This window comes from Rutidosis leptorrhynchoides, chromosome 9 (genome assembly GCF_046630445.1).
Source record: "Rutidosis leptorrhynchoides isolate AG116_Rl617_1_P2 chromosome 9, CSIRO_AGI_Rlap_v1, whole genome shotgun sequence".
Lineage (NCBI taxonomy): Eukaryota > Viridiplantae > Streptophyta > Magnoliopsida > Asterales > Asteraceae > Rutidosis > Rutidosis leptorrhynchoides.
In genome coordinates, this window is record NC_092341.1 from 23,732,213 (window position 1) to 23,804,301 (window position 72,089).

At 35.2% G+C, this 72,089-nt stretch overlaps 4 protein-coding genes and 3 non-coding genes across 7 annotated transcripts; 6 read left to right on the forward strand and 1 right to left on the reverse strand.

Moving 5' to 3' along the window:
- The first annotated feature begins 19,108 nt into the window (after positions 1-19,108).
- On the forward strand, positions 19,109-19,304 carry LOC139869627 (U2 spliceosomal RNA). Its single transcript, XR_011766230.1, has one exon. It is a non-coding gene; the product is annotated as a U2 spliceosomal RNA (small nuclear RNA).
- Positions 19,305-19,701: 397 nt separating this feature from the next.
- On the forward strand, positions 19,702-19,864 carry LOC139869621 (U1 spliceosomal RNA). The gene has a single exon (XR_011766224.1). It is a non-coding gene; the product is annotated as a U1 spliceosomal RNA (small nuclear RNA).
- Positions 19,865-29,389: 9,525 nt separating this feature from the next.
- LOC139869443 (pyrophosphate-energized vacuolar membrane proton pump) lies at positions 29,390-36,038 on the forward strand. Its single transcript, XM_071857758.1, has 8 exons — positions 29,390-29,664; positions 31,587-32,161; positions 32,512-32,891; positions 33,318-33,404; positions 33,479-33,809; positions 34,413-34,823; positions 35,000-35,059; positions 35,632-36,038. Exons 1-8 carry the CDS (start codon positions 29,415-29,417, stop codon positions 35,836-35,838), a joined length of 2,301 nt encoding a protein of 766 aa, XP_071713859.1. The 5' UTR covers positions 29,390-29,414; the 3' UTR covers positions 35,839-36,038.
- Positions 36,039-36,326: 288 nt separating this feature from the next.
- LOC139867831 (uncharacterized) lies at positions 36,327-39,728 on the forward strand. The gene is made up of 5 exons (XM_071856181.1): positions 36,327-36,335; positions 36,727-36,784; positions 36,903-37,000; positions 37,408-39,036; positions 39,678-39,728. The coding sequence occupies exons 1-5, from the start codon at positions 36,327-36,329 to the stop codon at positions 39,726-39,728; spliced, it is 1,845 nt and encodes a 614-aa protein (XP_071712282.1).
- A 2,713-nt stretch (positions 39,729-42,441) lies between these two features.
- LOC139866708 (uncharacterized) lies at positions 42,442-43,779 on the forward strand. The gene is made up of 6 exons (XM_071854999.1): positions 42,442-42,644; positions 42,744-42,868; positions 42,978-43,074; positions 43,170-43,279; positions 43,389-43,463; positions 43,540-43,779. The coding sequence occupies exons 1-6, from the start codon at positions 42,575-42,577 to the stop codon at positions 43,588-43,590; spliced, it is 528 nt and encodes a 175-aa protein (XP_071711100.1). The 5' UTR covers positions 42,442-42,574; the 3' UTR covers positions 43,591-43,779.
- A 1,426-nt stretch (positions 43,780-45,205) lies between these two features.
- Positions 45,206-45,401, forward strand: LOC139869624 (U2 spliceosomal RNA). The gene has a single exon (XR_011766227.1). It is a non-coding gene; the product is annotated as a U2 spliceosomal RNA (small nuclear RNA).
- A 1,275-nt stretch (positions 45,402-46,676) lies between these two features.
- Positions 46,677-48,185, reverse strand: LOC139867833 (uncharacterized). Its single transcript, XM_071856182.1, has one exon. The coding sequence runs from the start codon at positions 48,183-48,185 to the stop codon at positions 46,677-46,679; it is 1,509 nt and encodes a 502-aa protein (XP_071712283.1).
- Between the last annotated feature and the right edge of the window lie 23,904 nt (positions 48,186-72,089).

Consider the following 72,089-nt stretch of genomic DNA (forward strand, 5'->3'; position numbering starts at 1 on the left):
CCCACGATAACGCCATAAACGGTTCACCACTGACAAGATCAATCTTACCATCCAACCAATCCTTTGCCCTACCCCGCAACAAACTAGTAGCGAGTCTTGTCCTCTTCTCAGGAGGGCATTCAATAGTACGAAAACACCCTTCGACATCCGAGATCCAAGTTGTGCTTACCAAAGGATCCGGTTTCTCGTCATACATCGGGGGTTTAGTCCTCATGAAGCTCTTAAGACAACGCTCCATTTCACTACCACCCCGAAATTCGGAATACTTCCTATCAATTTCTTCTCGAAACGCACTCATTTGCTCCGCAACGGCGGCCGCAACTCTAGAGTTAAACTCAGCATTGTTCATCTCGATCCCACTTCCGGTCGCCATTCTAAGGAATGCAAAGCGATTAGATCACGAACGTATAAAACACACACTCCACACCGGTCCATCTTGCTAAACACTCGTCGTACATCACTTGTTAGACACGATTTGCACTCGTAATAAGGTTTGCAAGTCCTTATTACGCACACACGTCGTCTCAACTCGTTAGTACAACGACCGCCTCGCTCGATGATATAAACAAACACAAACAAAATTCTACGCGATATACACATACGCGAGAATTATTATCACAACACAATTAATATATTAATAATATCCGCATTACCAATATCGACGTTAGTCCACCTACAACAAGGCACTAACTATAACCTATTCCGAACCCGTACTCCTACAAGTCCCGCAACAAATTAAGCACACACAAAAGTCTAAGTCTAGGCACCTATCTCAAGTCGCCTAAATCCCTTAGACCATGCTCTGATACCACTTGTAACAACCCAACCCGTTAACCTTCCGAAAATGTGCCACACAAAAAAAAAAATCGGAACAGTTGATCAGGACGGCGTCCAAAATCTTGGACGGCGTCCAGCACTTAAGACTGGGACGGCGTCCAGCCATCTGGGACGGCATCCAGATGTACTAAAACATTCTGATCAGTTTTTCGAACACACGCGGGCGAAAACCCGCTTCCCGACACTTTTAAACCGAAACACTTCCACAATAGATTACAATAGTTTAAACTAAGAGTTTTTCACAATAAAAACTGAGTTTTACGACACCGGGCCCACATCGACCCAAAATACCACAAGTGACTATTTCGACCCATTAGCTTATACAAAAACATAGACCGAGCATGGGATTGGGGACAAGCTACCCAATCCTAATCAAATCCAAAAGCAAGTCTTCTAAAGCAACTACGCAAGTCCACTAGTCCCCGCGCTTACCCGAGCCACCGCATCCGTGCAATCTATAAAAATGTAAACAACGAGAGGGTAAGCTAACGCTTAGTGAATGATAATATACTACATACATATATATGTATAGAATGGACACGCCACACAAATGTCAAATACCGCATACCGAAGCATCCAAGTATAAGGCAAGCTAAGCTAAGCATACCGTAGTCACTAAGCAACAAGCTAACAAAGCCAACAAATAAGGTAAGTTCACCCACGACGATGTGGACAACGCCAAGAAGCTACACCCGGAGGGTTAGCTACATCAAGATAATACAACAATATATATAACAATATAAACGACCAAGGTTAACCCCTTAACCCGAACCCGAGAACCAAATACAACAATGAAGATTGGCCGAACTACATGAGCCTTAGTAATCCGAAACCACACGAGATTACTATCTTCACAACATCGAGGTTGGCCGAACTACACGAGCCTTAGTAATCCGAAACCACATGAGATTACTACCTCAATAAGATGACCGAACTACACGAGTCACCATGAATCCGAACTACACGAGATTCATTTCCAATAATATGACCGAACTACACGCGTCATCGTGAATCCGAACTACACGAGATCCACTTCTCTAAATCAAAACCCACGGTCACGGGATTATAAAATCCACCACATCGGGGTTATCCACATCACAACAATATCAACCCTTCGCCATTGGGGTTATATTCTCCACATCACAAACACGTGTGATAACGTACACACAAAACGTGTACCTCGCCAAAGGTGGTCAACCAAAACGCACAACCGTGCCAATTAGACCTAAACGTAAGTCCATCAAATCCACCTATATGTGAAGTGAGCTCTATAACCGAGAACCACTTCACCCGACCCGCACCCATCCTACACATACATATGTACATAGGATATTAACACTCACCTTGTCGCCTTGATGAATGCTTCCAAATAATCCGCAACTCGTCAATGGAACGTACCTATTCCATTATCACAATACAAACAACACAATTAGGGTTGACTTACAAACCAACCCAATTGACCCTTAGTGCAAATTCGACCCATTTGCACTTCCAAGCACAAACCGCACCCAAATTAACCAATAATCACTAATACACGTGAAAATGTTCCTAACACACCAATTAAACCCGAACACAATTGTTAAACACGTGTCATACCCATTTTGACACCAAAACCCTAATTTTGACCCATTTCAAAATTAGTTAACCAAACTCACCCAAAAGAGTTTCACCACTTCCATAATCACTAAACCTAGTGATTAAACTCAAGATCAAACCCTAATCAACGCTAAAACGTCAACCAATCCAAAACCCTCCAAGTGACAAGATTAACAAGTCACCATGAACCTACTTCATCATCTAAAAGGGTTTCACAACAATCTAGCTCAAAACCCTAACTTGAATATCAAATCTAACAAATGAAATTCAGAGTTTGAGCTTACCAATACAACCACAATGTAGCTAGGAGCGAGATGAACAACTTTATAACCTGAGCTTTAGCAAGAATCCGACTCCTTCTTCTCCAAATCCACCTCTCTCTCTAAAACCCTTACTCTCTCTCTCTAGATGAGGTTGAGAGTGTTTGTGTGGGTGTAAAGTGATCCAAAAATGATCAAGAGATCAGCCTTTAAGGCTCCAAACCGGCACCCAAGTGAAATTACCATTTTGCCCCTTTTTAAAATAATTAAAACAGCTGGCTCAACAGACAGTTTGGACGGCGTCCCAAACTTTGGACGGCGTCCCACCTTTTGTTGCTGGACGGCGTCCCCCCTATCGGGACGGTGTCCCACCTTTTATTGCTGTACGGCGTCCCTCCTATCTGGACGGCGTCCCGAACTACTGCAAAATCAGAAACAAAAACAGGGTGTTACAATATAGACTTTTCTGAAGTCTACAAACATAATTTTCTTTACCCTTAACCCAAAAACCTTCAGGTTGCATCATGTAGATTTCCTTATCCAAATCACCATGAAGAAAAGCAGTCTTGACATCCATCTATTCAACCTCAAGATCAAGACTAGCAGCTAACCCAAGAACCACTCGAATAGATCCCATCTTCACGACCGGTGAGAAAATCTCATCAAAATCAATACCCTTTTTCTGGCTGAATCCTTTAACAACTAACCTAGCTTTGTACCTTGGTTGTGAAGTAAGCTCATCTGTCTTCACTTTAAACACCCATTTGTTTCTCAAAGCTCTCTTGCCTTTAGGTAACTTCACCAACTCATAAGTATTGTTCTCATGTAAAGAATTCATCTCATCTTGCATAGCTTCACCCCACTCTTTCTTATGCTCATCTTTCATTGCTTCTGAATAACATTCTGGCTCTCCCCCATCAGTGAGTAATACATACTCATCAGCAGAATATCTAACAGAAGGATGACGATCTCGAGTAGACCGCCTAAGTTGGATAAATGGGGGCACATCTGGTACTGGAATCTCTACCTGCTCCGAAGCATCATTATCATCAGTACCATGTTCATTATCATGAACATCATCATCAACATGTGAATCAACATGTTGTGGAGTAACTGGATCCAAATCAACAAGATCAGCACTAGGTTGAGGAACTGAATCTATCTTATCAACATCTTTTAACATCTGATCTTCTGTAAACACAACATCTCGGCTTCGTACAAGTTTCTTCTGAACTGGATCATATAACATGTACCCAAAATCATCTTCACCATAGCCGAGGAATACACATGGCTTAGTCTTCATATCTAGCTTTGACCTTTCATCTTTGGGAACATGAACAAATGCTTTACATCCAAAGACTCGTAAATGATGGTAAGAAACATCTTTACCGCTCCAAACCCTGTTAGGAACATCAAAACGCAAAGGTACACAGGGGGTTAGATTAATAATATGAACTGCCGTATTTAAAGCCTCACCCCAAAAGGAATCAGACAACCCTGCATGTGAAAGCAAACATCTAACTCTCTCAACCAAAGTTTTGTTCATTCTCTCTGCTAAACCATTCAACTGAGGTGTCTTTGGTGGAGTCTTTTGATGCCGAATACCATTCTCCTTACAATAAGCATCAAAGCTCCCAATGTATTCACCGCCATTATCAGTCCAAATACACTTGAGCTTCTTCCCTGTTTGCCTTTCAACTAGTGCATGAAATTCCTTAAACTTTTCAAATACTTGATCCTTTGACTTTAAGGTATAAACCCACACCTTACTGGAATGATCATCGATGAATGTAACAAAGTAGGAACATCCACCAAGTGTCATAGTATTCATAGGCCCACATACATCCGAATGTACTAGATCAAGTATGTTCTCCATTCGAAAAGGAGAATGACTCTTAAACACAACTCTGGTCTGTTTCCCTGCCAAACAGTGAGAACACTTACTCAAATTAATATCACTAACACCCGACAATACATTCTTCTTAAATAAGATTGACATCCCCTTTTCACTTATGTGGCCAAGTCTTTTATGCCACAACTCGGTAGAATCAACATTGTCCACTGCGTTAACAATGTTCTGGATGATCTTCGGACGTGTAATGTATAATCTTGAGTCTTTCTTGCCTCTTTCCACTATCATAGAACCAAGAGTTAGCTTCCAAATACCATTACCAAAACCGTTATAATAACCATCATCATCAAGAATGCCTGTTGAAATAACATTAAGTCTCATATCCGGAACATGTTTTACATTATGCAAAACTAACTCCATTCCCGTGTCAAATTTCAAACAAACATCTCCAATACCAACTATCTTTGATAACCCAGAATTACCCATCCTAGCAAATCCATAGTCACCTGGAGTGTAAGATGAGAAGTGATCTCTACATATTGCAACATGACATGTAGCACCACTATCAACAATCCAACTCATGTCATCATGAGTAAGATTGATCATATCATAATCAATACAAACAAAGAACTCATCCGTGATAGCGTTAACTTCAACCTTATCATCATCACCACCATCACTTTTCTTTTGTTTATTCTTGTCATATGCCTTTTTCTTCTCATTTTTTAACTGTGGACAATACCACTTTGTGTGCCCTTTTTCATGACAATGATAGCACTCAACATTAGAAAACTTTCCTTTTCTTGAGCTACTACGATTCTTGCCTCTTTTACCATGACCTCTACTATGACTTCTCCCCCGCATTTCTGTGACCAAGATATCTAACTGTGAAGAGGAACCTTGTGACTTTCTTCTCATCTCTTCATTCAAAATACTACCCTTAGCCAATTCCATGGTGATAATACCATTCGGTGCAGAGTTGGACAAAGATGTCCTAAAAATCTCCCAAGAGTCCGGTAACGTACCAAGTAACCAGAGACCTTGAACCTCATCCTCAAACTTGATACCCATTCCTGCAAGCTGATTAATAATACCCTGATATGCATTTAGGTGATCTGTAATAGGAGTCCCATTGATAGTTAAAGCTAAGGGGTATAAAATACTATTAAATTTTACAAGGAAATACTATTAAATATGCTACAATTTTACACAAGTTTTAATTATTTATTTACAAATGGGATATACCTAAACCTTGCTACAACACTATAGGCAGTGTACCTAATCGTAGAGTAGTATAGTTTTTAGTAAGTCCGGTTCGTTCCACAGGGAGATCTTTTAAACAAAGATTAACGCTATATTAGTTTTAATTTATAAAAATACAAATATATATAAGTAATATTATTATTATAAAGGGGGGTTTTTACCGTTTAATGACCGGTTTGTCGATTTTAAAACTTTAGTCGCAATTAAAACCTAATGTAAAATATTAAAAATAAATACAACTTAATTTAAAGCGTAAAGTAAATAACGATAATGAAATTGCGATAAATAAAAGTGCGATAAAATAAAATTGCAATAATTAAAAAGTACAATAATTAGAAGTGCAATTAAATACGAAGACAATAAATAAAAGTGCAATAATTAAAAGTGCAATTAAATATGAAAATAAAGGAATTATACTTATTTAAACTTCCGTAATCATGATGTTTGACGTATTGATTTTTAGTTTATCCCCATGGGTTAATTGTCCTTTGTCCTGGATTATTTAATATGTCCGTCTAGTTTTTGACAATAACAGTCCATCAGTCATAAATATAAAGTGCGAGTGTCCTCGTCAAATTATCCTTATATCCGAAGTCAAATATTCCAACTAATTGGGGACTTAAACTGTAACAAGGTTTTATTACTTTGTTTAATAATTACACCAGGATATCGACTGCGTGTAATCCAAGGTTTTAATACTTTATTATCAATTATGCCAAGTGTCCTTGTACATAATTCACCCCTGTTTTAATAAATCTATTAACTATTAATCCATTTCCGTGTCCGGTTAAATGAATGATTATTCGTACATATAAATACCCCGCCCATCGTGTCCGATCGAGTGTAAATGGTTATTTATAGGTACGTCCAATTGTAAATCTTTATATTAAAATTAACAAACTATCATTTAGTTAAAAATATAAAGCCCATTAATAGCCCATAGTCTAATTTTCACAAGTGTCGTTCTTTTGTCCAAACTCCAATTGTTCTTTTGTCCAAACTCCAATTATGGTACAAAGCCCAATTACCCAATTTTTAATATTTTAGCCCAACATCATGATTACTTCGATTTAAATAAGTATAATAATAACTTAGTTACAAGACATTAATTTAAAAAGGAGTACATAACTTACATTGAGTATTTATCGCGTAGCTTTACACGGACAGAATTTCGACTTTAAAACCCGTAAAATAACTTTTACATAACCCAAACTAACTAATATAAAACTACCCTATACTATATATTATATATATATATATATATATATATATATATATATATATATATATATTTATTATTACTACTGAGGAGTATGATATATATATATATATGTTTTTTACTCGTCGAATTCATTGGTTATTTATAGATGTGGCCAGGATTTTGGCCCCATGCGATTGCATGGCTTTTTGCCTTCCAGGCCATGCGATCGCATGGCCAGCTGGATCCAGCCACATTTGCTTGTTTTCTTCTTTGTCGACATAATATATAAATATATATAATATATATATATAATTTATATAATTATATATATTATATTATATTCTTGTGCATAGTAGACTCATAATTTTTGGTCCGTTGCGTTGCGCGTTGATAGTTGGCTCGGGTACCGGTTCCGGATTTTCGAACGTCCTTTCGTATAATTTAATATCTTGTACTTTGCATTTCGCAATTTGTAACTTTGCACAAAAATTATTTTCCTGAACTTCCAAAATCCGTGCGAGTCTTTTACTCACTTTTTAGTGGCACTTTTGAGTGCACTATGGCTTTAGTGGCACTTTTCCAGCTTTAGTGGCACTTTTTCTCCAATTCTTTAATCTTCATGCTTTTCGATTCGTAACTTGTACTCTTGTCAATTTTAGACGTTTCTCATCATTAAATTGAACCACTTGGATTGTATCTTGTATATTTGAGCTTTTTGGACATTTGCGTCTTCAATTCTTCATTTTCGTCTTTTGTCTTCGCACTTATTTAATATAAACGATTACAACTTAAAATAGGACAATTACAACTAAATAATTTACATATTGGGAGGATATTGCTAAAAAATATATATTCATTTAGAGCACTATCAAATATCCACACACTTGAACGTTTCTTGTCCTCAAGCAATACAGAACTTGAAATTAAATCACACGAATCACTTCTTTATTCTTCACACTTTATACATCAGTGATTTTGATACGGCGGTATAAACAATGATAGTAATGATGTGGTTTACAGTCCCACATGACTATGAAAATTTAGATCCTTTAAGGAAATTGGATCTTTATGAAAACATTTGATCTTTTTGAAAATTTATTCTAGCTTTTATCCTAGATAAGTTTTCCGGAATAACCCTTCACCGGTGTTTGCAAAATATTTTTGTGGGTTTTGTGGGTTTCAGATTTTAAAATTTTAGCTCAAAACTTACGGTTTTGTATCACCCACTTGCTAACCTTGTATTAGGAAAGCAACACGTCCAGTATACTTGCTCCGTATATTACCTTTCGGCAAACTACCGTCCGGTTGTAAAGGAAAGCGTTGAACAAGCAACTGTTAAGGCAATGTCTAATGACATGCATTTGTTCATGGTCTAAAACGTGTCGGATGCAATTACTATCCTTGGTAGGAGCAATAGTAAAGCTCACCCTATAGTTTTTCGATCTGGCACAAGGTCCTGTCTTTGACCATGCTATGCAACCACCGTTCTTACGGTTGACACCCGATTTGGTTCAGGTGACCTAATGAATTCCAGGTGAATTCCTAGGATTTTTCGTTCAATGGTAATGAACGCATTGAAAATGGGTTTTTAGAAAACAAATCGGTTTGTAATTTTGATCAAAATATTTTCTCGTTCAAGCTCGAGTTTAGATATCATTGAATTCCATGAGTTTGTAATTCTCAATCTTTAAGGTCAATCTCAAGGATTGAGTAATATCAGGCTTAAAGCTGATTTTTAATCTTTAAGGAGATTATCCTTTCTGGGGGTCTGATTCATTAGTCTTATCAAGCTAATTTGCACGGCGTCCTCCCCATTTTACGAGACAGATCCTCTCATGGTTAGGATAAGTCTGACCACTTGGCGACCCTGTTTGATGCTGAGGTCCGTGGATTTCCTGCTGATTTTAGAGATGACTTTTCTAGATTTTTCGTCAACCTACAGCTGGTCTGGACGACAACTTCTTGACCTAAATGAAGAAGCGCGTGTCTTTATCGGAAGACTTTACTTCCTTTTAATGATGGAATTGATTCATCGTGTAGATTCATCTTTTCTTTTCAAATATATTACAATAAATCGGGTAAAACAGTTAATTTAGTCCAAAATAAAAGCACCTGCAATAACTTTACAGAAACATGTGATAGATAGTTTTTAATCGAATAACTTGGTACATTCTCCCCACACTTGGCTTTTTTCATGCGTCTTTTTATATCTTAATAAATAAATTCAAGCGATTTAGTTGTTTCTCAATTTATGTCCTTTTCGAGGTAACGATAATTTCGGTATTAACACCTAGTTTTCATCGTTCATAAATATGTATAAACATGATTTTGAATTTATTTAGTTGAAAATTTTTCAAATTGTCATAAAATTTAGAAAATAAGCCAAGTATAAACCCGAGAGAATTTATAACCCTTCCCCACACTTGAGATCATGCAATGCCCTCATTTGCATGAAATCAGACTATAATTATAAATTCATGAGGGTTATTAGTGTAGAAAAGTGATTAATAATACCCAGTTTGTAATTACAAAGCTCGTCGAATGATAGATGGTGCACCTCATCGTTCATTCCTTCTTGTTTTATCACACATATTTTTCTTCAAAAACGGTTGCTTTTCTGAACTGTTTGCTAATTTTTGAAAATGCGTCTTTTACCCTAATCGTGCATTTTTATTAACGAGTTATGCACTAACCCGAACAGCTAATTTAACGTTAAGTGGGGTTAGACTTCCCCACACTTAGCTAACGACATGTGAAGTCGGTAGAATAAGTTCCACGAATTAGAATAGTGAGCCAGTTATTTACATCTCGGGTGGTGTATAATATATCAATGGGTTTAAAGTTTAGAACCACCCGATCGTCACTACTTAATTCTTTTTTTAGTGTAGCTTTTAGTAAATGGAAATGTCTCTTTTCTGGTTCTTGGTCAAATGCGATATACATCGACATACTTATTTCTATAGGGTGGACAATTCCTAAAATTTCTTTCCGTTCATTCTCGGGATCAAAGGTTTCACCTCTATTACCCAATTGGGTGAAATCCGAGGTGTCATTATCTATTACAGCTCGTAGTTCATCTTCAGTAGATGACTCGTCTATTGAGAATATTGGATTGGAAGGTTGTGGAATGGTGAATTTCGGGATCGGAGCAAATTCTTCTTCATTAATGGTACTTATCGGTCCCACCACTTTGGTCTCGGGAGTAAAATTTTCAACGTTATCGTTTTCCCAAGAGTACCAATTTGTCACCCTTACTTCTTCTTCATTTATTGATTGATTGATGATTTCGTTGGTAGAGGCTAATGTGTCGATATGTTGTGAAATTGGTAAAGCTAAATAAAAAGTATCATCGGGATAATTGGTGATTTCGGAGCTCTCGAATTCATCAAAATTCGATGATATGAGATTTTCTTGCACAATACTCCTCAGATCAACAGGTGTGTAATCTGATAGAGTTTCAGCTTGCCGATTTACAAACTCTCTTATTTGTTCATTTTGAGCATCGAGTTCTTCGAGTTTGATTTTCATATAATCTAAAGAATTTTCAGGCACATAATTTTCCTCGTCTTCTGGTTGTTGAGTTTGGATATATTCTTGGGAATAATCCCAATTTGAATTGTATTCTTCATAATCATTCCATTCAGGTTCCATGGGTGCATAATTTTCCATAGGAACGTAATAATAACATTCCCATGTTGAGTGATAATCTCCACAGATTTCACAACCCGTTATTGTTTCGTCATTCGTGATCCAAGATTGACCGAACGAATTGTCATCAACACTCGGTTGAGAGTATTGATTTCGTATGTCGTAAAGAGTTTCCAAAATATCTTCGAGACTTTTCATAATGCGCTTATTACCAAATTTTAATTATCCTATTAGTTATAAATATAAAAATTATATAAGTTATCAAATTAATAGACTTTTCTGCTTTTGCCCACGTTTCGAATAGCCAATAGATGCAGCAGGGAGCCAGAACCCTTTAAATCGGAAGCTCACAACTCAGCCACTAACAAATCCAACTATTACTACGAAGCAGAAAATTTGGATGTCTATCAATTTAACCGCTTAAAATAATTTTTCGTTTTGAATTATTAGAGAAGAAATAGAGAAAATTCTAAGTCCTAAAAACTAGAATGGCGAGAAATAAGAAAGAAAAAGAGCGCGTCGAAAAATGTTGAAAAATAAAAATAAGAAAATAGCGGGTCGTAACTTAAAAGTCTAAAAATTAAATCTAAAAAGTTACGCCTAAAGTTATTAAAGCTTAAAGGAATTCTATATCCAAAACGGCAATAACTTAATTAGGCACTAAGATCTAAAAACGGCGTCGCAAAATTCTAAAGCATCTAAATCTTAGTCTAAAGAAAAAGCACTTAAGGGATTTTACGGCAATGCCTAAAAATCTAGAAGTAAAAATAACTACGGCAAAAACTAAGTTTAAAACTAAGTACGAGCGATAAAATACAAATATTACGCTAAAACAAACAAAAAGATACAAAATATAAAAATAATCTTAAAGTTGTAAAAAGTATAATTTTTATAAAAATATTATTTTTATATTATTATTTTTATAAAAGTATTAATTTTATAATTTATAAAACTAATTAAACTTAAAAATACAAATTAAATAAATAAAACTAAAGTAATTAATATTAACTAACTAATAAACCCTAATTAGGGTTTTAATAATAATAATTAAAATATACTCCGTAATTAATGCAATTGCAGAGTCAAACCTGGCGTGTCAGTTGGCTTCATGCGATCGCATGGTTTTACGGCACCCGGCTCATGCAATCGCATGGGTCTGGGTTCCAGGTTTTTTTTTTTTTTTTTAATTTTATATTGTTTTTCTAAAAATGAAATATAAATATATGTATACAAATATATATTAAAAATATAGCGTTTCGCCGAGTCCCCGGCAGCGGCGCCAAAAGCTTGATAGTTAAAGCTAAGGGGTATAAAATACTATTAAATTTTACAAGGAAATACTATTAAATAAGCTACAATTTTACACAAGTTTTAATTATTTATTTACAAATGGGATATACCTAAATCTTGCTACAACACTATAGGCAGTGTATCTAATCGTAGAGTAGTATAGTTTTTAGTAAGTCCGGTTCGTTCCACAGGGAGATCTTTTAAACAAAGCTTAACACTATATTAGTTTTAATTTATAAAAATACAAATATATATAAGTAATATTATTATTATAAAGGGGGGTTTTTACCGTTTAATGACCGGTTTGTCGATTTTAAAACTTTAGTCGCAGTTAAAACCTAATGTAAAATATTAAAAATAAATACAACTTAATTTAAAGCGTAAAGTAAATAACGATAATGAAATTGCGATAAATAAAAGTGCGATAAAATAAAATTGCAATAATTAAAAAGTACAATAATTAGAAGTGCAATTAAATACGAAGACAATAAATAAAAGTGCAATAATTAAAAGTGCAATTAAATATGAAAATAAAGGAATTATGCTTATTTAAACTTCCGTAATCATGATGTTTGACGTGTTGATTTTTAGTTTATTCCCATGGGTTAATTGTCCTTTGTCCTGGATTATTTAATATGTCCGTCTGGTTTTTGTCCATAACAGTCCATCAGTCATAAATATAAAGTGCGAGTGTCCTCGTCAAATTATCCTTATATCCGAAGTCAAATATTCCAACTAATTGGGGACTTAAACTGTAACAAGGTTTTATTACTTTGTTTAATAATTACACCAGGATATCGACTGCGTGTAATCCAAGGTTTTAATACTTTATTAACAATTATGCCAAGTGTCCTTGTACATAATTCACCCATGTTTTAATAAATCTATTAACTATTAATCCATTTCCGTGTCCGGTTAAATGAACGATTATTCGTACATATAAATACCCCGCCCATCGTGTCCGATCGAGTGTAAATGGTAATTTATAGGTACGTCCAATTTTAAATCTTTATATTAAAATTAACAAACTATCATTTAGTTAAAAATATAAAGCCCATTAATAGCCCATAGTCTAATTTCCACAAGTGTCGTTCTTTTGTCCAAACTCCAATTATGGTACAAAGCCCAATTACCCAATTTTTAATATTTTAGCCCAACATCATGATTACTTCGATTTAAATAAGCATAATAATAACTTAGTTACAAGACATTAATTTAAAAAGGAGTACATAACTTACATTGAGTATTTATCGCGTAGCTTTACACGGACAGAATTTTGACTTTAAAACCCGTAAAATAACTTTTACATAACCCAAACTAACTAATATAAAACTACCCTATACTATATATTATATATATATATATTTTTATTATTACTACAGAGGAGTATGATATATATATATATATATATATATATATATATATATATATATATATATATATATATATATATATATATATATGTTTTTTACTCGTCGAATTCGTTGGTTATTTATAGATGTGGCCAGGATTTTGGCCCCATGCGATCGCATGGCTTTTTGCCTTCCAGGCCATGCGATCGCATGGCCAGCTGGATCCAGCCACATTTGCTTGTTTTCTTCTTTGTAGACATAATATATAAATATATATAATATATATATAATTTATATAATTATATATATATTATATTATATTCTTGTGCATAGTAGACTCATAATTTTTGGTCCGTTGCGTGGCGCGTTGATAGTTGGCTCGGGTACCGGTTCCGGATTTTCGAACGTCCTTTCGTATAATTTAATATCTTGTACTTTGCATTTCGCGATTTGTAACTTTGCACAAAAATTATTTTCCTTAACTTCCAAAATCCGTGCGAGTCTTTTACTCACTTTTTAGTGGCACTTTTGAGTGCACTACGGCTTTAGTGGCACTTTTCCAGCTTTAGTGGCACTTTTTCTCCAATTCTTTAATCTTCATGTTTTTCGTTTCGTAACTTGTACTCTTGTCAATTTTAGACTTTTCTCATCATTAAATTGAACCACTTGGATTGTATCTTGTACATTTGAGCTTTTTGGACATTTGCGTCTTCAATTCTTCGTTTTCGCCTTTTGTCTTCGCACTTATTTAATATAAACGATTACAACTTAAAATAGGACAATTACAACTAAATAATTTACATATTGGGAGGATATTGCTACAAAATATATATTCATTTGGAGCACTATCACCCATCACGATACTTTAAACCCATCAACTGTTTAATTAAGAACAACTTGTTATTCCCAGTCTTTCGTTCATATAACTGTTCAAGCTTTTTCCATAAGGCTTTAGCATCAGTCTCCCCAGTAATATGGTTCACTACATTATCATCAACCCACTGCCGAATATACCCACATACCTATCTATGCAAAATTTTCCATTGAGCTTCAGACTTACCCTCATGCATACTCTCAGTAAAAACAGGTAAATAATAATCTTTCACATAAAGAAGATCCTCCATTTTACCTTTCCAAACATGATAATTTGAACCATTTAAACTAACCATCTCACTTGTATTAGCTTCCATCTTTCACACAAGTCAATAAAATAACCTTAAGCTCTAGATACCAATTTGATGGGAAAATAAGTCACAATGGCCAATCTACACAACGGAAACAAACATCCATTTGACAAACATTTCCCGACCCGTATGAACCCGTGAGGAAACTAACAAATAAGGTATACCACAATCATCACAAATCAGCCCCAATTCTGTCCCAAATCAGCAAATACGATGAAATGTCCCGTTCTTATTGATTAAAAACGTTCCATATTAATTGATTTCGTTGCGAGGTTTTGACCTCTATATGAGACGTTTTTCAAAGACTGCATTCATTTTTAAAACAACCCATAACCTTTATTTCATAAATAAAGGTTTAAAAAGCTTTACGTAGATTATCAAATAATGATAATCTAAAATATCCTGTTTACACACGACCATTACATAATGGTTTACAATACAAATATATTACATCGAAATCAGTTTCTTGAATGCAGTTTTTACACAATATCATACAAACATGGACTCCAAATCTTGTCCTTATTTTAGTATGCAACAGCGGAAGCTCTTAATATTCACCTGAGAATAAACATGCTTTAAACGTCAACAAAAATGTTGGTGAGTTATAGGTTTAACCTATATATATCAAATCGTAACAATAGACCACAAGATTTCATATTTCAATACACATCCCATACATAGAGATAAAAATCATTCATAAGGTGAACACCTGGTAACCGACAATAACAAGATGCATATATAAGAATATCCCCATCATTCCGGGACACCCTTCGGATATGATATAAATTTCGAAGTACTAAAGCATCCGGTACTTTGGATGGGGTTTGTTAGGCCCAATAGATCTATCTTTAGGATTCGCGTCAATTAGGGTGTCTGTTCCCTAATTCTTAGATTACCAGACTTAATAAAAAGGGGCATATTCGATTTCGATAATTCAACCATAGAATGTAGTTTCACGTACTTGTGTCTATTTTGTAAATCATTTATAAAACCTGCATGTATTCTCATCCCAAAAATATTAGATTTTAAAAGTGGGACTATAACTCACTTTCACAGATTTTTACTTCGTCGGGAAGTAAGACTTGGCCACTGTTGATTCACGAACCTATAACAATATATACATATATATTAAAGTATGTTCAAAATATATTTACAACACTTTTAATATATTTTGATGTTTTAAGTTTATTAAGTCAGCTGTCCTCGTTAGTAACCTATAACTAGTTGTCCACAGTTAGATGTACAGAAATAAATCGATAAATATTATCTTGAATCAATCCACGACCCAGTGTATACGTATCTCAGTATTGATCACAACTCAAACTATATATATTTTGGAATCAACCTCAACCCTGTATAGCTAACTCCAACATTCACATATAGAGTGTCTATGGTTGTTCCGAAATATATATAGATGTGTCGACATGATAGGTCGAAACATTGTATACGTGTCTATGGTATCTCAAGATTACATAATATACAATACAAGTTGATTAAGTTATGGTTGGAATAGATTTGTTACCAATTTTCACGTAGCTAAAATGAGAAAAATTATCCAATCTTGTTTTACCCATAACTTCTTCATTTTAAATCCGTTTTGAGTGAATCAAATTGCTATGGTTTCATATTGAACTCTATTTTATGAATCTAAACAGAAAAAGTATAGGTTTATAGTCGGAAAAATAAGTTACAAGTCGTTTTTGTAAAGGTAGTCATTTCAGTCGAAAGAACGACGTCTAGATGACCATTTTAGAAAACATACTTCCACTTTGAGTTTAACCATAATTTTTGGATATAGTTTCATGTTCATAATAAAAATCATTTTCTCAGAATAACAACTTTTAAATCAAAGTTTATCATAGTTTTTAATTAACTAACCCAAAACAGCCCGCGGTGTTACTACGACGGCGTAAATCCGGTTTTACGGTATTTTTCGTGTTTCCAGGTTTTAAATCATTAAGTTAGCATATCATATAGATATAGAACATGTGTTTAGTTGATTTTAAAAGTCAAGTTAGAAGGATTAACTTTTGTTTGCGAACAAGTTTAGAATTAACTAAACTATGTTCTAGTGATTACAAGTTTAAACCTTCGAATAAGATAGCTTTATATGTATGAATCGAATGATGTTATGAACATCATTACTACCTTAATTTCCTTGGATAAACCTACTGGAAAAGAAAAAAATGGATCTAGCTTCAATGGATCCTTGGATGGCTCGAAGTTCTTGAAGCAGAATCATGACACGAAAACAAGTTCAAGTAAGATCATCACTTGAAATAAGATTGTTATAGTTATAGAAATTGAACCAAAGTTTGAATATGATTATTACCTTGTATTAGAATGATAACCTACTGTAAGAAACAAAGATTTCTTGAGGTTGGATGATCACCTTACAAGATTGGAAGTGAGCTAGCAAACTTGAAAGTATTCTTGATTTTATGAAACTAGAACTTTTGGAATTTATGAAGAACACTTAGAACTTGAAGATAGAACTTGAGAGAGATCAATTAGATGAAGAAAATTGAAGAATGAAAGTGTTTGTAGGTGTTTTTGGTCGTTGGTGTATGGATTAGATATAAAGGATATGTAATTTTGTTTTCATGTAAATAAGTCATGAATGATTACTCATATTTTTGTAATTTTATGAGATATTTCATGCTAGTTGCCAAATGATGGTTCCCACATGTGTTAGGTGACTCACATGGGCTGCTAAGAGCTGATCATTGGAGTGTATATACCAATAGTACATACATCTAAAAGCTGTGTATTGTACGAGTACGAATACGGGTGCATACGAGTAGAATTGTTGATGAAACTGAACGAGGGTGTAATTGTAAGCATTTTTGTTAAGTAGAAGTATTTTGATAAGTGTATTGAAGTCTTTAAAAAGTGTATAAATACATATTAAAACACTACATGTATATACATTTTAACTGAGTCGTTAAGTCATCGTTAGTCGTTACATGTAAGTGTTGTTTTGAAACCTTTAGGTTAACGATCTTGTTAAATGTTGTTAACCCAATGTTTATAATATCAAATGAGATTTTAAATTATTATATTATCATGATATTATCATGTATGAATATCTCTTAATATGATATATATACATTAAATGTCTTTACAACGATAATCGTTACATATATGTCTCGTTTAAAAATCATTAAGTTAGTAGTCTTGTTTTTACATATGTAGTTCATTGTTAATATACTTTATGATATGTTTTCTTATCATAGTATCATGTTAACTATATATATATATCCATATATATGTCATCATATAGTTTTTACAAGTTTTAACGTTCGTGAATCACCGATCAACTTGGGTGGTCAATTGTCTATAGGAAACATATTTCAATTAATCAAGTCTTAACAAGTTTGATTGCTTAACATGTTGGAAACATTTAATCATGTAAATATCAATCTCAATTAATATATATAAACATGGAAAAGTTCGGGTCACTACATACGAAATAAATAAGCACACACAATACACACGAGACTTTTTACCTGGAAAACCTCTCAAAATCGAGAGTAAAAACCACGGGACTCGTAAGCCACTTAAATTCCACTATCATCAACAAGAGAGCAATACAATAATCCTTCTCTAGATCAACTAGAGGTATACAACATCATCATACTCTTGAATAACTATATTCAACAAGTATATGAAGAAATTAAAGACAAAAGAGTAATAACATCACCCAAAATTCTGCTACTGTTCGACCTGCTGTAACTCGAGCTACAGACCTCTTTAGACGAATTCAACAGTTGAAAACCTTGGCACTGATGTCAGGAAGATACAACCCAAATTTGATGAAGATCCAACGGTTAGATCTCCGGGGATCGTCTCTTTTCTGGCCTGCTGTCACTGTAGACGGAAATGGAGTTTTTGACTCTTTTTCTTGATCTCTCAACTCTCTGTAATCTCTCTCTTAATGAATACAGCTGCACAATTGATTCAAATAATGCCTAAGACACTTGACCAAGTCAACAAGCATCTTGGGCCTAAATTTGTTAGGCTTTAGACATTGGGCTAACACTTTCTCATATTGGAAACCCACATATAAACCCAACAAAACAGCCAACAGAAGCATCAGTAGCAACGTGATTAAACACAGAACCAAATGTAGCAGATTGATGTTCTTTCAAAGTTGAAGCATTGCAATCATTGTCAACACACCGCTGTAATGATGTGTAAAAAGACAGATACACGCTCACACTTCTAACCCATTGATATGCGTTTGTAATTGTTATAACTAAGATTGCACTAATTTTCGAACCATTACTAACTTGTCATTTGAAAATCTCTGCCCCAAAATTATAAATGTTGATGTAAGAATGTAACAAACAAGATATCCTATGTCTTATCAATAACTCAAACATAATTGGTACAAGATTGTAATATCTTGGCTGTAGCCTGTGACTCTCACTTATAATTTTGATGAATTGAAGAAGATCCAAGTTCTTGAAATAACTCTAGATGGTTGATACGGAGTATATGATGGTATGAACGATGCAAAAAGCATGTGGTAAGCACTTCAGATGCATCCCACATCGCCCAACAAAAGAAACAAAGTAAGAAGAATCTGCCTATAAAAATAGAGTCCCAAGTTGAGAATAAGCATACCTTTCTCGGCATTTTGGCTAAGATCAAGTGTAGTATCTGTTCTTATCAGTTTAATATCTGATATGTGAGCCATTGGTTCACTCAATATTAATCTTATTTTTCATGGGGAAAGGCCTACCACAATAGCTTGCTGTTGGGGTCTTTATGAGTCGCCTTGGCGTTGCACTACAGCCTTGGCCTGGCTCACCCCTCCAATTATCAGTTCCAAACTTGTCTTCGTAAATATTTTAAATAACATAACAATTGTTTTAGGTACTTTCATGATCGTCTATAATTAATATTGTTAGTCTACTTTCTAGTTATACAAAACACTGTTACCAGCAACTGTTAATACAAATTTGTTACACTTTTTAGTGTTCAGGATCGAGAAGCACTAACAGCTGACTCTTTACAGATAATTGCTTATGATGTTTTAATGCCTTTATGTCCATTGAAGTTGAGGTTATGGCAATTTTCCTAAGATGAAATTGGACAAAATCACCACCTTCATTGTTGTGTTGTATAGTGTGAGTTTGATCCCACGTTGGGGGAAGAATAAAAACAAAAGAGAAGGTGGTAATATAAAATGCGAAGGATGGCAATGGAAAGGTCGCTTACCTGGACGGGGTTGTTCGGGGATCAAGAAGGCTCCATGGCCTAGGCTAGTGATCTTCATTGCACATAAGGAATAGGTGCTAGTTTAAGGTCAACCCAAGTGGTTGAACCCACGTCATGATTTTTGTTAGTGAGGGCCTGCGTTCGCGCAGCCCATAATCATTAGTTACTAATGTATTTTTTTATGTAGTCAAATAGTAATTGTTTACTCCGTGGTGGAATACACATATGTCAAATTGAAATCCATTCTATATGAACTATGCTGTATTTAAATCGTTACAAGTATTTGGTGGTATGTTGTTGCACTTTTTATGAGAACATTATTTCAGAGACTTTAAGTGTGATTTTCATTGTAAAATAAACTTGTACATATTTTATCTGCCTTTTTGATCTGGTGTTTTTGTAAATACAATGGTGATGAACATTAATTAGAGATAAATAGGTTTGATGGGCCTGATGTTATATCCCAAGTTGCTTGAGGTATTCCAAATCTAGTAAAAAGCTTTAAATTTTGTTAATTGTCACTATTATATAAACTGGTAACAAGCTTACGGCATGTTAACTGGTTAAATTGTAGCAGTCTTGCTGATAAACGAGTATGAAAACTGTAACTGTTTTCTGAAAACAACAAACCTTTAAGACTTGTAACTAGGGTAAGCTTTATCCATAAATGATGGATGAAGTTATCAGTAAAATCAGTTTCAAGATAGTACCCTAAACCCATAAACGAGCCGGGCTATACTAAACCCATTGATAAACTTTTTATAACAACCTATTATATTTCATTGATCAACTTTTTATAACATTACATGAAACCCTAATAGTACCCTAAACCCATAAACGAGTGGGGCTATACTAACTAGGCCAACCCTAATTAATCTCTAGTACTTCCTCTCATTCCAAACGGTGAAATCGCGAATGTTCAGACTGGAAAAAACACTAGATAAATAAAAGATAATTTTTTTCTTTCGTATTTGTTGCACCGAATTGATTGATAATCGTTGAGTGGTTGCATTGCTTGAATGTGTTTCATATTCCACAACGTTCTTTTTTTACGTCGTGACTTGCTTTGTTTAGCAGGACTTGTGCTTAGAACTTTTATCGACGACATAAGCTTCTTCAATGCTGCAAAAGAAGGGAGATTTTTTTTTTTGAGTTTGGAACCTAGTTAAGGTAGGCGGTTCATCCCACACCGATTATTCAAAGATGTAATAAAGATAACATGAAAATAAAAGAAATAAAGTGGAGGAAAATTGAGTTGAGGATAAATAGGCCCAGAAGAATTAAATGGATGGCTCTTGTTGTTTTTAGTGGGCTACAGCCCATGTCGCACAAAGAATAAAAGATGATGTTTGGGCCTTTATAATAATAAGGGTCCACATAGCTGCTGTATCTTTAGAAATTGAATGAGATCGATAAACTATATCTCGAACCTTTGAGAAATTATTGGAATCGAAGCTTTTTATATGAACTAGTAAAACGGGCCCGCGCGATGCCGCGGGTCTTTTGGGTTTACAGAAGTAAAAATCTTTTGGTACGGGTGTTTTTAGATACACGTAGTTACTACCTAGTGTACGTAATAACCTATGCGTTTTTAACAGCAGGAAGATTGCGTAAAAAAGGAAAACTGAAATATCGATATGATGTAGTTAGTTTGGGTAGTTTATTAGAGGTGTGTGCATGTATTGAATATAGTTCGAAGTATTTAGCGTTTTTTTTAGAAGTGTCCGTTTCGCGTCTAATTAGTCCCGTTGTGTTTGTTAGATTTTTTTGAGTTGAACGGTGGGATCGAAAAAATTTAACGGGCGCCGAGCGGAAAGATATGTCCCGTTGAAAATATAGGTGGAGTTTGTTTAAGATTTTTAATTAAAATATTTATTTATTTTACACTTTACATCACTGTTTTGAGGGTTTGGGTGTAAGTTGTCACATTTTTTGGGTTTTTTTTTTTTCTCCCCATTTTTTCCCTTATTGTCGTTTTGACCAAGATTTTGGGGTGTGATGGGGTTAAACGACCAAATTTTTTGTGTTGATTAGTATACAGTGATAGTGGTAATGGTAATGGTAATGGTAATAACAAAATTATAAATAGAGAGTAATCTAATTACAAAAGCTTGTTTATATTTTGCATCCGGATATAAACCTTTTTAGATCCAAACTACTACGTATAACACTAATAATCTACTTTTGTAGTTTGTAGTATATGTCTACATCTACAGATCAAGTTCACTAAAAATATTCAATTTGTTTGATTCTACAAAAAATTGTATAATAAAAAAGCTAATACCAAAATATCTTCAATTAAAAGTGAATTATATCACTAGTTCTTTTGACATTAAATTACATCAATTGTCCTTATTTTTTAAAAAGTACATCGTTCGACTTTCATAAAATTACACCAATCACCTTTAACTTTTGAAAGTTACATTCATCGTGTGTGACTTTCCTTAAATTGTGTGTTATAATGGTCTCTCTTATTAATGCACATTATGAATAAATAAGAGATTATCAACATATACTTTTATGCTTCATCCGTCTCAAAAAGATTGTCTGGTTTGACTTTTCTTTAAATTTAAGAAATATGAGTAGATTGTCCATTTTGTCCTTAATTTAATTGATTAAGGATTGCTTAAATTGTTAATTAGCTACCTTATTTAATTGTATCTTTCAACTTTCAATAATAGAGAGGATTTAATTGGAACTTTAAGGAATTTTTATTGTTATTTTGAGTAAGGTACAATTTTTTTGAGACAGACAAAAATAGCAAGATATACAATTATTTTGAGACGGAGAGAATATAAGTTACGAACAAACAATGTAATTTTATAAGATAAAGACCAATGTAATATCTTTAAAGCCACAAGGATGTCCATTTTAATTTTCAAAGGTAAACCACACTAACTCTTAGTATAATTTACTTTATCAATAAATTATCATTAAATCCTTATCATTATCAAATCAAATAAATAAATAAGGAAGGAATAAAGCCTTCCTTGTTATAAAATATCTAGATTGTGTTATAAAATATCTAGATTGGATGTTAATTTTATTATTATTATATTTCTTGCATAGTAATATTTTATACTATAAATAGACATGTATGGTAACCATTTAAGGTGTACCATTTCTTTTGAAATATCAATATCAATATTTCTTCTCTCTTTCTTCTCTCTTTTTCTCTCCTTGTTCTTATAACCATTAAAGGTAGTTATAAGCCTACTGAATTATAACACGTTATCAGCACGAAGTGCTCCATATAATCAAGGTTTATCTAAGCAAGCACAAGTCACTAATCAAGTAAATGAAGCCTCCCTTAACGGAAATTCCTGGCTCCGCCTCTGAGTAAGGTAAATATTATTATCATCATAAGTAAAATTATATTTCTGCAATCTAACTTTTACTAACTTCACTAACATTTATATTTATGTTATTTAAGTTATATATATGGTCGGTTATACCACCTGAATTATAATTCCATAATCTAACTTTTACTAACTTCACTAACATTTATATTTATGTTATTTAAGTTATATATATGGTCGGTTATACCACCTGAATTATATTTTCTGTAATCTAACTCTTATTAACTTCACTAACATTTATATTTATGTTAATAAGACCTCATGATTGTACGCAACACGTCATTTGACAACACGGTACTTTATGTACGCAACACGTCATTTGACAACACGGTACTATGGGTCAAGATTAATTCCGATCAATACGAATACGATGGGGTCTTTATATGTTATCTAACATTTATGATTACTTATGCAATTAATCATTATTTATTTCATGCATACTAATGTTTATTCTTAAATTTATAATCTTAAAAGTTAAAATAAAATAAAAAGGTAGTTTGTATTTTTATTAAAAGTAAATCTTAAAAGTTAAAATAAAAAAAAGTAGTTTGTACTTTTATTAAAAGTAAATCTTAAAAGTTAAAATACAAAAAGTAGTTTGTATTTTTATTAAAAGTAAATCTTAAAAGTTAAAATAAGAAAAAGTATTTTGTACTTTTATTAAAAGTAAATCTTAAAGGTTAAAATACAAAAAGTAGTTTGTATTTTTATTAAAAGTAAATCTTAAAAGTTAAAATAAAAAAAAAAGTAGTTTGTATTTTTATTAAAAGTAAATCTTAAAAGTTAAAAAAAAAAAGAGATACAAAACACACATACACAAAATGCTATTTTTCTTTCTCATTTTCAAGTAACCAAAATACTTGAAATCTATAATTGGGTTCGGTTTTGGTGGAAATAAGGAAGAAGAAAAGATCCGTTAAGTAGAAGGTATAGATCGAAGCAAGGTTGGAACTTTGGGTGTCTACCGTTTAGAGGAACTCTTCTTTGAGTTTTCAAATTCGATTTTCAAAAGGCTACAAAGGTTGTATTCTGATCTTCTCTCGTTCGATTTCGTTAATTTGTTTTGTTTACTAAAGTTTTGTACAATGATCCGTGGAAGAGTATGATTTTATAAAGTTTTAAAAAATGCTTCCGCTCGCTTTGAATTAGTATCATACTCCAATAGGTATTTGGTTCACTATCTAAACAAATTTGATTTACATAATCCATTTTCTTAAAAGAATTCACACTATTTATTTTATGATGAGAGATTATATGTGTTAATTAAGATGAAAGAGAAGTATAACGAAAAGAAACACTGCATATATACTTATAAACAAACCATATAAAAAGGGTACACAAACAAAGCATAGTAATGTAAAACTATTTTCTAATGCCTAATTGTCTAATAATAAAAGGGACACTAACTTGTCTAATAAAAGGGACTCTGATTTGGCGGTACAGAGCCAAACCTTCTAACCTTGAAGATAATGTTCAAATCTTAGAAATGAGACGAAGATTGTTTCAAAGAATGAGACAAAGATTGCTCGGTGTAATTGTCTTTCAAAAATAGAAAAAATAAGTAAGGAAATGAAAATGGACATAAATTATTTATGTGTATACAAAGAGCCATAAGCATTATATTAGACTGTTTCTAACCGTGACGGTGACATCAAAGGCAAGTGATGTACTTTTTGGTGATGTGGCAAGGTCAAGAGACGAAGTTAAATAAATGGGGAGTTAAAAAAATAGTCAAATTGTTTCAACGAACAAGGGTTCAATTGGATGTCTCTTAAAAAAAAAAAAAAAAAAAATCCAAATTTCCAGTTATTTGATTTAAAAAAAAATAAAAATCCACGAGTACGGGTGATGGATCCAATGGATTCGCATCCACGACCCGCGGGTACTATCCCTAATTGTGACAAGTACGAATCAACTAAAAGTCTAAAAGATAAATGCTCTTATAGGGATCAAATGTTCACAATAATTGCCTAAGCTAGATATGAAACAAATAGTTCATAAAAAAAAAAAAAAAATATGCATCTAAAGCTTCTACTGAAAATTAATGTGCAAGGTACAACATATAACTATATGGTCAAATTCATTTGAGCCTTCGGAGTCACAAGTATATGATGTATATATATTATTCAATTAACAAAATAGTAAATCGAAATTAATTCATATGAATAGTAAAACGAAATTAATTAATTTACTATTCACATAAAAAACGCATATTATAAAAGCGCATATGATGAAAACCGCATATGATGAAAAGCGCAGCGTATATGATAAAAAGCGAATATGATGAAAAGCACATCGCATATGATGAAAAGCGCATATGATTAAAAGCGCATATGGTAAAAAACACAGCGCATATGGTGAAAAACACAGCGCATATGATTAAAAGCGTATATGGTGAAAAGGATATATGATAAAAAAAACACATATGGTGATTTATAAAAAAAAAAAAAAAACACATATGGTGATTAATGGAAAACACATATGGTGATTAATGAAAAGTATATTGTGAAAAAGAATCACAAATATTTCTTGAAAGAATTCAAGGTAAGATATATGAACCAATTCATCCATCATGTGAACCATTTTGATATTTCATGGTTCTAATAGACGCATCTAGCGGATGGTCTCATATTTGTATGTTATCAAGCCGTAATATGGCATTTGCAAAGTTTCTTGCACAAATTATTAAATTGAGAACACATTATTCTGATTACACCATTAAAAGGATGAGACTTGATAATGCTAGTGAGTTAACATCTCAAGCATTTAATGATCATTATATATCTATAGGGATTGTTGTTGAACATCCAGTTGCTCATGTGCATACACAAAATTGGTTTAGCTAAATCAATAGATAAACGCTTGCAGCTAATAACTAGACAATTGATAATGAGTACAAAACTATCAATATTTATATGTGGACATGTAAATTTACATGCTGCGACATTAATTCGCATTATACCATGTGGAAGTCATAAATATTTTCACTTACTACTTGATTTTGGCCAAGAGCCAAATATTTTCCACCGTAGAACATTGGTTGTACAGTGTATGTTCCAATTGTATCACCACAACACAATAAAATGTTTTTTTCAAAGAAAGATGGTAATATATTTTGAATATAAAACATCTTCAATCATAAGATATACTGAACCCATGATGGGTGATGTTTTTACAGCACGTTTTGTTGATTGTCATTTTAATAAAACATTGTTCCCTAGATTAGGGGGTGAAGTAAAAAAAAAATAATAAAATGATGCTTCATGATGTGAACATCAATTAAGGTATATTGAACTCGCACAAAAGAATGTGAAACGAAAGTTCAAAAAATAATGCATATGCAAGAACTTGCAAATTAATTACTTTATGCATTTACAGATAAAAAAAAAGGTGACTAAATCATATATACCAGCGATAAATGTTTCAGCTCGAACTGAAATTCCAAAAGCTGGCAATAATGTCACTGTTGAGTCTTTGCCACGCATCAAACGTGGAAGATCAATTGGTTCCGAAGATAAAAATCCTCGAAAAAGAAAATCAGCTGATAATGAGGTAAAAGAAAGTGTTCAAGAAGAACCACAAATCAATATTCCTTCTGCAGAGGATATTGATAAATGTAAATACTAAAATTGCGATAAATTATGCAATATTATGGAACCGAAATGAAATTAAAATCTCTATGAGATATTTTCATATAATGTTACAATGACATCATGAATAAAGATGATGATCTGGAACTAAAATCTGTCATTGAATATACAAAATGGACATGATTGAGCTCAATGGAAAGGAACAATACGAGCTGAATTAGAATCGCTCGATAAAAGAAAAGTTTTCGGATCAATCGTTATCACTTTTAAAGATGTGAAACGTATGGGATACAAATGAATTTTTATCCGAAAAGAAATGTGCAAATGAAGTTACAAGGAAAACTAGACTTGTAACTCAATATTTCCCACAAAGACCATAAATGAATTAGGAGGAAAACTTATCCTCCTGTAATGGATACAATTACTTATTAGATACTTAATCAACCTGGTAGTTATTTAAATGCATCTCATGAATGTTGTTACTACTTATCTGTATGGATCACTTAATAATGATATATATGAATATACCTAAAGAGTTAAGGTATCATAAGCATCTAATGTAAAACCCAAGGGAATATATTCCATTAAATCACAAAGATTTTTAAATGGGTTTATACAAACGGGACGTATGTGGTATAACCGATTAGATGACTACTTGATAAAAAAAGGGTATAAATATAAACTTATTTTGCACGTATGTTTTATAAAAATAATGTTCGGATATGAGATCGTAGTTGTTTATGTCAATGTTCTTAACATCATATGAACAAATAAAGAGATCTATGAAATCATTCAACTTCTAAAGAATTATTTTGAAATGAAAGATCTTGAAAAAACCAAGTATTACCTTGGATTTCAAATTGAGCATATGCCTAATGATTTACTTGTACATCAAACAACTTATACCGAAAAGATTTTAAAACATTTTTTTTAAAGACAAACTCATTGTTGTTAGATCACTCAATATTGACACTGATCTATTTCATCCCTGCGAAGATCATGAAAATCTTAACAGATCGGAAGTTCCATATTTTAGTGCAATTGAGGTTCTTATGTATCTTATAGATTGTACAAGACCTGACATTTCTCTTGCAGTTAATTTGTTGGCAAGATTCAGCTCAAATGACAATGGAGCGGGATCAAACACATATTTTGATACCCTTGAGAAACTGCTGATTTAAAATTATTTTATTCTAACGTTTCAAAACAAGATTTGGTTGATTATGTATATACAGGTCATTCATCAAATCCTCATAAAGATAAATCTCAAACTCGATATGTATTCCTAAATGGAGGTACCACAAAATCATGGCGTTCTTAAAACAAACACTTGTTGCAACATCATCAAATCATGACGAAGTGATTGCATTATATGAAACTACTCGAAAATGTGTTTGGTTGAGATCAATGACACAAATCATTATTGATTCTTGTGGACTAGAACGCTATAAAAGACTAACAACTATCTTCACCAACAACTATATATGAAGATAATGCAGCTTGCATAATACAAATGAAAGAAGAGTATCAAAAGTGACTGAACAAAATATAAATACTGACGAGGCGCCAAAGCCATAGACGGTCTTAACGGTCATAAGTTTGATGGGAAAGAATGGTATATTGGTAAGGCTCAGAAAAGACTACAAGGGAATAGGAATTGAAACAAGGGTTTGAGCAAACCATGAAGGAGACTGTAGACAAATCACAGGGGCTAAACTTGTACATAAAAGATTTAGATGATACAGTTTCAAATGAAAACCTCAGATTCTTCTCATATACTCAAGATCTCGTAAAAGACAACCAGATTAAAATGAGATACGTTCAATCAACAACTCTGCTGATCTTTATACCAAAGCACTGCCAACTGCTATTTTCAGAACACACGTTCATAATATTGGCATGAGGCATGTTCAGAAGATGTAACAACTCAGGCGTTGCCTACTTGAGGGGGAGTCAACTCTATGCTGCACTCTTTTTCCCTTAGCTAAAGTTTTATCCCAATGGGTTTTCTTTAGCAAGGTTTTTAACGAGGCAGTACTAGTTATTCTCTAATAAAATTGTCATCCAAGGGGGAGTGTTATAAAATATCTAGATTGTGTTATAAAATATCTAGATTGGATGTTAATTTTATTATTATTATATTTCTTGCATAGTAATATTTTATACTATAAATAGACATGTATGGTAACCATTTAAGGTGTACCATTTCTCTTGAAATATCAATATCAATATTTCTTCTCTCTTTCTTCTCTCTTTTTCTCTCCTTGTTCTTATAACCATTAAAGGTAGTTATAAGCCTACTGAATTATAACATTCCTCAGATTATACCTGGCTATTTACATGAACTAATTATCCACTAACTCTGATAAATCCTATACCAAGATATGCTACACATTTACAACTTTCATTTGTATTTTACTTTTTAGTACACACAAAAAAATTGCGTATAAGCAAGAAATAAAAATATAGTACTCTGTTCATTTTATGTTGTTTTTTTACTACTGAATAATTTTTTTTAATAAACTTCTATCTATATTCTGTATCTGTAAATGTAAAACGTTTTTCTTAAAAAAGTAAAAATAAAAAAACATTTCAATCTTGCGAAACCCTAGAAATTACCAAATTTACATTTTAATTTTCTTTTACCATATAATCCCACTGACTATAAATAAACTCACTTTCTATACTTGTACCTTTCCTATTTCTACACTCACTCTTATTGTGTGACCGTTGTACTCAATTAGGGTTCCGGGAGAATGGTGTCGGCGGCGTTACTATCAGATTTTGCGACGGAAATAATTATTCCGGTGTGCGCCGTCATTGGAATATTTTTTTCTTTGATACAATGGGCGTTGGTTTCAAGAGTTAAGCTCACTCCTGACCGTAAAGGCCCACCAAACACTAACAAAAATGGGTTTAATGATTCTTTAATTGAAGAAGAAGAAGGTGTTAATGAACATAATGTTGTTCTTAAATGTGCTGAAATACAGAACGCCATTTCTGAAGGTTAGTTATTAGATCTATGAATATTGAGTCTTAAAAATGCTAAAGTTTGAAGCTTTTATTGTTTTATAGAATACCCATGTATTAAAAATACTAAATGTATATGTAAAGTTGTTAGATTTATGTAAATGTGTACACAAAAGCATATTTTGAAAATAATATTAAAAATTTGTAGTACCCATGTAGCATAAATGTCAAGTTTATCTATAAAGTTGATAGATTTATATAATATTATACAGAGTATCTAGTATGGAAATTTGTATACAATGCCAATTTTAAAATAGAAAGTACTGGTTACTAATGTACCACAGAGGTTTAAGTTATATATGGAGTTAGTTTTTTATATTGTGTTAAATGCTACAGTATGTAAAGATGTGTACATCTTTTAAAGGCTAAATAAAAGAAAAGATTACTAGTACCCGGGTACTAAAATTGTTAGATTTACGTATAAAGCCTTTAAAAAGGTTAAATTTTTATAAATTTATATGTAGTATAGATGGATATTGAAGGGATTTGTATGAAATTTCATAAAACTATTTAGCAGCGGAATCATGTACAACAATTTTTAAACCTTTCAAAAATCCCCACCAAGGATCCAATTGCATGTTGTTAAGAAAACTAAATAATAAATAGTGAGTTTAAAGACTACGACCTTTGAAGACTTTGAACTTGAGAAGTTATGAATGCTAAGAACACCAAGAAGCCAATGTAGCCTTCCTCTATCGGTAATCCACACGAAAACAAACTTCCAATACCAAATGGATGCTAGTCTTTCACAACCCTTCAAAACAAGTATAAGAAACAACCTTTCTTATTTCTTGTTTACAACACTATCTTGTTTTCCTTGTAAATTCTTCACTACTTAGAAAAACAACTTAGAACATCTTTTAGTGAGGAAAAATGAATTCCTTTTAAGACTTGAAAGTTCTAGTTTTTATTCTCTGAAGTATACGTATATATTGATTCTTTGAGAAAACATCATCATGTACATACTCAAGTAATGATCCATTATTAACATAGTTAATTATAAAAGAAAAGCATTCTTCATCATTTCATTTATACTTTTCTTAAACTATTAGTAAGGTCATCATGGCTTCTATTTTCTTTTAGCCTTTAATATACAATATAAAATTGATAGTGTATACTTTTACATTATATATAATTAACAAGATAGAAACAAGTAACTAATATACTTGTTACTTACACACATACATGTTTATATATATGTAGTCATTCTCATACAATTGTAGTATTATTATTTCTATTAAATAACAATGTCACAACATGTATAACAAGGTTGTAATATACGAATCATATTCATATATGTAATTGATATTTATTTGTTCATTGTGTGTGACCCTATAGGTTCAAACGTTATTAGTAGTATAGACATAAGTTGTGTCTTGGGCATTAATAACCAACAGATATTTATAAGGAAAAGCATCTTATAGTATTTTATGAAAGTAGCCAATCATGAAGTTAAAAGCTACTAATACGTAAAACATTAGGGAGGTGATCCGTACACCACCTTATTTTTGCCATACACCACTAAAACAATTATTTGGACATTTTTACCCTTCTTTTTATTCACCACCAACTCCCCTTAACTTCTCAAAGGAAGGGTAGAAATGTTCAAATAATTATTTTGGTGGTGTATGGCAAAAATAAGGTGGTGTACGGATCAACTCCCAAAACATTAAGGTGGTTAGATTTCATATTAAAAAAAATATCTTAGTATCTATGAGAAGTATCCAACTTTAAGGTTTATTTAGTGTAGATATCATTTTCCTGGTGTCAAATTTTTGTTGACTAATGGGAAACAGGGTTTTTTTTAATGATGATTTGGTTTCTATTACAGTATGTGTCAATAGATATGCTAATTTATGATGAATTTTGTCCTTTTCTTTAATTAAAAAAAAAAACAGGTGCAACATCATTTTTATTTACTGAGTATCAATATGTTGGTATCTTCATGGTTGCTTTTGCAATCTTGATCTTTCTATTTCTGGGTTCGGTCAACGGATTCAGCACAAAGAGTCAACAATGTACTTACGATACCCACAGTTTATGCAAGCCTGCACTTGCTACCGCTTTGTTTAGTACGATAGCGTTTGTGCTTGGTGCTGTTACCTCTGTTGTATCTGGTTTCCTTGGTATGAAAATAGCCACATACGCAAATGCAAGAACGACACTTGAAGCACGAAAAGGTGTCGGGAAAGCTTTCATTACTGCGTTTAGATCCGGTGCTGTTATGGGTTTTCTCCTTGCTGCAAATGGGCTCTTGGTTTTGTATATGACTATCAATCTTTTTAAGTTGTATTACGGAGATGATTGGGAAGGCCTTTTTGAGGCGATAACGGGTTACGGACTTGGTGGATCTTCGATGGCTTTGTTTGGAAGAGTTGGTGGTGGTATTTACACTAAAGCTGCTGATGTTGGTGCTGATCTTGTCGGGAAAGTTGAACGAAACATTCCGGAAGATGACCCTAGAAACCCCGCTGTAAGTTGCTACTGTTATGTTCAGTGATGCAGAACTCGCAATTACTCGACGAGTACTTGATTTTTAAAACTCGGGGAGTACTCGGAGTACTGGTCAAACTCGGGTTCACTTGGCAAATCGCCCAAAACTTGGGATTACTTAGAAAATTGGTCAAAATCGGTCAAAAATCAGGCAATGTCAAACTTGGTCAACATCTGAGTACTCTCTAAAAAGTCCTGATTGAGTACTCCCCGAGTAGCGATTTGAACCTTGATTATGTTACGATGGACTTTTATTTTATATATGGTGTGATGCTATTTATTTTTGTTTTTGAAGGGTGCGTGTTACTAATAATATTTGCTTGTTTTCAGGTGATTGCCGACAATGTTGGAGATAATGTCGGTGATATTGCAGGAATGGGTTCTGATCTTTTTGGTTCTTATGCTGAATCATCTTGTGCTGCACTTGTTGTTGCTTCTATTTCGTCTTTTGGAATCAACCACGAGTTCACCGCTATGTGTTACCCTTTACTTGTTAGCTCTGTTGGAATTATCGTTTGTTTGATCACAACACTTTTTGCAACCGACTTTTTTGAAATCAAAGAAGTCAATGATATCGAGCCAGCACTAAAGAATCAGCTTATTATATCTACCGTTCTTATGACTGCTGGAGTAGCAGTCGTTAGTTTTATTGCCCTGCCGTCATCCTTCACCATTTTTGACTTCGGTGCACAAAAAGTTGTACATAACTGGTTAGTAAACATTGTCATTTAGTAAGTTAATTATATTAAAATTGCACCACTGTTTGTTGCAAAAAGGTTCAACCTTGTTTGTTGTAAAATGGTTCAACCTTGTTTTGCAAAAAGGTTGAACCTTGTTTGTTGCAAAAAGGTTCAGCCTTGTTTGTTGCAAAAAGGTTCAACCTTGTTTGTTGCAAAAAGGTTGAACCTTGTTGTTGCAAAAAGGTTGAACCTTGTTTGTTAAAAAAGGTTGAACCTTGTTTGTTACAAAAAGGTTGAACCTTGTTTGTTGCAAAAAGGTTAAACCTTGTTTTTGCAAAAAGGTCAAACCTTGTTTGTTGCAAAAAGTTTCAACCTTGTTTTGCAAAAAGGTTCAACCTTGTTTGCAAAAAGGTTCAATCTGTTTTTTCCATATCTAAATATGAAATATGTTTGCAGGCAACTTTTCTTGTGCGTTTGTGTCGGTCTTTGGGCTGGACTTATTATTGGCTTTGTTACTGAGTATTACACCAGCAATGCATACAGGTATGTTGTGTTATTGGCAGTGTATTGTTGTTATTTGAATAGATACAAATTTAGTTACTTATAATTTTGTGCAGTCCGGTGCAAGATGTTGCTGATTCGTGCAGAACTGGAGCTGCAACAAATGTCATTTTTGGGCTTGCTTTAGGATACAAATCTGTCATTATTCCTATTTTTGCGATAGCAGTCAGCATATTTGTGAGCTTTAGCTTTGCAGCCATGTATGGTATTGCAATTGCTGCTCTTGGTATGCTCAGCACCATTGCGACCGGACTAGCCATAGATGCTTATGGTCCAATCAGTGACAATGCTGGTGGCATAGCCGAGATGGCTGGTATGAGCCACCGAATCCGTGAGCGGACCGATGCTCTTGATGCTGCTGGAAACACTACAGCTGCAATCGGAAAGGTAATTTTTTTTTCTTCCTAATATTCTAATGATCCAAGGATAATGTATACGAATGACACAATAGTTGCTGTTGTAAAACCCGTCCGACACGTCGGTTTGGGGACTAGCCCGTCCCAAGTCGCCCAAAAACACCTTAATGGTCAACGCTAAAAAGTCGGGTCAAAGTCATAATGAGTCGGTCAAAGTCTAACTTAGGTCAAAAATTTATATTTTTTATATTAGATTTTGTGCCATGTGCCTATGTTTGAAATATTTATGTTTTATGTTCGGTATATTTATTTATGTTTAATATATATATATGTTTAATTTTTTTATTACTAAAAGTCAACGTTGGTCAAGGCCGGACTCGTCTCCAACTTGACCGACTCGTCAAAGTCCTGACCGACTCGTCCCCAACTCGCGACGTTTACCTCCTTGACCATAGTATACGAGAATATCCTTAAAACTTAATAAAAAGAAATATCCTTGATGAGGTGTCAACATTTTGTTGGTTGAAAAAAGTTCTTTATTGAGTATAAACTAGTCATAACATTATTCATTATATTATTGAAACGTAGTAACATATTTGTGATTACTTACGTGTTCTAATTGGTTTTATTACAGGGATTTGCAATTGGCTCTGCTGCTCTGGTATCACTGGCGCTATTTGGCGCGTTCGTGAGTCGTGCGGGAATTGAAGTCGTCGATGTTTTAACACCAAAAGTGTTCATCGGTTTACTTGTTGGTGCGATGCTTCCGTACTGGTTTTCTGCTATGACCATGAAGAGTGTAGGCAGTGCAGCGTTGAAAATGGTGGAAGAAGTTCGTCGGCAGTTTAACACCATTCCTGGTCTAATGGAGGGTCTTGCGAAACCCGATTATGCGACATGTGTCAAAATCTCAACTGATGCATCGATCAAAGAAATGATCCCACCAGGTGCACTTGTTATGCTAACTCCTCTTATTGTTGGGACCCTTTTTGGAGTCGAGACTCTTTCAGGTGTTCTTGCTGGTTCTCTAGTTTCTGGTGTTCAGGTAACTTTCATAGTTATTTATTTATTATTATTATTATTATTATTATTATTATTATATATATATATATATATATATATATATATATATATATATATATATATATATATATATATATATATTGGTGTAGTTAGTATGGGAACTGTTTGTTTTTTTAACTTTATGGGTCCTGGGTTCAGGTAGCAATTTCTGCATCGAACACTGGTGGTGCATGGGACAATGCTAAGAAGTACATTGAGGTAATTTTTCGATTTTTACACGTGCGTTTGCTTTTTGATGCTACTTAGTAATTAGATATATATAATTAAGAGAATTCGTTGGGAAATTTGTTAAATGAAATTTGTAGAAACACTTCTTTTTATATGTGGATCATATGTCTACAAATCTAGAGTATTTTATTGTGTTTAAAACCTGTTGAAGTGTGTATTTTTTCATTTTGAAACATAAAATTTTAAACTTTTGATTGGTGCATTCATGTGCATCTACAGGTTTTAAATTTGTATATAAATCTGCTTTTATGTATACCTTTGATCTATAAGATTGTCAATCTTTAAAGCTGTCTATTGATATGTTTCATATATAAAATATATGTTGAATGGTATTACCTCTCTTATTTTGATAGTGTTCTCCCAAGAGTTGCGATATTGGGGTAGAAGCCTTTTAAATTAGGTTATTTAATTTAATTTAACAGGATAAGAATATAATGAGTAATTTGGCTATTTTTATCTTAACGGTTAATAATCAACTTAGTTGCAAATAGTGCTGCAAAAAGCTTAAATTTTTTTATTTTTTTTGTATGAATTTGAATCAGGCTGGAGCGTCGGAACATGCACAGTCACTTGGGCCAAAGGGGTCCGATTCACACAAGGCTGCAGTGATAGGTGACACAATTGGTGACCCGTTGAAGGACACCTCAGGCCCATCTCTAAACATTCTCATCAAACTCATGGCTGTTGAATCACTCGTCTTTGCACCTTTCTTTGCGACTCATGGCGGGCTGCTTTTTAAGCTTTTTTAAAGGCCAACCATGGTTGTAGTAGCACCTCTTTTGTAGCACTATTATGTCTTAGATTTCCTGCAGCAAAAACTATATGTTTAGTTTTAGACTTAGCTCTGAATAGTAGTTATGATGATGATGATGATATAACTTGGAGCTTAGATTCAAGAACATTTGTGTTAGTTTTATTGATACCATTTTGTGAGCACTTGTTGGCTTGTAGGAGCTTTTATTTTTCATAATCTAGTAGTGTTATATCTGTTTCTTGCATGAGTTTATTTTTATTGAAGGGGCTTTTAATCTCTTTAAACATTACTCCATATTACTACTTGACTATACGTGTTTATTGACTATACGTGTTTATCTGCGAATCGGTTATGCACATCAAATGCAAATGTTGTTGTTGTGGAACTAAATGCTTAGTAACTGCATTGTTCAAAAAATAAAAATAAAAATGCATTGTTAATTTGTGATGTAACCAAATATATGAAGATTGGATGGATATTTCTATGACAAGTGTTTGTTGAAAAGTGAGTGTGACATATACCAAGTCATACATAAAAAAAACAAAACTGTAACCCAAAGTTGGCGGTGGCCTACATATTCCTCAATCATTGATCCTTCGACTTTCAGATTCTAGTAAAAAAAATTCTCTCCTCCCAACGTTTCTCTCTGACTCTGACTCTACATCTCCAAAAAAAACAAAAACCCACTTTGGACTTAAATCGACGATTGCTACCATTCTAGAACAAATTAGAAGCTGAGACCCACACCATTCAACTCGCGCAATTTTCCCGGACCCAACCGTACCTTTTTTTTCCGGCGATTGTTGTGCCACCCGCCGCCACTCGCCGCACGCGCCGTCGCGAGAACTAACCCATAACCGTTATCTTTTTCTAAATTTTGCAGGGCTCCATCACCAAGAGGGTGCTGACTGCTAGCCGTGTACCGCCGAGAACTGCTGCCGGTTAACGCCGCTAATTGTGGACGTGTACCGCCGCTGACCAGGGCCGCTTCAGCTGCTTATTGAATTAGAAGCCGTAACCTACATCATTAAACTTGCGGCATTTTTCTGATTCTGTGAGTTCGATTTTCGCCGGCAAGCGTTTCGAAACGCGCCGCCACGCGCCGTCGCTCAGTTCGCCGGAATTTTTCCCGGGCACTTTCTCTGTTCTTTTCGCAGGTATTAAAACGAAGCCTCGCTAATTCCGCCGCCTCCTGCTGCCCTTGTGCCGTCGCTAGTCACCGCTGCCGGAATTTCCTTGTTTACACAAGGCTGTGTTTGTTTCTTTCTACCCTTAAACTTCTTTTACCCTTAACCTTACTTTGACTGTATTATCCTAATCTTGTGAGCCTTACTTTTTTGTATACTAGTTACGTGATTGGTATTATTAGAATATACGGAGTATTTTTCTAACTTGCTGAACTTGTTTTTTTATTTATTTTCTTACCTCATCTATTTATTTCTTACCATTTGCTATCTTTTTCCTATCTTTTGCCTTACTTTGACTGTTTACTATTGTATAGCCCGGTCTTTATTGTATTTTACTTTTTTGTTTTGAATTCTCTCAATTTTTATTTTCTTTATAGGTTAATATAGACCCTACTAGCACCTATGATCACCTGAGGTCATGTCCTCCTAGATTAGGGGCGGATAGGACTAGAGGGGTTAGAGGGGGTAATAGGGTTGCTACCCCGGGTGGGATTAGAGTGGGTAGTTGGAATATAGGAACCTTGACGGGTAAGAGGATTGAGCTCGTTGATACATTTCTTAAGAGTAATGTAGACATAGGGTGTGTTCAAGAGACTAGATGGAAGGGTGAAGGGGCGGTAGATATTAAAGACTATAGGTTGTGGTACTCGGGTTCTAGGATAGCACGAAACGGGGTAGGTATGTTTTTGGGCAAACTACATAAGGATAACGTTGTTAACGTGAGTAGGCTTAGCGATAGGATTATGTCGGTTAGTCTAATTATTAAGGAGGAGACTTTCACGGTCATAAGCGCATACGCACCTCACAGGGGCTTAAGTGATGCGGAGAAGAAGAGTTTTTGGGAATTGTTAGATGAGGTAGTGAGGGGGTGCCCAGCGGACCATCGACTGATTATAGGGGGTGATCTGAATGGACACATAGGAGTGGAGGCAGAAGGTTACGAGGGAGCCCATGGGGGCTTTGGGTTTGGCCCTAGAAACGAAGAAGGGCGCTCAATCCTGGAGTTTGCCATTGCCCACGAGATGGTCGTAGCAAACTCTTTCTTCAAGAAGAGGGATGCTCAGTTAGCTACTTTTCATAGCGGGGGTCGTAGCACCCAGATTGACTTTTTGCTCCTCTGTAAAGGGGAACTTAGGACTTGTAAGGACTGTAAGGTCCTTCCAGCATTGACTTGCTCCTCCCAGCATCGATTGTTGGTCATGGACCTAGTCACTCGGGGAAGAGTTGGTAGGAGGGCCAGGGTTGTGCAACCTAGAGTCCTTTGGAAGAACCTGCATGGAGCGAATGCAGAGACTTTTAGAGCGACTGTTGCTGATAGATTGAGGGTAGAAGGGGATTACGTAGCCCCTACTGATGTAGATCAGATTTGGAACCGCATGGCGTCCGCTATCAGAGATGTGGCAAAAGAGACTTTAGGGGTGGCAATAGGGACATCGAGAGCCCATAAGAGTAGTAGAGAATCGTGGTGGCTTAATGACGATGTCCAAATGAAAGTCGCGTTAAAACAGACGAGGTTTAGGGAGCTCATTACTTTTGGAGAAGGGACACCTGCAGAGAGAACTAGGATAGAAGAAAGATATAAAGAAGCTAAAAGAGAAGCAAAGAAGGTCGTAGCTATTGCTAAAGACAAAGCATATGAAGATTTATATAGGAAACTAAACTCTAAAGAGGGAGCTAATGACATATATAGGATAGCTAAAGCTAGGGAGCGAAGAAGCAGGGACTTGGTTAACGTCAAATTTATCAAGAATGAAGCGGGTCAAACTATAGTGAAAGAAGACCTTATTAGGAATAGATGGGATGAGTATTTTGCATCCCTCTTCTGTAGGGAAAGACCCGAGCGGAACGGGGAACTCCATGAGGTTCGTGAGTATCAAAACAACTGTTTCTGTACGAGGATTAACCAGGAGGAAGTTAGATCGTCTCTACGAAAGATGGGGAGAAACAAAGCAGTAGGACCAGACCAAATTCCGATTGAGGCATGGAGGTGCCTAGGAGATGAAGGGGTTAGATGGCTGACAAACCTTTTCAACATGACGTTTAGAAGCGCAAAGATGCCTATGGAATGGAGACTTAGTGAGGTTATTCCCATTTACAAGAATAAGGGAGATGCGCAAATATGTAGTAATTATAGAGGCATAAAGTTACTTAGTCATACAATGAAGCTTTGGGAGAGAGTGATTGAGACGAGGCTCCGACTTGAGACAAAGGTTTCAGAGAACCAGTTCGGTTTCATGCCAGGACGTTCGTCGATAGAAGCGATCCACATCGTTAGAAGCCTTATGGAGAAGTATAGGGAAAAACAAAAGAACCTACACATGGCATTCGTAGACTTGGAAAAGGCTTATGACTGTGTCCCGCGTGAGCTGATTTGGAAGACCCTTAATGTTAGGGGTGTCCCAAGTAGATATATAAGGACTATTAGAGATATGTATGGGGGGGCGAAGACTCGTGTACGTACGACGGTAGGAAACACTGAGTTTTTCGCAGTAGAGGTAGGTTTACATCAGGGATCGGCCCTTAGCCCATATCTTTTCGCTTTGATTCTAGACGAACTGACTCAAAGGATACAAGATAACATCCCATGGTGCCTAATATTCGCGGACGATATTGTATTAGTTTCGGATTCCCAGGATGAGCTTAACAGAAGGATAGAGCAATGGAGGAGCGCCCTAGAATCAAATGGCCTACGGATTAGCAGACTTAAGTCGGAGTACCTGAGATGCGATTTCAGGACGAGCGAAGAGGAACAAGAGGATATGGTGGACGTCCGAATTGGGGACCAAATTTTACCTCCACAAGAGTCCTTTAGATATTTAGGCTCGATGCTTCACAAATCGGGAAGGATAGATGAGGACGTGACACATCGTATACGAGTAGGATGGTTGAAGTGGAGGGCAGCGAAAGGGGTATTGTGCGACAAGAAGGTACCCCTTAAATTGAAAGGGAAATTCTTCAAGGTGGCAATCAGACCGGCCATGTTGTACGGATCGGAGTGTTGGCCAATGACGAAAGCCCAGGAGAGAAGGATGGAGGTGGCAGAAATGAGGATGCTTAGGTGGACGTGTGGTAAGACAATGCTAGATTTGATACCAAATGGAGTTTTTAGGGAGAACTTGAAAGTTGGGAACATAACCAACAAGCTGAGGGAAGGACGACTAAGATGGTTTGGACATGTTTTGAGGCGCCCACTTTTAGCCCCGGTTAGGAGAGTCGAGACCCTTGTTGTTGGGGGCGTAAGGAGAAGGGGTAGACCCAGACGTAGGTTGGAGGATAGATTGAAGCTTGACATGAAGGAGCTCTTATTGACTGAGGACATGACTTCTGATAGGAATTTGTGGAGGAGTAGAATTAGAATAGATGACTAGGCTTTACATTTTGTTTATTTTTTTATATATTTATATTATATTTCCTGCCTACTTGCTTGTGTGCCTTATCGTATTGGCTGTACCTGTTTTACGGTTATATTATATATCTATACTTATTGTAGCATTTTCAGAGGATTTATTGCACTATATGGTTACATGTTTGTATTACATTATATAGCAATTAATTTATACATACTTACATATCACATGCTTTTATGCTATCATTGTATGCTTATTTTTCTATGTTTACATTGTATACCATCTATTTTATACTGCATAGTATACCTACATGCTTCTTACCAACATGTTTTCGTATACTTATTGTACTTACATGACTGGTTATACTTGCATATTTGACACGCACATATTTTAATTATATGTTATATTACATTATTTTGTTACATGCTTTATTTACCTATACATATCGTATTGATATATACTTTATTCATGGTAAAGTTTCTTTTTTATCTACTTTACTTGTATACTTTTACTGCACATATTGGAATTCATTGTTCTTTATGGTCGGAGGTCCCTAGGAAGCAGCCTCTCTGCTCTACAGAATAGGGAGGGACGACTTCCTCTACCTGGGGACCGATAGGTATCCGTGGGTGGAGGAATGACTTCCCTTTTACTTTAGGGTAGAGGAAATGACTGTCTACATCTAACCTCCCCATACTCCACTCTAGTGGAATTGGGTATTGTTGTTGTTGTTGTTGCTTGATGAGTGGGCTGGCTTAAGCCTTCAATCATTAAAAGTAATGTCTAGACACATTATCATCACCACAACTTTACGGGTGATTAGGAGTCTTCAAGATGATCGTTATTCGTTTCTAATACTTTTCATTATTCGATTATGATAATTTTCGTAAATTGGATGTTTTTGATTTTATTAGAACTTTTTTGTTTTCTTAGTTCAAATGTCAAACTTTCTTATTAGAATGTTTGACTTTTTCATCCTTTGTAATTCAGTTCAAGCTCTTTGATAGTTGTTCAACAAGAAAATGTAAGTGTAATATTTCATTACATTACATTACACACCACTTGGAAAATAAAATGATTCATCTTTTTAGATACTCGTATTCTTACATTTAGACGTGCATAAATGATTGCACTTTAATCAATGTTCGATATTCGAGTTAAGATTGTTATAGTGTGAGTATAAGTATATTAAATATGTTTTGATGAGTTAATATATGAATCCTAAAATCCGTCACTATTATTTTCCATATTTCAATTAGATGACTCATTTTTATTAGCTTATGGCCTTATGCATTTTAGTTTACTAACTATATAATCAAGGTTTCTTTTCAACCGAAAGAAAATAAAACAAATCATTTTTGAGTGGAAAGGAAAAAGGGAAATAAAAAGTGATGAAAAATAAGTGAAATTTAAGACTATTTGTTTACATCTTTTTCGTTCAATCCAACGGATTGCAAAGAAAATGAAATAATATGCGTCTGTAAATATTAATTTAATAACTTAATATAAAGTAACACATTAATTTACTTTATATTTTCTGTTAGAAAAATTCAAATGACAACTTTAGAATTGTTTTTAAGAAATAATTCGTGTAAAAAAATATGATACATCCTGTTAGTTCTTGATATTTACTTCTATAAAGTGAGTAGTTATATAAATTCTACAAATAAAATTATATATTTTATTTTTTTAATAACAATCCTAAAAATTATCAATAGAAAAATCATTTATTATTCCTTTTTAAAGTTATTTTTCTCTAATTTATTTTATACTGTATGTATTTTAACTTAATAATAATACGTGTAAGCTATTTTATATTAAATTTATTTTTATCATTGTCTGTTAATTTTTTTTTCTTCATATTTTTATATAACTTTTATCTTTTCTTTAGATTTATAAAGTAAAAAATATACAATTATTAGTTTAAGTTAGTTTTTTGTATTTAGTTCAAAAACCTAACAATTGGGGAAATCTGATAAAATTAGTGGAATTAGCAAAGGGGATATACACATCAGTATCCCCGTCATCTCAAAAGCAACAATTTTTAGCATTTCGATAAAGACAACCTTAAATCCATCCATCCATCCATTTATAATACCCCAATCGCATCCCCCAATCATCAATTTCTAATCTTTTTTTTTTAGGGTTTTTGTTATCAATCAATTTATCTTCATCGTTGACATTTCATACAATACAAATGGGTAGTGCATCTTCTACTTTAACTCAATATGATATTGAAGATGTACAAGAACACTGTAATCATTTATGTAAGTCTCTCATTCTTATATATAACCTTACGATATTTATGTATTTTATCTTTTATTTATATTTATGATTTATAAAAGTGTGTGTGTGTTTGAATACAGTTTCTCAGCAAGAAATAGTTTCTTTGTATCAAAGATTTTGCCAGCTTGATCGGACTGCAAAGGGGTTTATATCTGAAGATGAGTTTTTGTCCGTACCTGAGTTTTCAATGAATCCTCTGTCTCAAGTATGATGCTTTTTAAAATAAGTTATTTTAGGTTATAATTGGGGATGCACACAAGGTGTTCGATGAAATGTTTGGTTGTGTGTTTTAATGTTTTTTTTTTTTTTTTCAGAGATTGCTTAAGATGGTGGATGGTTTGAACTTTAAGGACTTTGTTATATTCTTGTCTGCTTTTAATCCTAAAGCAACCATGCCCCAAAAGATTGAACGTAAGCTTCACACCTTATTCCGATTTAGATGAATATAATTATTTTGTATGTATCAAACTATTAACTGACTTATCTATGTGAACACATACTCTTAGTTATCTTTAAAGTATACGACTCAGATTATAACGGGAAGGTGACGTTCGATGACATCATGGAGGTGTTACGAGATTTGAGCGGCTCGTTTATGTCAGATAAGCAAAGAGAGGCATGATTTTCAAGTCAATTTCTTTTTTTATACGATTTGTGTTGTATGTTTATGTAAGAATACGATTACCTTGCAACATGTTTTGATAAGTTCAGGTTTGATTTTGCAGGAAGTTTTGATAAAAGTCATGCAGGAAGCTGGTTACAGTAAAGAGTCTTCTCTGTTATTGGATGATTTCATTAAGGTTATGTTCCCACACAATAATAAATCACAATTTTTTATGTTTATTTTCTGATGTTGTTTGTTTAAATTTGTTTCAGATTCTTGATCATCCTGGATTGAAGATGGAGGTTGAAATCCCGGTTGATTAGGGTGAGTTTTGAAAGCACAAAACCAACCAGTTCAACATACATTTCCTCCAACAAGCTCATGTACAGTTGTTTTGCATGATACAGAGGCTGCTGCGTTTGTGAATAAATTGATAAGGGATGTACATCCTTATTGCACCTCTAGTTTTGATGTATGTATATGTAAAATAATGATAAAAAGATTAAATGTTTTATGATGTTATAACCTTGAACATGATCTGTTTTATGGGGTAAGAAAATGTCAGTATATGGTATTGCTGCAAGTTTCTTTGTTGAGTGGTAAAAAGCCTCAGTTGGTTCCGTATCCTTGAAAGAATAGGTGCGAGTTCGAATAGGTGCCTCTGGTATCCTTCACGCTATGCGGGCCAAGCATTTAACCTAAATCATTCCGGGTACGCTTTGCGCGATGGATGCGAGGAGTTTCTTCCTAACGTGTGTGTGAGTGGCAAATGAGAGTAGTCGATGCCGAAATTGCCAAAATTCCCTGTTTATCTCTTAAGATTTTGAAAATGGTAATTTAGAATTTGAACTATAATTTTTAACATGTATAAAAAGATTCACAAACCAATTATTGGCGCCGAGTAAATTTTGAAACTTATGTTTGATCTTTTGAGGGAATTGAGAGGCATTCTTGCTTTAGAATGAAGGCAGACAAGAATATCTCCAAGCTGTTAAAGTTCAAGCCATCAACCATGTTATGCATTCTCTTTATTGAACCATAAAGTAAAAGTAGAAATATCATTAAATTCTTCATCTAGATTTCAAATAAATCTAGCATGGAAGAACTGTTTCAAACGATCAAGAAAAAAAATTCTTGATTGAGAGCTAAATAACGTAAGAAATAAGGGCACGAATATACAGTCGATTTAGCTTTACATGGGTTTTGTAGTGTTCCTGATCATCTTAATATTACTAGGATTAATTAACTTGTGAGTGGAAACAAGTATTAATGTAACAAACAAGACTTCCTATAAATGTTGATGGGCTATTGTACTTTCGAACCATTACCAACTCATCGTTTGAAAACCTCTTCCTGTAGCTTATACATGTTGATGTAACAATCCAGACTTCCTATTGATACCTAGATAACTTCTCACAGATCCAGATGAACGTATAGATATAATTCAACATAATTGGTACAAGTTTGCAACCAGGGCCGGTCAAACTTTGGTCAAATTTTTTGCATGTCCTGGGCGAAATGATTATAAAATGCCCCCAACATTTACGCAAACATATATCTTTATGAGGTTTAAACTATGGGTATTAATAATTTTTCTCGATATGATGCCCCTAACCGCGTGATGCCCCGGGCCGTTGCTCGCTTCGCCCATAGCCTTAGCCGGCCCTGTTTGCAACTTCTTGGTTGCAGCCTGTCACTTTCACTTATAATTTTGGTTGCACCCTGTGGCTTCCACTTATAATATTGTAGTTACAAAATCACTTGGAGCGTGGATAAATAGTAGAAGATCAAGTTCTTGAAATAACTCAAGATGGTTGATATATTAGCAATGCAAAAAGCATGTGGTCAGCACTTCAGTCACATCCCACATCGCCCAACAAAAGAAACAGGGCAAGAAGAGACTGCCTATAAAAATAGAGGCCAAAGATGAAAACAAGCATACCTTTCTCGGCCTTTTGGCTAAGATCAAGTGTAGTATCTGTTCTTATCAGTTTAATATCTGATATGTGAACCATCGGTTCACTTGATATTAATCTTATTTTTTATGGGGAAAGGCCTATCACAATAGCTTGCTATTGGGGTCTTTGCGAGTCGCCTTGGTGTTGCACTACAGCCTCGGCCTGGCTCACCCCTCCAATTACTAGTACCAAACTTTTCTCTTATATTAATTATGGAGTATTTCACAGATAACGTAACACTTGTTTTAATATAATTAGTAGTTACTTTCATGATCGTCTATAATTGAAATGGTTAGTCTACTTTCCAGTTATATAAAACAATTGACATAACATTACCAGAATCTGCTGTTAATACAAACTGCTTACAGTTTTTTGTGTAAAGAGCACCAACAGCGGACTCTGCGCACAGATATAATTGCTTCTGATGTTATTAATGGCTTTATGTGCTTTGAAGTTGAGGTTATGGCATACAGTTTTTAAACACAGTTGACGTAGATAAGTAAGTTCACAACAATATGAAGTATTTGACTAACATACATGTGGAATAACCTGATATACACTTTCCAATGGGTTAATACGTACTTAAATACAATCTTTGTTTCATTTAAAAGTGACTTAGTGCTACATCTTTCGCTAATATAAATAAAATTAATCAACAAACCATGCTATAGATGAAACCAAAAGCTCATGTATATAGCATATGGGTAGCTATATTTATTTTATATTTATTTATTGCTGTTATATCAACCAGTATAGAGGTCTTGAACTTCTCATTCTAAATTTGTTTGTAAACCTGTCAAAATTCCTCCACAATTTGAACTTCATGAAATATGACAGAGTATAAAATTTACTTTCTAAGCTTGGTCTAAAGAGGTCTTTAGGATATACATCTTGCACAATTAAATCGTAACATCTAGAATGCTTAGCTGTAATTATAACAGAAAATTCTTGGTGTTAAACTTCAATGCTTATTTCAAAGTTGATATTTGGCATTAAAACCGTACTACTTATAAATCAGACAACTATTTTAAACCATTCCATTCCATTATCCAATATTAAAAATATAAAGTTCACTCGGTAAAGTAGATTTAACAGTCAAACTCTTCTATTCACAACCTTTAAAACCATCCAGAAGAAACACTAGCTTTCAATAATAGTAGACAGCTACTAAAAATCTGCCATAACAAAAGTTGTAAACCCAAATAATTAACGTAACCTTTCTCGACTTTCTAATATCAAATGAAACATATCTCACACAATTTATCGAGTCACATGACATAAATACACCCCTAGCTAGTAGCTCACATTGCCTTAAATATCCTTATAAAATATGAAAAAGAGTTATAAAGAAACAAGGTAAACTTAATAAACTATATGCCTAAGAAGTAAGAACTCATATAGTATTAATTTCAAACAATTGAACCAAAGATGAGTAGCTACCTAGCTGGGTTCTACCAGTTCGGTGTCAATTCAAGTGAATAGTACCTGCCGTCATTCGACATGTAAGGATCAAAACTTGTCCGAGAAGAATTTTTTAGAACTTCCCATTTTTCATTACCAGGATTCTTGACCTCCATCTCTTTTTGGTCAGATGTCTTCTTTACCATTATTCCACTTATCATGAGTTCAAAGAATTCACCAGAGAATCTCTTGAAACGATCACCATATAAGGTTATGTATTTGGGACGGCAAACCGAAAGAAGTGCATCAATTACTTTCTTGTGCCCCGACACGTGTTTTCGTGAATATTCGTAAACTGATAATTGGTGCACATTTGTAGATGGAGTTGGGAACCTTACTTCAAGATCATTAACATCGATGTTGTTCATCAGCATCTTACAAATCCCATATCGTATTTTGATATCAAACTTGCCTGATAAATTGAGTACCTCCCTCATCCTAAGGAAGAAAGATTTGTCAGTAGGATGCAACATTTGTAGTTCAAGCTTGATATCTTTAGGAGCATTACTCAATGGAAGAAATAGGAGACTATGCATTATGTAGCCTTTGTAATACAAATAAACTAACTTTGGAGCATAAACTTGTATGTCAATCTGCTCGTTTTTCCGATATATCAGGCTCAGTCTTTTCAACGAACAACTTGTAATATCCAACCTTTCCATAGTCCAGTCTATAATTTTAAGTTTCAAAATTTCGAGAAAAGGTAATTTTGATTTGATCATGTCAAGAAATGCAACATCTATGGTGACACCATGTAATGACAATTCAGTCACACTCGTTAATGAAGCCATGTTGAATGTCTTTATATGTTTATACCCAACATGGTAGGTAAACAAGCAAAGATTAGGGACATCATCGATTTTCAAAACATCAAATGGTATTATTGTCTCTAGCTTGAGTTGTTGAAGATAACGCAGATTTCTAACCTTAATTGTCTTCAAACCGGAGCAATACGAAACTTTAATTTTCTCGAGTAAGGTACAAGTAGAGATTAAGCTATCAAATACTTCTTCAGTTATCTTTACATTGAACAACTCGAGTACTCTCAGTGACACACAGTTGATCACAAGTTCGGTTCTCACTGGATTATTTTTAATACACAGAGTACGTAAGTATTTCCCGCAAGAGAATATCTCACCCGGAGGAAGTAAAAATTCAGATTTATATCTTAGACGATGGATGGAAAGCTCCTTAAGACGGGCAGCAACAATTCGAATCCATTCATAAGCAAGAGAAACCGACTCCATGCCATCTAGTTTCAGATCAAAACTTTCAATTGGTATGTTGTCTCGGACATACTTAGACACGGTGGCATCCATAAACATCTTGTATTCACTTTTTTTTTCCTCTGAAGGATAAATTAAGGTTTGATGAAACCTGAGATGAGGGATGGTAGACCAAGCGTGTGACCAAGTCTTGGATAACACACACGTACGAGCCGCCTCTTCTACCGGCAACAAAGATTGTATACGCTGAATCAACTCCACCGGGGCATCCATCGAGAGAATTGTTTTTAGGGTTTAATGATCTTTTATTTTATACAGGAATAGGAATAATATAAAAGTTTGATCGTGATTTCAATAGTTTACATATACGCCTATGTATATACTCCGTATATAACTATATAACTATGATTATAAATGGAAACTTGATAAATAAGTAACTTAATTATAAATGGAAACTAAATCAAACTAAAAACATAATTATTAACTAATTAAATATAATTACTAAATAATCTCTAGAATATCTAAATATTATCTCCAAAATATATCGCTCGGCCTCCTCGGGATAGCTTAAGGATCAGATCTTGCAATGCGATTCGAGTTTCCTCCGAAAGTTTATGCTTGCGTGGCAAATGATCGTGAAGGTGGTTAAATCCACTCTCTCTGGTGATGCTAACAACTTGCCTTTAATAAAAAAGGAAACTAGGTTGATCACAATGCGTACTCCCAAGAACATTCTCACATTGACTTGAGGTTCAAATATAAAATATTCACAAATACAATATATTCTTATTATAATATTTTTGCAGAGTTTGAGCTTTTAAATCCTATTTCCCAGAGTTTTTGCATCAGTAATCGAATGTAAACGAAGTGCCATTCGATTAGCGATGGATCAAAAATGTCTTACAATATTACTTTATGGATAAAACAGTGACAGAAAAATGTATGCCGTTCTGCTATGTTGTGTATTGCCTTCATTGCTTCACGTGTTTCTTCATTGAAATGCGTTTAACTGCGTCTTAAACGGCTTAATTTGCAACACCATAACTTTTTTTAAGGGAGATATTCAAACTCTATGATAAACCTGAGATTATTAGTTTATTACTACCGCTAACAGCTAAGGGCTTTCGTTGAGTTTAGCATTCTCTTGCACAGATGATTGCTTCTGACACTTTTACCCCTTTATGTCTCTTGAAGTCGAGGTTATGGTGTTTTTTTATAACAGGAAAATTATAGACCAAATCACAACATTCATTTGTTAGACCTTCTTTCAGTGTTCTATATAAAAGAATTATTCATTCAGTGGATCCATTTATAGCAACTGTTTGAAACTTTAAGGTCGGCCCAAGCGGTCAATCTTCGTCACAGTTTGTGTTAGCAGAGGCCTACATTCCCGTGGCCCCCACCAAATCATTACTTTACAAACATGTTTTGAAATGTAAGAAACTCAAAGGAGCTCCATGTTAAAATATTAGTGCAATCTAATTAAATGGATTCTATTGTCACAAGATATATCTTGTAGAGATTGTGCATATCTTGTAGAGATTGTGCATATCTATTATATATCTTGTATTTAATTTAATATAGAGATTGTGTATATCTCTTATAGATCTTGTATTTAATAAAGAGATTGTCCATATCTCTTTTATTAAAGCTAGTTTGTCATTTACTCTTGTAATGTAGTATAAATACCAGACAAATTATCATGGTGATAATATAAGAAAATTCAACCAATACATGTCTAGTTTTCAATTTGTTCATACGTATTTGTTTACTTAACTTTTATTCTAGCAAGTTATTTATTCTTTTATGGTATCAAGAGCTTGGTTATAAACTTGGTTATAAGTTTAGTCCTAAGTTAAACTTTGTGTGCAATTACTCAAAGTGTAAACTAGTTTCTTGCTAATAAAAAATGGAAGTCTCAAATGTAAACAATGGAGGTATGTTCAATGGTATGAAAAGACTTGTAGGCAACAACTACAAGTATTGAAAAATGTGTATGGAGGCTTATCTCCAAGGTCAAGATCTATGAGAACTTGTGGCCGGAAGCGATGCCATAATTCCCGTAGAAACTCTTGAGCAAGGCGAGTCACGAAGAAAATGGAAGATTAAGTGTGGGAAGGCTCTCTTTGCATTGAGGACATCAATTAGCAAAGAGTTCATAGAACACGTTCGTGATCTTAACTCGCCAAAGGAGGTTTGGGATACTCTTGAGAAACTCTTTACCAAGAAGAATACCGCACGGTTGCAATTCTTGGAAAACGAGTTAGCAATCTCAAGACAAGAAGGTATGTCAGTTTCTGAATATTTCTTACGGGTGAAAACTCTTTGTTCTGAAATTTCAGAGATCGATACAAACGAGAAAATTAGTGAATCTCGGTTGCGAAGATATTTAATTTGTGGTTTGAAGAAAGAGTATGTTCCATTCATAACCTCTATACAGGGGTGGTCTACTCAACCTTCAGTTGAAGAATTAGAGAATTTGCTCTCTAATCAAGAAGCTTTGGCCAAGCAAATGGCTAAAGGATTTGAAAATGATGCGGTATTATTTTCAAAAGGGTAGAACTTCAAGAAAGGTTCTTCTAGCAAAGAAAAAGAAGAAGAGCAAACTAGTTACAAAAGTAACTATGAGAAGAAACCTACCACATGTTACAAGTGCGGGAAGGTTGGTCACATCAAGAAATATTGTCGTTCTAAAGTCACAAAAGCAAACGTGGCTTGTTCAAGCAACGATGATGATAAAGTCAAACGGGAGCAATGTTTTACCGTTGATACGGTTGTTAAGAAGAATCAATGGATTATTGATTCGGGTTGCTCTCATCATGTGACCGGTGATGGAACTCTTCTTCATGACGTTAGAGATCACAATCAAAATCGAGTTGTAATCACGGCCGATAACTCAACTCATCCGGTTAAAAAGGAAGGTAATCCTATTATTGATGTTAATAAAATACTTTTACTTTGAAAGATGTTTATCTTGTTCCTAAATTGACCAAGAATCTAGTTTTGGTACCTCAAATTGCCGAATCTGGAAAATATGTTCTTTTTGGTCCAACGGATGTGAAAGTCCTTGAGAATGTCAAGGAGATTGTGGGTGATGTTCTTTTCACGGGAGAAAAGAAAGGTTCTTTGTTTGTGTTGTCCGCAGGTGAGGCTTATGTGAAGAAAACAAGTCAAACCAACAACGGAGCTATTTGGCATGCTAGACTAGGCCATGTGGGATATCAAATGTTGCAAAAGATATTCTCACATAAACTAGTTGATGGAATTCCTCAATTAAAGAATGTTCGTGAGGAAGTAATATGCCAAGGATGTCAATATGGAAAGTCACACCGACTTCCATATAAAAAGTCAACAAATCAAAAACAAGGTTTGCTTGACTTGATTCATACGGAATTGATGGGGCCAACAAACACACCAAGTTATAGCGGTCATTGCTATGTCATGGTGTTAATTTGTAACGACCCAACCCGTTATCCTACCGGCCCATAAAATTTTTTCCTTTTAATACGCGTTAAATAATACTTTAGGTCCCAATTGTTTTTCCATAAACATCTTTAATTACAATAGAAGGTTTAATAACCTTAAAACATTTAATACATTAGTTAAATGTCCAAACGGACATACACGACCCGACTAGTTTAGTTTCCAACAAAACCGAGCATGGTGATTTGGGACTACGCTACCAAAATCCTAATCGAGTACAAAAGCAAGATCTTCTAAGCAACCTAGCCAAGATTCTCTAATCCCCAAGTTTACCCGAGCCGCCAAGCATGCGATCCTATAAAAATAGCAACAACGAGAGGGTAAGCTAACGCTTAGTGAATGATAATATACTACATACATATATATGTATAAAATGGACACGCCACACAAATATCAAATACCGCATACCAAAGCATCCATGTATAAGGCAACTACACTAAGCATACCGTACGATCTCTAAGCAACAAGCTAAAGATATCAACAAAGTATAAGTTCACCAACGACGATGTGAACAACGCCAATAAGCTACACCCGGAGGGTTAGCTACAACACAACATTACATTAATATATTTATAACAATATAAAACGAATAAGGTTAACCCCTTAACCCATTACCGAATACCAAACGCCACAATGAAGATTGGCCGAACTACACGAGCCTTAGTATTCCGAACCCACACGAGATTACTAACTTCACAACATCGAGGTTGGCCGAACTACACGAGCCTTAGTAATCCGAAACCACACGAGATTACTACCTCAATAAGATGACCGAACTACACGAGTCATCGTGAATCCGAACTACACGTGATTCACTTCTCAACATCAAAACCCACGGTCACGGGATTATAAAATCCACCACATCGGGGTCATCCACTTCACAACATTATCAACCCTTCGCCATTGGGGTTATAACATCCAAATCACAACCACGTGTGATAACGTACACACAAGCGTGTACCTCGCCAAAGGTGGTCAACCAAAATGCACAAACGTGCCAATTGGACTCATACAAAAGTCCATCAAATCCACCTATATGTGAAGTGAGCTCTATAGCCGAGAATCACTTCACCCGACCCGCACCCATCCTACACATACATATGCACATAGGATATTAACACTCACCTTGTCGCCTTGAAGAATGCTTCCAAGTCATCCGCAACTCGTCAATGGAAAGTACCTATTCCATTATCACAAATTCAACAACACACTTAGATTGGATCTACAAACCCAATTCGACACTTAGTGCAATTTCGACCCAAATGCACTTCCAAGGACAAACCGCGCCCAAACTAACCAATAATCACTAACACAAGCGATAATGGTCCTAATATGCCAATTAAACCCGAACACAAGTGTTAAACACTTATCGTTCTCAAAATCGCCCATAAACCCTAATTTTGACCCATAAGGTCAAAATCTCACCATTTACAAGTTTTGACACCAAAACATGTTTAACTCGGTTTTATACTTCAACTTAATCCATTTTAAGTTTACAAACCTCATCGAATCGACATTCGGGTCATAATCCTCAACAAATCCTAATTTTGACTCTAGTCAAAATTAGTCAACCACGAAAACCCTAAAAGTCTTCAAAACACCAATAATCACTAATGCTAGTGATAGTACACCATTTACAAGTCTTAAGCATGGTTAAATCATTAACCAACCCAAAACCCGCCTTTAACACTTATAAACCCGAATCTTGGTGTTAATCTCCAATTAACAACTAAATGGGTTCCATCTACGAATCATACAATCAAAAGTCCCAAATTTGAATGATGAACACGAAAATGAAGTTCAGAGTTAGAGCTTACCACTAGTATCACCGTGTAGCCAAGAACGAGGAGAACAAACTTGTCAACTACGCCAAAGATCAAAACCCGCTTCTTCCTTTCCAAAATCCCACTTGAATCACTTGAGGATTTTAAGTTTTGAGAGGAAAATAGGAAAGAAAAGGAAAAAGAAAATAAACAAAATGAGCGAGTGGATGAGGTTAAAGCCTCAAATCTGGCTCAAACGTGAAATGACCAAATTGCCCTTGAACTTCATTTAAAATTACAAGAATCTGGTGCCAGTTCGCACAGTATGCCGCGCCGCGGCCTAATTCGTCGCGCCGCGACCTATAACTAGGTCTGGGATCATTTTATATCAAGCTTCTGATCTGGATTCTTTCAAAACGCCGCGCCGCGGCTCCAATTGTCGCGCCGCGACACACTGCTTTCCCTGATTCATTTTTCTCGCGTACTAACTTCAACATGCGAGTACGCCTTGAACCATCCGTAAACTAGTCGTACGCACACTTTACACCTATAAGTCATGTACGGGGAAAACGGGGTGTTACAACTCTCCCCCACTTAGACTCGATCACGTCCTCGTGATCCTCGTCACTTAACCAAACGGATCACACTTCACGTTCCTCAAACATAAGTCCCAACCGACTTTCCTAAGCAATTCTTCCCAATGAATTGCCTTCGACAACTAAATCGTCACCCGCAATTTATCAATTCCACAATTCGAGCACTAAAACTATGCTCAATCCCTCACATCGGGAAAAACTCAACCAATCTCGAACCGAGATACCAACCCTCTAGCGTACCATTACCAAGTACAATGCTAAAAGCAACCAAGTCTCAACCTAAGGTCAACAACCCGAAACGATGAAGACCGAACCAAACGAATCCTTACGGATAACACCAATCACTAAACATCCCTTGTAATGCGCAATACGACCAATACGCAACTACCGTAACATCATAATCCAACGGCTAAAACCGATAGCGCCCAAAACGACTATGGAAACGCAAATCTGAAGGTGTACAAAATCGACTATTGTCACACCCGTAACAACACGTGAGCGAAGCACGGCTATCGCCTCACTAATCATACAACATGGTCCTCACGACCCCACCATCAGCGTATAAAACAACCGATAGTTCCCACAACATGGTCCTTACGACCTTACCATTGGTGTATCAAACAACCAATAGATCACACGACATGGTCCTTACGACCCCACCATCGGTGTATAAAACAACCGACACATCACACAACCCGAAGGCCGGCCAAAAACACACGCACCTTAGTGAATCCGAACTACACGCGACTCACTACCTTCACCACAACAACAATCGGGATTGGCCGAACTACACGCGCCTTAGTGAATCCGAACTACACGAGAGTCACTATCCCGGAGGAATGACCGAACTATACGAGTCATTTGTGAATCCGAACTACACGAGACTCACTCCTCAATACAATGACCGAAACCACACGAGTCATTTGTGAATCCGAACTACACGAGATTCACTTCCACAATAAGATGACCGAAACCACACGCGTCATCGTGAATCCGAAACAACACGCGATCCACTACCATGATGAAGTCAGCGGACCCCGAAGGTCATGCTTCACCAATCTCAACACCGGATGAAGTCAGCGGACCCCGCCAACGGTCATGCTTCACCGATATAACACCTCGCTCATGATGAAGTCAGCGGACCCCGAAGGTCATGCTCCACCAATCGCATACTCCCATGATGAAGTCAGCGGACCCTAAAGGTCATGCTTCATCAATCACCAATACCATGATGAAGTCAGCGAACTCTGAAAGTCATGCTTCATCAATCAACGCCCTTTTGGCCTCGAACGACGAGTAGCGTAACATTGCGCTCTGCTACGCCATAGTGGATCCTAACGGATACCACTAACCATTCACACACTCGAGCAAGAACCACCTATATCAAACATAGGCACAAAACAATAATTCTCTAGAAGAGAATCCGATACACACCTCCCTTAACCGAAGGATTTCACCTTGCTCACCAAACACGTCCATTATCTCTCAACGAGATTTACCACATTACCACCTCGGTGATAATTCAAATCCAAACCATAAGTACAATTTATCCGAAATTGTAATCTACCACAAATCGACCAAAACCAGGTCTCGACAACATTTTTCGGATCTACCAAAAGCATCATCCGAAATCTCACACTAAAACTTCCTCGTGCGGGAGTGTAACTCCCCCACTTGGAACTACGTCCCATATCCACAACTCGTACAACAGTACAATGCTACCAAAGGTAGACTTTACAAACGATTGGGCTCACACGACCCATCACCATATCTTGCTCCAGCCTTGAGCACACGAAGGATTTCAATCAATCCTTAAACACTTCGAACAAAAAGTGTACCACAATTACACAAACCACACCCTAGCAATCATCCAATTGCTCTACTTTGTCAATTTCCACCTAGTCACTCATGTACCTAAGGGTTTCACTCCGGTACCCTAAGTACAATGTAACCACAACACAATCGGATTCGAACACCACGCTAGTAGGTATAAAAGAGGCACCTAATGTCGCGTCTTATATACTTCATTACCAACATACATCGAGATTCAAAACACTCGATCTCAAGGTTTTCAGCCCACCCGTCGAACCTCACGGTTCATCGACCTCCACACAAAAGCGAACACGCGCTTAACAACCGAAAACCAAAACCCATTTCCATGGCTTGGTAGAAACATTTCCCAGATACTAAGGAATGCTTGGTGGCACCAAGTCTTACGCCCTTCGCCTAACAATCAACGTCACCATTGGGTACTTCCATTAGGAATGTCACCCATAACAACAATATGAACAACACAAGGCATTTAATCAACTCAAATTCAAACGGCACTTAATAAATAATCAAAGGGCATATTTATTAAAACGAAACGTACCTTAACGTCTCCTTGCCGCACCCGTCCCCACTAACTTGGGACATTCCGACTTACGATGTCCTTCTTCTTGGCAATTGAAACACACCATACCACCACCCTTTGGTACCGAACATTCCCAAGACTTGTGACCCCTCATGCCACAATTGTAACATCTAGATGCACTAGAATCCGGTATACCCGTCCGCGTACCACCCGTGCTCACACTCGGACCCTTAGTCCTCTTACTCGGAGCACCATACGAAACAACCCTTCTCTCACTTGAAGGTTCACCAATATTCGATCACGTATACGACTCGAAACCTCTAGCCACGGAGAATAATTCTGCAAACGATTTCGCGTGACCCCGGCTAATCTTATTCTTCAAGTCATCATTCAAGGTTTGATAGAAATCTTTCATCAACAAATTATCATTCCCCAAATACTCCGGGCAAAAATGAGCCTTCGCCATAAAGGTCGTCTTGAGAGTATTCAAATCCATATAACCCTGTTGCAAATTTCGCAACTCATTACGCATTTTCGACAAATCGGCTGAAGTCCGAAACTCCTCGAAGAATTCCTTCTTAAACCCGTCCCACGATAACGCCATAAACGGTTCACCACCGACAAGATCAATCTTACCATCCAACCAATCCTTTGCCCTACCCCGCAACAAACTAGTAGCGAGTCTCGTCTTCTTCTCAGGAGGGCATTCAATAGTACGAAAACACCCTTCGACATCCGAGATCCAAGTTGTGCTTACCAAAGGATCCGGTTTCCCGTCATACGTCGGGGGTTTAGTCCTCATGAAGCTTTTAAGACAACGCTCCATCTCACCACTACCTTGAATTTCGGAATACTTCCTATCCATTTCTTCTCGAAACGCACTCATTTGCTCCGCAACGGCGGCCTCAACTCTAGCGTTAAACTCCACGTCGTTCGTCTCGATCCCATTTCCTGTTGCCATTCTAAGGAATGCAAAGCAATTAGATCACGAACGTATAAAGCACACACACAATACCGCCCCCATCTCGCTAAACACTCGTCGTACATCACTTGCTAGACACGATTTGCAGCCGTAATAAGGTTTGCAAGTCTTTATTACGCACACACGCCGTATCAACTCGTTAGTACAACGACCACTTCGCTCGATGATATAGACAAACACAAACAAAATTCTACGCGATTTAAACACACGCGAGAATTACACCACAACACAATAATATATTAATAATATTCGCATTACTAATATAAACTTTAGTCCACTTACAAACAAGGCACTAACTATAACCTATTCCGACCCGTACTCCTACAAGTCCCGCAACAAATAAGCACACACAAAAGTCTAAGTCTAGGCACCTATCTCAAGTCACCTAAATCCCTTAGACCATGCTCTGATACCACTTGTAACGACCCAACCCGTTATCCTACCGGCCCATAAATTTTTTTCCTTTTAATACGTGTTAAATAATACTTTAGGTCACAATTTTATTTCCATAAACATCTTTAATTACAATAGAAGGTTTAATAACCTTAAAACATTTAATACATTAGTTAAATGTCCAAACGGACATACACGACCCGACTAGTTTAGTTTCCAACAAAACCGAGCATGGTGATTTGGGACTACGCTACCCAAATCCTAATCGAGTACAAAAGCAAGATCTTCTAAGCAACCTAGCCAAGATTCTCTAATCCCCAAGTTTACCCTAGCCGCCAAGCATGCGATCCTATAAAAATAGCAACAACGAGAGGGTAAGCTAACGCTTAGTGAATGATAATATACTACATACATATATATGTATAAAATGGACACGCCACGCAAATATCAAATACCGCATACCGAAGCATCCATGTATAAGGCAACTACACTAAGCATACCGTACGATCTCTAAGCAACAAGCTAAAGATATCAACAAAGTAAAAGTTCACCAACGACGATGTGAACAACACCAATAAGCTACACCCGGAGGGTTAGCTACAACACAACATTACATTAATATATTTATAACAATATAAAACGAATAAGGTTAACCCCTTAACCCATTACCGAATACCAAACGCCACAATGAAGATTGGCCGAACTACACGAGCCTTAGTAATCCGAACCCACACGAGATTACTAACTTCACAACATCGAGGTTGGCCGAACTACACGAGCCTTAGTAATCCGAAACCACACAAGATTACTACCTCAATAAGATGACCGAACTACACGAGTCATCGTGAATCCGAACTACACGCGATTCACTTCTCAACATCAAAACCCACGGTCACGGGATTATAAAATCCACCACATCGGGGTCATCCACTTCACAACATTATCAACCCTTCGCCATTGGGGTTATAACATCCAAATCACAACCACGTGTGATAACGTACACACAAGCATGTACCTCGCCAAAGGTGGTCAACCAAAACACACAAACGTGCTAATTGGACTCATACAAAAGTCCATCAAATCCACCTATATGTGAAGTGAGCTCTATAGCCGAGAATCACTTCACCCGACCCGCACCCATCCTACACATACATATGCACATAGGATATTAACACTCACCTTGTCGCCTTGAAGAATGCTTCCAAGTAATCTGCAACTCGTCAATGGAAAGTACCTATTCCATTATCACAAATTCAACAACACACTTAGATTGGATCTACAAACCCAATTCGACACTTAGTGCAATTTCAACCCAAATGCACTTCCAAGGACAAACCGCGCCCAAACTAACCAAAAATCACTAACACAAGCGATAATGGTCCTAATATGCCAATTAAACCCGAACACAAGTGTTAAACACTTATCGTTCTCAAAATCGCCCATAAACCCTAATTTTGACCCATAAGGTCAAAATCTCACCATTTACAAGTTTTGACACCAAAACATGTTTAACTCGGTTTTATACTTCAACTTAATCCATTTTAAGTTTACAAACCTCATCGAATCGACATTCGGGTCATAATCCTCAACAAATCCTAATTTTGACTCTAGTCAAAATTAGTCAACCACGAAAACCCTAAAAGTCTCCAAAACCCCAATAATCACTAATGCTAGTGATAGTACACCATTTACAAGTCTTAAACATGGTTAAATCATTAACCAACCCAAAACCTGCCTTTAACACTTATAAACCCGAATCTTGGTGTTAATCTCCAATTAACAACTAAATGGGTTCCATCTATGAATCATACAATCAAAAGCCCCAAATATGAATGATGAACACGAAAATGAAGTTTGGAGTTAGAGCTTACCGCTAGTATCACCATGTAGCCAAGAACGAGGAGAACAAACTTGTCAACTACGCCAAAGATCAAAACCCGCTTCTTCCTTTCCAAAATCCCACTTGAATCACTTGAGGATTTTAAGTTTTGAGAGGAAAATAGGAAAGAAAAGGAAAAATAAAATAAAGAAAATGAGTGAGTGGATGAGGTTAAAGCCTCAAATCTGGCTCAAACGTGAAATGACCAAATTGCCCTTGAACTTCATTTAAAATTACAAGAATCTAGTGCCAGTTCGCATAGTATGCCGCGCCGCGGCCTAATTCGTCGCGCCGCGACCTATAAAGGTTATCATGGTTGTCTCCCTGCATTTTAACTGAGGGGCTGAAGAACTGGATGCCGGGATAGAACTAATAGGAATAGCGGGAATTGGTGTGGAAGTATCTGGTGGAGTTGGTGCCACAACATCCTCTCTAAACTCGGGATTTGGATTTTCCAATTCAGTAGCCTTTCGTTTCTTTCCTCGTTCGAACTTGTCTTTCGTAATTTCCTGTATTTCTTCCTCCTCAGGATCACCTTCCGGTTCCTCTTCAATTGATTCATCCGGAACTTGTGAGTCTTCCCCAAAGGTGTCGTTTTTATCATCGGATAGGTTAATGACTGGAACACCATCTGAAGATTCTGGTTCGGAGTCGCTGAATGTGATAACAAGTTCTAAGCTAGACATCTATCACATAACAACTAGCATGTTAGTATCACATAATATTTACATATTAATTTTTAACCAACAAGGATAAGCAATAGTTTTCTAAATCAAACACGGTCAAAGTCCAGACTCACTAATGCATCCTAACAAACTCGATAAGACACACTAATGCAAATTTTCTGGTTCTCTAAGACCAACGCTCTGATACCACATGTCATAACCCGACCTTAACCATAAGGACGAATACAATAACATATGAATTCATTGCGAGGTATTGACCTCTATATGCGACATTTTTCAAAAACTGCATTCATTTTTACAATACAAACCATAGCTTTTATTACAAATACAAGGTTTAAACAACTTAATAATGATTATCGTTTAGCGATAATCTTAGACTTACAAACTTTACATGTGATAATAACAATACGACTTCCAACATATTTTACATTACAAATCCTCCGATATGCAGTTTTATTTTTGGCACAAATATGCATACTCAAGATCTTGCTTAAATTCAACATGTTGCAGCGGAAGCTTTTAGTTATCACCTGAGAATAAACATGCTTAAAACGTCAACATAAAGTTGGTGAGATATAAGTTTAATGCCAGAAGCGTTATAAATATAGACCACAAGATTTCATATATAAACGTTTTAATAAAAATATTCTAAGTTGTTGAGCACTTGATAACCATACTTAACATTTAATCAACGTCGCATATTCCCTTTATTATGAAATCTTACTACACCGTACCAAGTGTAGTCACCGAAACAAAGTACTGTGCAACCGTTGAATACTGGTCGTCCAGTCCGGTTGGGGTTGTCAGGCCCGATAGATCTATCAACAGGATTCGCGTTTACAATACCTCATGTAAATAATAGTTACCAAGTTACAGGGAAGTATGCCAGTGGTACAACTCAACGTAGAATATATATTTTTAATCACTTGTGTCCATAACGTAAATCATAAAATGCATGTATTCTCATCCCGAAATATTTAGAGTTTAAAAGTGGGACTATATACTCACTTTTGCCTTGAAGGTATTTATCACGACTTGGTCTCCGATAGATATCACGAACCTAACCATATATATAATATATCAACATATTTTCTTTTTAATTAATCATTATATATATATATATATATATATATATATATATATATATATATATATATATATATATATACTTTTAATACTTTTAATATTTTCTTAGTCCGTAGTTAGCAGTCCGATGTTAGTGGTCCACAATTAGTTGCTTAAATAAAATAAATAAAGACCCCATCGTATTCGTATTGATCAGAATTAATCTCGACCCATGGTACCATGTTGTCAAGTGACGTGTTGCGTACATAAAGTACCGTGTTGTCAAATGACGTGTTGCGTACAATCATGAGGTCTTATGATTAATCTTCTCGTGTTGTTTACGGGTGGTCCTGAAATATATAAAATCAAATCATAAGTAAATATATATGAAATATCATATTAATTAGAAATATATGATTAATTTAATTTTTCTCCAAATATTTTCGTAGCTAAACTAGCTTCGGATACCCGATCTTGTTTTAGTCGTAGTTTCTTCATTACAACTCCGTTTTTGTTGGTTCAACTTGCCACTTCCTTGGATCGAGTCAAATTTTAAGAATATGAACTGAAAATACCTTAGGTTGTATTCAAAATCACAGGTTATAGGTCAAACTTTGGTGAAACTTATGAAAGTGATCATTTTCCATCATAAAAACAACATTTAATGATCATTTTTCTAAAAATACTTACACTTTGAGTTAAACCATGAAATTTTTATGTGTTAACATATTCATAAGAAATATCATTTTTCCAGAACATGAACTTCCAATTCAAAGCTTAAGATGGTTTTTAATTATCCAACCAAAAACAGCCCCCGGTTGCACTCCGACGACGTAGATTCAGTTTTTAAGATGTTCTTTGTAAAACCAAGTTATATCTTGTTAAGTTAGCATATCATTATGATATATTACAGGTCTTGAAGTGTTTTAAAAGTTAAGTTAGAAGGATCTATTTAGTTTGCAAACAAGTTTGAAATCATTCAAACTATGTTCTTGTTGTTAAAATTTTACAACATAAAATAAGATAGCTATATAAATATGAATCGAATAAGGTTATGAACAAGGTTACTACCTCAAGTTACTTGGGCAAAGTTACTGTAAAAGATGAGAAAAATCCTAGAACCAAAAGAGTGGTGGAGTTGGATCAAAAGGTTGGAAGTAAACTTGTATTTTTGGAAGGATTATTGAAGTTTTCTTGTAAGGAATTTATTATGATGATTAAGGCTTGTTTTTGAAGCTAGATCTTCATGGTTATTTGCTGAGATTGTGAAGAACACTTAAGGTTCCTAAGAGTGTGTTTTTGGTTAGAGAAAATGTGTAGTAAAAATGAAATTGGAATGGAGTATAAATGGTGGTGAAAAGATGTATAAATTTGTAATATTGTGCAAAAGTCTTGTAATATGCCAAATTGATTAATCATGCATGCTAAGATCCAAAATTGGCTGACTCATGGCTGCTAATAAAGTGATTGTGATGTGTATATACTAATAGTAAATATGTATAGGAACTGGGTATGATACGAGTACATATACTCTAGGTATACGTGTAGAAATTTTGAGGAAACGGAACTAGAATTCAAATATAGCTATCTTTTGTAAATATACTTATATTGTTTTATGTATATAAGCCCTTTAAAAGTGATTAAATACATATTTATACGATACTTGTATAAGTATTATAGGTTAAAGGTATATATGTCAAATAACGTTACGTATAGTTATCATTTTGAAAACTTAAGTTAGTAGTCTCAAAGTATACTTATAACTTATTGTTATTAGTACACAATGAGATGTTAAACCATTCTTAGATCATGTTAAATATATATAAATACATATATATACACAAACGTATAATTATCGTTTGTTATATAGTTCGTGATATCATCGGTCAAATTGGACGGTCAAACGTTGTGTAAAACTCTTTTTAAAAACATAAATCTCAACAATTTAGATTACTTATCATGTTGGTAAGGTTTAATTTATGTAAATATTAATCTCATAGGTATAAAATGATCGGAAAAATCCGGGTCGTTACAGCTTTCCCTGATTCATTTTTCTCGCGTACTAAATTCAACATGCGAGTACGCCTTGAACCATCCGTAAACTAGTCGTACGCACACTTTACACCTATAAGTCATGTACGGGGAAAACGGGGTGTTACATAATTGATGACTATTCTCGGTTTACTTGGGTGAAATTCCTAAAGGAGAAAAGCGAAGCCTTATCAAAGTTCATAGAATTCAAAGAAGCGGTAGAATCAGAATTTGGGAGAAAGGTAAAAGCTCTTAGGAGTGATAATGGTGGAGAATTCATGTCAAATGATTTCTTTACTTATTGTAAAACAAATGGTATTTTTCGCCAAATGACTTGTCCGGATACTCCACAACAAAATGGAGTTTCAGAAAGAAAGATTGCTTACCTTGTTTCAATATGCTTATCTTGGTTACATGACAAGGGGTTGCCCAGGGAGCTATGGGCGAAAGCACTTCAATGTGCTTGTCATGTGTCTAATCGGTTACCATCTTGGCCAGGTACACAAAAATCATCTTTTGAGCTAGCTTATGGTGAAAAGCCTGATGTAAGCTATTTTAGGGTGTTTGGTTCTATTTGTTATGTTCATGTTCCAAAATCTAATCGAACCAAACTTGACCCAAAAGCTCAAAGGTGTATTTTTGTTGGTTATGATTCTCACAGGAAAGGTTGGAGGTGTATGGATCTAGAAACAAATAAGTTTACCACTTCAAGAGATGTGGTATTTGATGAAGTGTCTTCTCAATTTTATGAATCAAGCAAAAATGGTGAAGAAAATAGAGATTACAAATTTATGTTTCCAAGCTTTGACACTCAAGAAGAAAGTGAGAATGATGGTGTTTCTCAAACTCAATAAGAGACACCTAGTGAAGAAGTACCAACTCAAGTTAGAAGGTCAACAAGAGAAAAGAGACAACCAAGACATCTAAGTGACTATGAGGTGAACACAGTCACAACTTTTTTCTTTTCAGGTGGCTTAACCGAAGAACCAACATGTTATGAAGAAGCTAAAGATTCTCCGGATTGGAGAAAAGCAATGCAAGAGGAAATTGATGCATTGGAAAAGAATGAAACTTGGGAGCTTGTCAAGAAACCGGAAGTATGTAAACTGGTTACTTGCAAATGGGTCTACCGTTTGAAGAAGAACTCGGATGGAACCATTAATAGGTTCAAGGCTCGGTTGGTGGCTCGTGGCTTTTGTCAAAGTTATGGGCTTGATTATGAGGAAACCTTTAGCCCCGTGGCTAAAATGGTAACGGTGAGAACAATAATCTCACTAGCAGCTTATAAAGGACGGAAATTGTGGCAACTTGATGTGAAAAATGCTTTTCAATATGGAGAGCTTGATCGTGAGGTGTTCATGGAACAACCTATTGGGTTCATTTCAAATCAATTTCCAAAATATGTGTGCCGATTGAAGAAAGCTCTTTATGGCTTGAAACAAGCTCCGAGAGCTTGGTACGGTAAGGTTGCACAATACCTTGTCTTTTGTGGTTTTAAGATTTCTGATGCGGATTCTAGTTTGTTTGTAAAGAAAGAACCAGGTTTCCATGTTTTGGTGTTATTATATGTTGATGACATGATTATCACCGGAGGAAACGAGTCAAACGAGTCAGAAATCTCTCGTTTAAGTGATGATCTTTCGGTTCATTTTGAAATGAAGAATCTGGGGGAGATTGGATGTTTTCTTGGCTTGGAAGTTGATAAATTAGAAAACGGGTACTTTATTTCTCAAAGGGGTTATGCAAGAAGTCTCTTGGAACGTTTCAACATGGGAGACTCAAAGCCTATGACTACTCCAATGGAACCAAACCTCAAAATGAAGAAAGATCAAGGAAAAGAGCTCAAGGATGTGAAGTTGTTCCGACAAATGGTTGGGAGTTTAATCTATCTAACCATCACAAGGCCGGAAATTTCTTACTCGGTTGGCATTGTTTCTCAATTTATGCAATGTCCAACTAATGTTCATCTTGATGCAGCAAAAAGGATCCTTCGTTATGTGAAAGGATCAATGGGTCACGGTTTGTGGTACAATAAGTGTGACGATGTTTTGTTAAATGGTTTCGTGGATGCAGATTGGATGGGGGACGCAAATGATCGCCATTCAACTTCGGGTTACTGTTTTAACATGGGTTCCGCGGTTATTTCATGGTGTAGCAAGAAGCAAGATGTTGTTGCTTTGTCTAGCACGGAAGCAGAATACATAGCTGCAACAATGGCGGCTCAAGAATGTATTTGGTTAAGAAGATTGATTGGTGACATACTTGAAAAAGTAGATTATGTTGTCAAATTGAAATGTGACAACGAAAGTGCAATCAAGCTTGCTTCGAATCCCGTGTTTCATGCCCGTACTAAGCATATAGAAATGAGATATCATTTTATTCGTGAAAAGGTTCTTAGTGGGAGATCGAGCTAGCAAACGTAAGGACAAATGCTCAAGTAGCCGACATCTTTACTAAAGCTTTAATGAAAATCAAGTTCATGGAATTTCGAGAAACGTTGGGGATTATTGATCGAGAGTTTGCACTAAGGGGGAGTGTTAAAATATTAGTGCAATCTAATTAAATGGATTCTATTGTCACAAGATATATCTTGTAGAGATTGTGCATATCTTGTAGAGATTGTGCATATCTATTATATATCTTGTATTTAATTTAATATAGAGATTTTGTATATCTCTTATAGATCTTGTATTTAATAAAGAGATTGTCCATATCTCTTTTATTAAAGCTAGTTTGTCATTTACTCTTGTAATGTAGTATAAATACTAGACAAATTATCATGGTGATAATATAAGAAAATTCAACCAATACATGTCTAGTTTTCAATTTGTTCATACGTATTTGTTTACTTAACTTTCATTCTAGCAAGTTATTTATTCTTTTACTCGACCCTAATCTTGAAGAAGTGAAGAATCTTGTTTCGGATGATGTAGGTAAGTCAAACACACTCACACTTCAAAACGTTTGCTACAGGTTTGTAACTTGTTATTATTCGATTACACTAATTTTCGAACCATTACCAACTTGTTTCAAAATCACTACCCCAAACTTATAAATATTGATGTAACAAACCAGACTTCTCACAGATCCAGATTAAAGTATAGATGTAAATCAAACATAATTAGTACAAGATTGTAACTTCTTGGTTGCAGCCTGTGACTTTCACTTATAATTTCGTTGTTACAAATCAATTGGAGCTTTGATGAATTGAAGTTGAAGAGCAATTTCTTTAAACAACATCAGATCAGGTGATATATGATTATGAACAATGCAAAAAACTGGTGGTCGGGTAAGCACTTCAGCTACATCCCACATCGCCCAACAAAAAAAAAAAAAAAGTAAAAAAATACTGCCTATAAAAACAGAGGCCCAAGATTAGAATAATTCTATCTTACTCAGCCTTTTGGCTCTGTTCTTATCAGTTTAAGATATGTGAGTCATTGCTTGAAATTAATCTTATTTTTAGGACATTGATTTGTGCACAACTAAAAATTTGCCATACATACTGTTAAATTGTTGTAATGTACAACATCTTAAATAACAATTGGTTGTGTTTGGCTTAATTTTTTGTTGTGTACAAATCACCTCCTCATTTTTTATGGGGCGTTGTTGTTGGCTCACTCCAATTTTTGTTAAAAATTCTAATTAGAAGTGTGGAGTTACCTTTACCGTCACCTAGCTATGTTCACGGGCTAGCGACACAAAGTGTGAATAAAGCTTCATCGGAACATTTCTATTTTCTTATTGTTCCGCGCATTAAGCTTAGGAACACGTTTATTTGCTAATATGATGGCAGGTCATATTTTTGTGAAGATTTTAAGTGAGTTTGCTTCCGTATTTTATAGGGGTTCTTGGTCATTTATTTATAGTTCTTGCATTATCTGGTCTTGAATTATGTCACATGGGAGTGGTAGAAGAAATTGGTGTCGTGTTTAGTTTGGAATGGTAGGACAAAATTAGAGTAAATAGCTCCAAAAGGCATCAGAGACTTGGGCAAACTTTGGCTGCATCCGTTCACAAGGAGTGGCAAAGTTTAAACGTTAAACGCAAAGACGAAACATAGAAACAAACATTTGAGTATGGGAGCGTACGGAAGTGTAAGCATCATAAGATATTGAAAGTGAAAAAGAAACCTTGGACAGATACGAAAGTTTGGTTGTAAATTGTGACAATGATTCTGCATATATTGGCAAAAAAAAAGTGACGAAGGGAAGATAAAAGTGATGGTGTGAAGACATAATAAACATAGTTTGAAAGTATTGGATCTGAAGAACATATAAGTATCAAAAAGTGAAAAAGAAAAGACAACAGGGTCTAAAAGTGGTACTAAAGGACCTTTATATTTTATAAAAAAATTCGTTGTTCGGGACATGAAAATTAAAGATTATTATTTATCTCTTTAGTGATCTTGTTTTTATTGAAGAAAAAGAAACTAACAGGGCACATGTTATAAATAAAGATGCCGAAGATGAGAAGCATACCTTTCTCTCCCTTTTGGTAAACATTATTATTAAGAGTATTAATATCTCTCAAATGTGAACCATGGGTTCACTAGAATATCTAAACCCAGATTGACATATAATCATTTTTGACATCGTAAACCCAAATTGACCCTTTCATTCGTCACAGTGGCTTGCTATTGGGATCTTTGTGAGTCGCTTTGGTGTTACACTACTTGACTCACCCCAACATTTCTTTCTGTAAAATTTTAACACCTTTTTCGAAGGTGATGTTTGAAATTAAAACTGTACTACTTATAAAACAGACAACTACTAAAACCATTCCAATATCCAATATATAAAAAATATAGAGTTGACTCTATAAAGTAAATTTAACAGTCAAAATTCTCTATTCACAACCTTTAAAACCATCCAGAAGAAACACTAGCTCTCAATAATAGCAAGCAGCTGCTAATAACAATCTGCCATAACAAAAGTTGTAAACCCAAATAATTGACATAACCTTTCTTGAGTTTCTAATATCAAATGAAACATTTCTCACGCAATTTATCAAGTCACATGACATTAAATACACCACTAGCTAGTAGCTCAAATCACCTTAAATATCCTTATAAAATATGAAAAAAATAATTACAAAAAACAAGGTAAACTTAATAAATTATATGCCAAAGAAGTCATATAGTATTAATTTCAAACAATAGAACCAAAGATGAGTAGCTAGCTAGCTAGGTTCTACCAGTTCGGTTTCAACTCAAGTGAATAGTCACAGCCTTCAACCGACATGTAAGGATAAAAACTTGTCAAAGAAGAATTTTTTAGAACTTGCCATTTTTCATTACGAGGATTCTTGATCTCCATCTTTTTTTGGCCAGATGTCTTCTTTGCCATTATTCCACTTATCATGAGTTTAAAGAATTCGCGATAGAATCCCTTGAAACGATCACCATATAAGGTTATGTATTTGGGACGACAAATCGAAAGAAGTGCATCAATTACTATCTTGTGCCCCGGCAAGTGTTTTCGTAAATATGCGTAAACTGATAATTGTTGCACGTTTGTAAATGGAGTTGGGAACCTTATTTCAAGATCATTAACATTGATGTTGTTCAGCGGCATCTTATAACTCTCATGTCCTATTTTGATATCAAACTTGCTTGATAAATTGAGTAGGTCCCTCATCCTAAGGAAGAAAGAATGGTCAATAGGATCACACGTTTCTAGTTCAAGCTTAATATCTTTAGGAGCATTACTCGATGGAAGAAATAAGAGACTATGCATTATGTAGCCTTTGTAATACAAACAAAGTAACTTTGGAGCATTAACTTGTATATCAATCTTCTTACTTACATGAATAATGAGGGTCAGTCTTTTCAACGAACAACTTGTAATTGTTGAAAGCTTCGACGAGCCTAACACACCCACTATAGAGGACCTAGGTTATACTCACTCACTAGACCAACACTTTGACGTCGGTTAGCCTTTAATTTTATGAATCCTTAGTGCACAATAATAGTGAGGCGACAGTGTCGACCATATATCATTCAGGCAGTATAATCGACCATATATCACTTAGGCGGCAGAGCCGACCATATAATAAAAATAACACAAGTGCACTAAGAACTTAAACACGAACTAAGGCTTAACTGGGGAACTTAACAAAGAACACTTTTATTAATACAAAATAAAATTACAATATTACTTACTTACAAGTTTTCTCTTCTCGAACTCACACTCTTCTTACTTCCTCACAACTCTCACAACTTCACTTACTCACACCTTACACAAATGAACTACTCATCACCCATATTTATACTACCCCATGGAACATTCTAGAAACTAGATATTTCCATGGATAAATATCTAGATATTTCTATACAAATATCTATATTTTTCTTTTCTAGATTTTTCTTTTCTAGATTTTTCTTTTATTTTCTAATATCTAGATATTTTCTTATACATATTAATATCTAGATATTTTACATATATACATCTACAAATTTCATATTATTTTATAATACCAAATTTGCATTGCATTTTAACACTCCCCCTCAATGCAAATTTTCTTCCGTTGATGACTTGCAGATCATTCCAAGTGCTTCTCTGAATTTTTCAAACTTTGGTTTACTTAGGCTCTTGGTGAATATATCTGCAACTTGTTCATCTGTCTTTGTTGGCACCATCTTGATCTCCCCTTCAAGGACCTTCTCGCGAATATAGTGATAGTGCACTTCTATATGTTTTGTTCTCGCATGAAAGACTGGATTTTCTGCTAGACGTATAGCTGATAAGTTATCACAGAAAAGCTTTACTTGATAATCTGTTGATTGATGAAGATCTTCCATTAGCTGCTTCAACCAAGTAATTTCTTGTGTTGTTGATGCTGCCGATCGATATTCTGCTTCGGTGCTTGATAAGGATACAGTTGGTTGTCTCTTGCTGCACCATGATATTACTCCCGATCCAAGACTAAACATGTATCCAGTTGTTGATCGTCGTGTAGCATAGTCTCCAGCGTAATCAGCATCACAATATCCAGTCACGTGACATTCTTTTGTTTTCTTGTACAAAATGCCAAAGTTAATAGTTCCTTTAACATACCTTAAGATGCGTCGTACAACATCAAGGTGAGACTTCTTCGGATTGCTCATGTATCGACTAACCACTCCAACTGCATAAGATATGTCTGGCCGGCTAAGTGTGAGATAAATAAGACTTCCGACCATCTTTCGATACATGGTAACATCTTGAAGACTTTTTCCTTCATCTGCTCGTAGTTTTGTATTCGGATCCATCGGAGTTGAGATAGGTTTGCAATTAAGCATTCCGTACTTTTGTAAAAGATCTCGCGCATATTTCTGTTGTCCCAGAAATAATCCTTCTCTTTTCTGCTCTATTTCGAGTCCAAGAAAATGTTTGAGTTCTCCAAGCTCCTTCATATGAAATCTGATAGACAGATTCTCCTTGTCCTTTGGATCTCCTCATAGTGATCTCCCGTGATGATTAAGTCATCCACATATACTAGCACTATGGCTATTTTTCCTTGATCTTGTTTCACAAATAAACTAGAATCTGAAGGAGCAACTGTGAAATCACTTTGTACCAAGAACTCGCCAATCTTCCCGTACCAAGCTCTTGGAGCCTGCTTCAAGCCGTATAGTGCTTTCTTTAATTTGCAGACATGTTCGGGATGAATTTTATTCTCAAAGCCTCTTGGTTGATCCATATAAATGTCTTTGTCAAGTTCTCCATGTAAGAAAGCGTTCTTGACATCCATCTGCCACAGCTTTCAAGATTTGCTAGCGGCTAAAGCTAGTAGAGCTCGAATTGTTGTGATCTTCGCCACTGGACTAAATGTTTCTTCATATTCCAGCCCATATTGTTGAGAAAAACCTCTAGCAACAAGTCGAGATTTGTACCTTTCAATGGAGCCATCTGATCGAGTCTTCACCTTGTAAACCCATTTACAAGATATTGGTTTTACATCTTTTGGCTTTGGAACTAAATTCCGTGTCAGGTTTTCTTTTAGTGCATTAATTTCTTCTTCCATCGCTTTCTGCCACTCTCGACTTTGTGCTGCTTCTTCATAAGTAGAAGGCTCAATAGGTATTGATTTATCCACATGAGCAGCATTGGCATACCTTGGATTAGGTTGTCTCGGCCTTGTTGATCTCCTTAATTCTTGTGCATGCTCCTCGACTTCCTTTTGGCTTGGACGAACCTCCTCGGATATAGATTGATGTACCCCTGTTTTCCATGGACTCGGTTCCTTAGAGTACGACCCATCTCCTTCTTTAATTGAATCCAATATGTACTCTTTACGTTCTTCTTTTTCTTCTTGAACTTCTTCTAATCCATGAGATTCTGGAAGCTCTATCTTTTGAGGTGACCACCATGAAGAAGCTTCATCAAATACCACATTTCTTGAAGTATGGCATTTTCCAGTATTTGGATCACAGCATCTCCATCCTTTTCTTGATTCATCATAACCGACAAAAATGCACCGAATTGCCTTCTTATCAAATTTGCTTCGTAGATGATCTGGTACGAAGACGTAGCATACACATCCAAAAACCTTGAGATGGTTGACGGTTGGCTTGATCTTCCATAATCTTTCATACGGTGAAATATGCCCCAACTTTGTTTGTGGAAGCCTATTTATCACGTATGATGCCGTTCTCATACATTCAGCCCAAAATCTTCCTGGCACATTCTTACCATGAAGCATACTTCTACAAGTTTCGACAAGGTGACGATTCTTGCGTTCTGCGACTCCATTCTGTTGTGGAGTATTAGGACAAGTTAATTGTCTTCTAATCTTGTGCTTCTCAATATAGATATTGAACTCAGTCGATAAATATTCTCCTCCATTATCTGTGCGTAAGCACCTAATCTTATTATTGAGCTCACTTTCTATCTTCTTCTTGAACTCTTTAAACTTCTGAAAAGTCTCCGACTTTTCCTTCATGAAGTAAACCCACACATACCT

Coding starts and splice junctions, on each gene's coding strand:
- LOC139869443 (XM_071857758.1), top strand. CDS start 29,415: ATGGTGTCGGCGGCGTTACTATCAGATTTTGCGACGGAAATAATTATT. Junction 32,162..32,511: donor ATGACCCTAGAAACCCCGCT/GTAAGTTGCTAC, acceptor GCTTGTTTTCAG/GTGATTGCCGACAATGTTGG. Junction 33,405..33,478: donor TACACCAGCAATGCATACAG/GTATGTTGTGTT, acceptor AATTTTGTGCAG/TCCGGTGCAAGATGTTGCTG.
- LOC139867831 (XM_071856181.1), top strand. Junction 36,785..36,902: donor ACCGCCGAGAACTGCTGCCG/GTTAACGCCGCT, acceptor TGATTCTGTGAG/TTCGATTTTCGCCGGCAAGC. Junction 39,037..39,677: donor GGTGCCTAGGAGATGAAGGG/GTTAGATGGCTG, acceptor TGAGCTTAACAG/AAGGATAGAGCAATGGAGGA.
- LOC139866708 (XM_071854999.1), top strand. CDS start 42,575: ATGGGTAGTGCATCTTCTACTTTAACTCAATATGATATTGAAGATGTA. Junction 43,075..43,169: donor CATGCCCCAAAAGATTGAAC/GTAAGCTTCACA, acceptor ACATACTCTTAG/TTATCTTTAAAGTATACGAC. Junction 43,464..43,539: donor TATTGGATGATTTCATTAAG/GTTATGTTCCCA, acceptor AATTTGTTTCAG/ATTCTTGATCATCCTGGATT.
- LOC139867833 (XM_071856182.1), bottom strand. CDS start 48,185: ATGGATGCCCCGGTGGAGTTGATTCAGCGTATACAATCTTTGTTGCCG.